The sequence below is a fragment of the Pristis pectinata genome, chromosome 24, assembly GCF_009764475.1.
Source record: "Pristis pectinata isolate sPriPec2 chromosome 24, sPriPec2.1.pri, whole genome shotgun sequence".
Classification (NCBI taxonomy): Eukaryota; Metazoa; Chordata; class Chondrichthyes; order Rhinopristiformes; family Pristidae; genus Pristis; species Pristis pectinata.
The window spans coordinates 5,988,094-6,060,182 of record NC_067428.1 but is presented as its reverse complement, the minus strand read 5'-3'; the positions used below and the strand labels follow the sequence as shown (position 1 = coordinate 6,060,182).

The 72,089-nt window shown below is 47.3% G+C and overlaps 1 protein-coding gene and 1 pseudogene across 1 annotated transcript; one reads left to right on the top strand and one right to left on the bottom strand.

The window, feature by feature from the left end:
• Positions 1–29,557: 29,557 nt before the first annotated feature.
• On the bottom strand, positions 29,558–32,384 carry LOC127582764 (immunoglobulin lambda-1 light chain-like). The gene is made up of 3 exons (XM_052038337.1): positions 32,241–32,384; positions 31,783–32,136; positions 29,558–30,252 (listed from the first exon to the last, which is right to left on the bottom strand). Exons 1-3 carry the CDS (start codon positions 32,284–32,286, stop codon positions 29,930–29,932), a joined length of 723 nt encoding a protein of 240 aa, XP_051894297.1. The 5' UTR covers positions 32,287–32,384; the 3' UTR covers positions 29,558–29,929.
• Positions 32,385–33,058: 674 nt separating this feature from the next.
• LOC127582703 (immunoglobulin lambda-1 light chain-like) lies at positions 33,059–69,555 on the top strand (annotated as a pseudogene).
• The last annotated feature ends 2,534 nt before the right edge of the window (positions 69,556–72,089 follow it).

The following is a 72,089-nucleotide window of genomic DNA, read 5'->3' as shown; positions in this document are numbered from 1 at the left end:
TTCACTATGGAATACTCCCTGAACAGGTACCATTGAATTCACATTGTTCCATGCTGATTGTTTGGGTGGCATACAGGCATGGCTGCAGCATTGGCTGTAGGGTTGCAACTGGAATTGAACATGCTCAATCATTTCTTCTGATGCCCATTGACGTGACTTTTACCTGTGCTCCTTGATGCCACACTCAGTCCAATGTGGCTTTGATATCAAGGGCAGTCACTCTCACACTCCCAGACCAGCTCTCTTTCAGCAACAGCCTGACATGGTTATATCACAGAATTATACCACACAGACATGTGCCAGACTCCTCCCTCACCATCCTAGTTATGTCTTGTCCCAAAACAAGAGAGAATCTCTTGAGGTGGGGCAGAGTGGTGTACAGCAGGAGGGAGGAGCCCTTGCTGTCTTGGGCATTGTCTCAGGGCAAAGTGAAGTCTCATACCATCAGGCCAAATATGGACAAGGAAACCTCCTCCTTATTCCTGCACCCTGGCCTCCCTGTGGCAGGCTGTGAGTGAACAACATCAGGGAGAAACATAGTTGACCTCAACATCACCAATCCAACATCCCAGCTCTAGTACTAAAGTCCAGAACCAACAATGTCTCTGCCAAGCAGTTCCCATGAGGTTACAACACTGCCATCCATATGACAATATGGAATATTGCCCAGGATGGAATTGCAGTGACTGAAGCTGTTATTAAAAGACGCAAAATCAAAAGCAAGTTTGTTATTAAGAACTAAATTCAATGATGGCTTGTCACCTGCTGATAATTGCAGTTTTTACATCTTCAAGGCTGAAACTGATGTTGGGAATACAAACTCTGAATGCCTTACATGGGTGTTCAAGAAAATCCTTCCATCAATATTGAGCGTTGCATTTCGTTTCAGTCATTTATAACCCATCAATCCTTCATCTTTCTTGTTGAACTCACACAACTTCTAAAAACTGGATAATCAGTAAGAAAAGCAGAAGGCAAGATCAATATCAGGACCAGTCTTTTGGGAATAAAATATTCTCAATAGTGAACACAGTACTTGAGGTTACTCTGAACTGTCCCAAAGTATCTTCCAAAGTAGGAAATCAGAATCATCAACATTTACTAAGTGAATCTCATCCCCGCAATGGGAGACCCACACACAGTGTACCACATTAAAGAGAACTGCAAAATGTATTGTGTAAACCAGCTCATGATTCCGTCCAAATTTAATTCTTAAAAAAAAACAAAGGAAAAAGAAAGGAGGATAATGGTAAATTGGAAAAACTGCAGGTTCTACAGTGAAATAAATCTTGAACACACAGTTCAAACAACAGAGGAGAGGAAATAAGTCAGCAGAGCGAACAGGGCTCTCTCTATCATACAGCTCATACACACAGTGACACAGCCTCCTTAAATGTAAGAGGTCCTGCAACTTAATATCCAGTTAAAATACCCATAATGTTTCCCCCAGCCACATCCAATTCTTTGTGACATAATGAGGATTAACTCAACTTCCTCAAAACACAGAACAGCAAACAGTCAACAGCATTTTTACTTCTCTCTCTCTCTTTCTCCATCTTTTTCTCTCTCTCTCTCTCTCTCACACATCTTGAGTTCGAAAATGAACTGAAAACTTCCTCCATTGCTGCAATACTTTAGACTCACAGATCATTCACACATTTTACTCTGAAGGGTGACACAGACTGTGCAGTTAAAACACAATCAGGCACATTTCAAGGCAACTTCCATGTTTCAGGCTTTAAAACAAAGGAACAATGGAAGATATTGACCACACAAACATACATACAAACACCCCCACATCAGCCAGAACCCCAGCAGCCTCCAAGCTTCCTCACTTCTAATTCCTACCTTTCCCACCCCCTCACGTTTCTTCCCATGTGTTTTGTGGACCTCTTCAGGGGAGGACTCGAGTTCCTCGATCTGCTCTGATGGAGTCTCAATCAGCTCAGTCTGTGGTGCACTGGGATAGGGTCAATTAGGCTGTGATGCTTTTTCCCTTGGAGGGGGTGTTTGCCTCTTGCTTCACATGGCTCCCTGAACCCAGTTATAACATTGGCCTCGGCTGATGCTCTTGACTCCAACATGGGTTTTCCCTTTTATAGAACACTGAGGCACAGTACAGGCCCTTTGGCCCACAGTGTTGTGCTGACATTTTATCCTGCTCTAAGATCTATCTAACCCTTCCCTCCTGCATAGCCCCCTATTTTTCTATCATTCATGTGTCTATCTAAGAGTGTCTTAAATATCCCTATGTATGTGTCCCCAAAACCACTACTGGCAGTGCGTTCCACGCACCTACCACTCTCTATGTAAAAAAATTACCCCTGACATCCCCCTTATACCTTCCTCCAATCACTTTAAAATTATGTCTCCTCATGTCAGCCGAGTTTTGCCGGCTCCTCTTCACTGTTGCCCCCTCCAACTCACATAGCCTCCCCTTGTATTTTCCCAGAGCATTGGGATGGCCTTACGAACCTGCCCGACATCAAAACACAAAATGATTTTCCTGGAAGAGTGGATGTAAACTGGGAGACATTGAACAAATGCCCCATTCTACATCTCATTTCATTTCTCTATTCCTTTGATATGAGTGAAAAGAAACCAAGCTTTGACACTGTCACCCATTAAAACCATCGGCCCCGAGTAACTTCTTCTCACAGAATTCAGTGGTATAATCTCTGGAATGAAGTTACTTTGGCAACTAACATGGCATAATTTCAGAGCAATTCTAGTTCTGACTGCCATAACACAAAGAGAGCACCAGAGATAATGTCCCCTTGAACAATTATGTGCCTGATAGATATTTAAAGTAACATCAGATAGAACAGAAACTGTGATATTTGGGTACAGCGTTATCAAAAGCAGATGTAAATATCTTGTCTCAGTTCTGGACAGTCCCTCTCCTTAAATTAACAGCTCAATTCCTGTTGGGGCCGCAGATGTTTGTTATTTACACACCCAGATGGCAGCTGATCTGATCATTTTTTAAACTGGCGAGGAAATTTATATTTACAAACTTGGAGCATTAAAGTGATTTGTTTCTTCTACACGAACACAGGTCAATAATGTCCAATATCCCATGGAGTTCTTTCTCACTGGATTCGGTTACAGACCTCCTCCATTCATCATTTAGTCCAACTTGATGAAGCTGATGTGTAATGCTGAAAACTGATTGGTGCAGGACCAACTCTCTGCAGCCTTGCCTTAACCAATCACCTTTCTGTATTAAAATAAGTGCAGTTGGCTTTCAATGTCCTCATTTTATTTGAACAAGAAGATATCCTCAAAATAAACTTTATCCATGAATCGAGTTTATGGCTCTTAATATTCTCCAGCACTGGTGGTTGATAGTAAGTTGACGTTCCATAGTCAGATGACTTTAGTGCATCGGTACTATTTACAATGTCAGTTTCTATGGAGTGAAGCAGGTTGATTCACAGTTCAAACACTGGAAAGAAACTCACAGTAATGTTGTCTATAGAATAACTGAAGGGTTCACTTATATTTTGCATCATGTCTCCATGTTAAATATTTTGCAGTGAGGATTCTGGTGTTAGGGAAAAGTTTTGGACGGTTTCTCTGGTGAACAGCTGCAAATAATGGGACTTACCTTGTGTGTCATTGTCCTCACGCTTAAAAGGATTCAATACAAGTGAGAGAGTCACAGGGTAAGGGTATTGGATCTGACTGCGGTGTAACAAAGGGAGATGGTTATTGGAGTTTGGAGCTGCCATTTAATTTCAGTGACTGGACGGAGCAGAAACAAGTGAGGACACTGCGAAATATCGGACAATTATCCACCTTATAAACTGCTACAAATCAACAAGGTATTTCTGTGGAAGGGAGTTGCCTGCACTGAACTCACCATCTCACAATAAGAGGTCAATATTAGATGCTAAATAATAGTGTTACAGAAAGGTTACCTCAGGAAGTGAGGCCATTCAAAATTTTGACCTCAGACCAGCTCCATGTAAGAACACTCCAGCAAGTCCCATCCCCCGGCCCTCTCCCCAAAACCCTGCAGATTCAGACACTTATCCAGCTCCCTTCTGAACATTACCTTGGGGACCCCTGGCAGTGCATTCCAGGAGCTCACCACTCACTGCGTTCAGAAGCCTTTCTTCATGTCATGTTTGCCATTCCCTTCCATTTGATGTCCCCCAGTTCTTGAATCTCCTTCAATGTAAACAGTCTTTCCTTTTCTAATCTGTCTGTACCCTCCATGATTCGAAAAAAATCTCCTTGCAACCTTGTCAATTCTGATGATAACAACCCCAGCTTCTCCTGCCTGTCCACACAACCAGAGTCACTCACATTTTAATGAGTTCCTTGTTTTTCAGTCAAATTATCCCAAATGCCCTGGAGAAAGTCGTGATGAGATGCCTTCCGGAATTCCGTCTGTCCGTCTGGTGAAGGAACTCCACAGTGCTGTTGGATGGGAAATCCAGGAATGACACCCAGTGACAATGAATTTCCATCAATATATTTCCAAGTCAGGATGGTGTGTGACCTGGAAGTGAAGCTGCAGATGTTGTTGGAGCAGCCTGGGGAAGTAACAGCAGGACATTTTGTAAATGGAACACACTGCAGCCACTGTACACCAGTGGTGGAGGGAATGTATGTTCATGGTGGTGGATCGGCTGCCAATCAATTGAGGGGCCTTGTTAAGCACTGAGCTTGTGGAATGTTGCTGGAGCTATACTCATCCTGACAAGTGGGGAGTATTCCATTCTGATATTGTCTCAGATCTTACAAATGTTGGAAAGGCTTTGTGATGGTAATGGCATTGAATGCCAAGGGTAGGTAGCTTGACACACTCTTCCTGGACATGATCCTCGTCTGGCATTTAACAAAGGTGAACATCACTTGCCACCCATCAGCCCATTCCAGAATGTTGTCTAGGTCTTGCTGCATGTAATTATAAACTGGTTCATTTTGCTGAGAAGTTGTTGAGTTGAATGCACTGCTGTGAGGAACTCGTGCACCATGTCCTGGGACTGGGATGATCGACAAACAACCACCACAACATCTTCCTTTGTGTGAGGTGTGATTCCAGACATTGGTGAGTTTTCCTCATGATACCCATTGACTTCAGTGTTACCAGGACTCCTTCATGTCACAATTTGTCGAATGTTGCCCTGATATCAAGGGCAGTCATTCTCCCCTCACCTCTGCAATCCTGTTAGAACCAAGGCTGTGATGTGTCACAGATTTACAGTGTTGTACAGAACTGAAACAGGCCCTTCAGCCCAGCATGTCTATGCCCAACATTGCAGTCAGCTGTATGAGCCCCACTTACCTGCAATTGGCCTGTAATCTTCTCGGCAATTCAAGTGCCTGCCTAGGTGCTTGATAAATGTTGTGAGAGTACCTGCTTCCACCACCTCCTCAGGCAGCACATTCCAGATTCCAACCATTCTGTGATTAAAAAAATTCCCTTCAGATTCCCTCCAAATCTCCCATCCCTCTTTTTTTCGGTTCATCCTGAAAGATAAATATTCTTCACGTCTGCCCTCACTCTCTTCCTCGTAATTTTGTATACCTCTGTCGAGTCGCACCTCATCTCCCCAACTCTATGTAAAACAAACACAGCCAATCCAATCTCTCATTATATCTGAAAATTCAATCAATTTGTGAGACAGGATTTCCCACAAAAGTAGCCATGCTGTCTATCCCTGATCAATCCCTGCATTTCAAAATGTAAATATATCCTGTGTTTGGAGGTTTTTACAGTAATTTCCCTGCCACTGATTTAAGACTCACTGGTACCTCACTTGTGAGCAACAAAATTCAAAAATCTCCATCAAGGACCCAGCAGTCTCCTCCTTTGCCTCCCATAGAAGCCTGGGATACATCACATCAGGTCCTGGGGATTTACACACATAGTTTTTGCTCCAACACATCTAATACCTCCTCTGAGTTAATGCTAACAAGCTGCAGAATATCACCATCCCTTTCCCTGAACTCTCCATTTGCCATGTATTTCTCCTCAGTGAATACAGATGAGAAGTATCCATTTAAGTCATCACCCACATCCCCTGGCTCCATGCACATTCCCCTTTTGCTTCGTAAATGGAACTATGCTTTCCATGTTTACCCCCTTGCTCCTGATATAGTTACAAATTGCCTTGGAATTCTCCTTCACCTTGTGGGTCAGTGACGTTTAATGGCCCCTCTTTGCTCTCCTAAGTTCTCTCCTGCACTCTCTCTACTCCTCAAGGGTCTCTCCCATTTTCCGTCACTGATCCCAGCCATGAGTTTCCTTCGTTTTCTTCATCAAGCCCTTGATATCCTTTGATATCGAGGATTTCCCAATCTTGCCATCCTTTCCTTTCACCTTTATGACAGCATATTGGTCCTGAACTCTCACTCTCTCACCTTTAAAACACTCCCACCAGTTGGATGTTGTTCTACCCACAAGCAGTTTCTCCCAGTCAGCTTTCCCCTGGTCATGTTATTGGAATCAGCTCTCCCACATTTATGGGTCTCAACTTCCGGACCATTTCTTATCACTTCCCAAACTCCCTTGAAACTTACAGAATTATTACCACTGTCCCCAAAATTCTCCCCACTGACACTTCCACAATTTGCTGAGACTCACTCTCATGACAGATTTCTGTACAGACTGTTGCTCGTTGGCTATTTATAAAACTCTACTGGATGAACATAGAACATGGAACAGTACAGCACTGGACAGGCTATTCGATCCACGATGTTGTGCTGATCTTGAATTTAATCAAAATGTCCTCCTCCTGTGTATCATTTCTATCTCACTGTTCCCTCCATATTTATCTGTCTATGTAATAGCCTCTTAAACGCCACCAAACTGCCTGCTTCCACTGCTAACCCCAGTAACCCATTCCAGGCACCTACCAGTCTCTGTGTAAAACTTGACCCTCACCTTGTCTTTAAACTTCCCTCGTCTAACCTTAAAAGCATGTCCTCTGGTGTTTGAAATTTCTTACCCTGGGGAACAGATTCTGACTGTCTACCCTATCTGTTGCCTCTCATCATTTTGAAAACCTCTGTCAGGTCTCCCCTCAGCTTCCGACGCTCTGGGGAGAACAACCCAAGTATGTTCAACTTTCCTTAGAGCTCATAACCTCTAATCCCATAAATCTCCCTGCACCCTCTCCACGATCTCCACATCCTTCTTGTACTGGGGCGACCAGCACAAATACCCCATTTGTGGTCTGACTAAAGTTTTATATATTTACAGCATGACTTCCTTACTCTTATACTCAACACTATGAAGGCGAGCATGCCAGATGCCTTCTTCACCACCTTATCCACTTGCATGGCCACTTTCAGTGAACTATGGACATGGACCCGAAGATCCCTCTGTTGCTCTCTCTCTGAACGCTGTCTGCCACTTCTCCGCCCATATCTGTAACTGATCTATATCCCGCTGTGTTCTTTGACAGTCCTTTACACTGTCCACAACTCCACTAAAACTTGCTAATCCACCCATCTACATTTTCATCCAAATCATTGATAGATATCACAAACAACAGAGGACCCAGCACCGATCTGGAACACCACTGGTCACAGAGCTCCAGCCAGAATAACAGCCTTCCACCCCTACTCTCTGTCTTCTATGGGCAAGCCAGTTCTGAATCTAAAATTGCAATTCACCCTGAATCCCAGACATCTTTATCTTCTGAATCAACCTGCCATGAGGGATCTTATCAAATGCCTCACTAAAGTCCATGTAGATAACGTCCACTGCCTTACCCTCATCAAACTCCTTTGTCACCTCCTCAAAAAACTCAAGCAAGTTTTTTTGGCATGACCTGCCCTGCACAAAGCCATGCTGACTGTCCCTAAGCAGGCCATGCCTTTCTGAAATGTGCATAAATCCTATCCTTCAGGATCACGTCCAACAGCTTCCCTCACACCGACATGAGGCTCACTGATCTATAGTTACTTGTATTATAGTTACTTGGATTATACTTACTTCCCTTCTTGAACAAAGGCACAACATTTGCTACTCTCCAGTCCTTTGGGAACTCACCTGATGCCAGTGAGGACACAAAGATCTTTGCCAAAGACCCAGAAAACTCCTCAGTTGTTTCTTTCAGTATTCTGGGATATATGCCATCAGGCCCTGGGGATTTATCCACCTTCATGCTTTTCAGAAGACCCAGCATGATCTGCTCCTTAGTCTCAAAATGTCCCAGCAGTTTAGCAGGCCCCGCTCTGCCTTCACTACCCTCCAAATCCTTCTCATCGGTAAACACTGACACAAAGTACTCATTTAGTACCACAGCCACTTGCTCTGACAACAAAAACAAATTTCTTCCTTTATCCCTGAGTGGACCAACCCTCTCTTTAGTTATCCTCTTTTTCTGAACGTCAGTATAAAATGCCTTGGGATTATCCTTGATCCTGCTCACCAAGGACATTTTGTGGCCCCTTTTGGCCTTACTAATCGCCTGCTTGAGCACTTTTCCGCTGCCTTTAGATTCTACAAGGGTCCGGTCTGATTTTAGCTTCTGAAACCATACATGTGGTTCCTTTTTCTTTCAGTCTAAATTCAAGACCTCTTGGGTCATCCGTGTTTCCTTACATTACCATCCTTTTCCTTACTCCTGATCGCAATCTGCCAATCCTGAACTCTGATCAACTGGTCCTTAAATAAATCCCACAAGTCAGACGTGTACTTGTCCCACAACAGCTATTCCCAATCAACTCTCCTTAGCTCCTGTCTTATCCTGTTGTACTTTGCCCTCCCCCAATTTAGTAGCTTCCCGCAAGATCCGATTTAATCCTCACTCATAACTATCTTAAAACATAATGAGTTGTGGTCATTATTCCCAAAATGTTCACCCACTATCAGGTCTGTCACTTGGTCTGTCTCATTTCCCAAAACCAGGTCCAAGTATGTTTTCTCCACTAGTTGGACTTTCCACAAACTGTTTCAAGAACCCCTCTCAGATGCACTGAATAAATCCCACCCCATCTAAGCTACTTGTATTAAGGTGGTTCCAATCAATACTGGTGAAGATAAAGTCCCCTACTTTGGCAACCCGGTTGTTTCTGCACCTTTCCATAATTTGTTCACATATCTGTTCCCTCACCTCTCGGTGGCTATTTGGGAGCCCGTATTATGATCCCATCAGCGTAATTGCACCTTTCTTACTTTGAGCTCCACCCAAATTGACTCTGTGGATGAGCCCTCCAGTGTGTCCTCTCTGAGTACTGCTGTGACATTCTCCCTTATCAGTATTGCAAGCCCACTCCCTCTTTTACCCCCCTCTCACACCTGAATCATGTCTAAAGCATCAAAACCCAGCAAGGTTGAGCTGCCAGTCAGGTCCCTCACGCAACCAGGTCTCTGTAATGGCAACAACATCGTAATCCCATGTGCTGATCCAGGCTCGAATTTCATCCTCCTTACCCATCGTATTCCTCGCATAGAAATCAACACATTTCACCCATCAGTCCCACCACGTTTATTAGCCGACCCCTTGCTGTCCTTCCTTTCAGTCTTACTTTTCAAACCATCTTCCTTGCCCTCAATCTTACAACCTGTGGTCCTGCTGCTGTGGCTCCCATCCCCCTGCCACTCTAGTTTAAACCTGCTGATCAGCACAAGCAAACCTCCCAGCAAGGATATTGATTCCCTTCCAGTTCAGATGCAAACTGTCTTGGTTGTACAGGTCCCGCATACCCTGGAAGAGAGCCCAAAGATCCATAAATCTGAAGCCCGACCCTCCTGAACCAGTTCCTTCACTAGGTATTGACTGCACTATGTATCTATTTCTCACCTCACTTGCACATGGCACGGGCAGTAATCCTAAGATTACAACCCCAGAAGGGTTGCTTTTCAACTTTCTACCAAGCTGCCTGAAATCTTTCTGTTGGACCTTGTCTCTGCTGCTGCCTATGTCATTGGTACCTATATGGACCACAACCTCCGGCTGCTCACCCTCCCCTCTCAGAATTTCCTGTACCCACTGCGAGACATCCTTGACCTGGCACCAGGGAGGCAACACACCATCCAGGAGTCTCGATTTTGGCCGCTGAAATGTCTATCTGTGCTTCTGAATATCAAGTCCATTATCACCATCACTCTGACTGATATCAACCTTCCCTCCATTGCCCCAGAGTCGGGTTGTGGGGAAGCAGATCAAAGGGGCTGAATGGCCTACTCCTGCTCCAATTTTCTCTGTTTCTCTGTCTCGCTCTGCCACCTGTCCCACCACTCCACCTGCCTGCCTAATTTTCCATAAAGTCCTTTGTGTGAGGTCTGATTCCAGACATTGGTGAGTTTTCCTCATGATACCCAATGACTTCAGTGTTACCAGGACTCCTTCATGTCACAATTTGTCAAATGTGACCCTGATATCAAGGGCAGTCACTCTCACCTCACCTCTGAAATTCCATGTTTGAACCAAGGTTGTGATGAGCAACAGAGTTACAGAGTTGCACAGCACAGAAACAGGCCATTCAGCCCAGCATGTCCATGCCCAACATTGCAGTCAGCTGTACTAGCCCCACTTACCTGCATTAGGCCTGTAACCTTCTTGGCAATTCAAATGCATGTCCAGATGCTCGATAAATGTGAGAGTACCTGCCTCCACCACCTCCTCAGGCAGCACGTTCCAGATTCCAGCCACTCTCTGAGTAAACAAATTCCCCTCAGATTCCCTCCAAATGTCCCACCTCTCTTGTTTTAGACTCTCCCTCAGAGGAAAAATATTCTTCATGTCTATGCTCACTCTCATCCCCAATATCCCTCTGTTGCTCTCTCTCTGAACGCTGTCTATCACTTCTCTGCCCATATCTGTAACTGATCTGTATCCCGCTGTGTTCTTTGACAGTCCTTTACACTGTCCACAACTCCACTAAAACTTGCTAATCCACCCATCTACATTTTCATCCAAATCATTGATAGATATCACAAACAACAGAGGACCCAGCACTGATCTGGAACACTACTGGTCACGAAGCTCCAGCCAGAATAACAGCCTTCCACCCCTACTCTCTGTCTTATGTGGGCAAGCCAGTTCTGAATCCAAACCTGCAATTCACCCTGGATCCCAGACATCTTTATCTTCTGAATCAACCTACCATGAGGGATCTTATCAAATGCCTTACTGAAGTCAATGTAGATAACGTCCACTGCCTTACCCTCATCAAACTCCTTTGTCACCTCCTCAAAAAACTCAAGCAAGATTTTTAGGCATGACCTGCCCTGCACAAAGTCATGCTGATTGTCCCTAAGCAGGCCATGCCTTTCTGAAATGTGCATAAATCCTATCCTTCAGGATCATGTCCAACAGCTTCCCTCACTCTGCCATGAGGCTCACTGGCCTATAGTTACTTGGATCATACTTACTTCCATTCTTGAACAAGGGCACAACATTTGCTACTCTCCAGTCCTCTGGGAACTCACCTGATGCGAGTGAGGACACAAAGATCTTTGTCAAAGCCCCAGCAATCTCCTCACATGTTTCTTGCAGTGTGCTGGGATATGTGCCATTAGGCGCTGGGGACTTATCCACCATCATGCTTTTCAAAAGACCCAGCACGATCTCCTGCTTAATCTCAAAATGTCCCAGCACTTTGGCAGGCCCCACTCTGCCTTCACTATCCTCCACATACTTCTCCTCCAACTGCCTGCCTATGTCTCCTTCAAGCCTTTTACTATCATCCCCACAGTTCACTGCACCTCCAAGTATTGTGTCAACACTAAATCTGGAGGTTGTGTCCTGTAAACCCAAGTGTGAGTCATTACTATACATGAAGGAAAATAGTGGCCCTCATATCGACCCCTGGGGCACTCACTCACACTTCCCTCCAGTCTTATAAATAACCTTACACTGCTACTCTCTCTTGTTTCTCTGTTACTGTCTCCATGTTAGGTGCAGCTACACATTCCCGGACCTGCTCTGTATCAATCTTTAGCTCAACCAGAATCTCAGCCACATCTTCCTTTGCTGAGACTCCAGAAGGACCTTCTTCCTTTGTACAGACTGAAGTGCTGCACCTCTGCCCTCTGTCCTCATTGGACCAGAAATGTTCTGCAGAAGGAAGCTCCTCTCAACACTCATAATCCCCTCCCACTCTGTGCCCCTCATGTCACTGCTGTCCCGTCTGTACTTGGATCATGGAAGTTCTCCACCCTCACTGGATTTGTGTAATCTCCCTTGTTGCTCGATATCCTTCCCACAAACTGGCATCGTGTACAATAGTCCCGGTCAGGTTAATGCCTCTCTATTGTTTCTTCACTCAAAGTAGACTCATAGAGTAATACAGCATGGAAACAGGTCTTTCGGCCCACCTCATCCATGCAGACCAAGAAGCCCAGATGAACTAGTCCCATTTGCCGGCGTTAGGCCCATATCCCCTGAAACATTTCCTATCCATTTCCCTGTTCAACTGTCTTTTGAATGTTTTTATTGTACCTGCCTCAACGACTTCCTCTGGCAGCTCTTTCCATATACGCACCACCCTCTGTGTGAAGAAGTTAACCCTCTGCTCCTTTTTATGTCAATTGCCCTCAGTTTAAACTTAAGCCCTCTCATTTTCAATTCCCTTTCCTTTGGAAAAACACTGTGTGCATTCACCCTGTCTATCCCCCTCTTCATTTTATGCTCCTCTGTAAGGTCACCCCTCAGTCTCCTGCACTCCAAAGAAAAGGTCCTGGCCTGGATGACCTCCCGCTATACCTCAGGCCCTTGGGTTCTGGCCACATTCTTGAAGATCTTCCCTGCAAATCTTTCCAGCTTAATAAAGTCATTACTATAAAAGGGCAACCAAAACTGTACACAATACTCCAGGTGCAGCCTCACTATTGTCCCAGACAACAGAAACATAACATCCCTACTCCTCTACCCAATGCCCTGACTGATGAAGGCAGGCATGCCAAATGCTTTCTTCACCAAGCTGTCTACCCATGGCACCATTTTCAGGGAACTATGTCCACAACAGAATTAGGTCCCTCTGTTCCACAACACTGCCCAGGGCTCTGTTGTTCACTGTAAAAGTCCTACCCTCATTTTATTTCACAAAATACAACACCTCGCACTCATCTGGATTGACTGCCCTTTGCCAGTCCTCGGCCCACTTACCTCGCTGATCAAGTTCCCCCTGTAATTTTTGATCAGTAGATAGTTTCTGTCTTCCCTTGACCCACAACATCCCTACCAGCAGTGCAACATTCTCATTAATCTATTCTTGAAGATAGTCATGAACTCAGATTGTCTCAGGAACAAGTCTGACTGTGGTCACTACAGAGGGGTCTCCCAGCTCTCTGACACAGGGAGAGTCATCACCAGCATCCTCCTCAACCAGCTTATTCCAGTGACAGAAGAGCCGCTCCCCAAATCACAGTGTGAAATTCATCCACCCACAGGCACAGAGGACATGATCTTCAGGCTGCAAAGACTCCTTTGACTCCATCAATCAGGACGTTCTATGGCAAACCCTCCTCAAACTTGGCTCCCAATGAAACTCATCTCCATCTTACATTTGCTCCACAAACATGTGACAACAGAATCATTCTTTGTGAAGACCAGTGTCAAACGATGTTGTGGTCTTTCCTGAACACTTTTCTCAATCTGTCTTGCTCATGTTATACCTCACGTCCAACAACCTTCCTAAGGGAGTGGAGGTAATCCCCAGAACTATTGGGAAACACTTCAACCTTCACAACTGCACTCTAGACCAAAGATACACAAACCTCAGTAGACAACTTGCTGTATGCAGGTGATTCCAGCATTTACATACACTCAGAGGCCAGGCTCCAAAGGATTGCTCACCCTTTTGTTGAGTAATACAACAGAATGAACCTTACACTCAACATCCACAAGACAAAGACCCTCTACCAATCTGCCATTGATCAACATGTGAACTCTTCCCCCATCGCTAGAGCCATCTCTCGGTGAAGGCAGACATTAGTGATGGAATTTTCCACTGCCTTTACTGTATCTGCATACATTTTGGTTGACGGAGGAAGAGGGTATTTTAAGACCTAGTTGTCAGTCCTTTCACAGAACTGACAGTTCACCAGGCAGCAGAGATCCCTGGCCTCTAAGATGTCTCTGTGCTCGAGATTACCTGCAGCAGTTATCTCAAGGCACTGTGAAATACCACCAATAGTATCTCCACAAAATCCACCAAACTCACTGCAAGGACAAGTGAACCGATGTCAGTGTCCTGCCCCAGGCCAAAACTGCCAGTTCTGAGTCCATAATTACACTGATTGGCTGTGTTGGTCAGGGCAGGTTGTTCACAGACCTGATTCCATGTGCTGAAATGCACATTCTGAGAAATGCAACATCCTCACTGGCCCCTGGGACACCAGGCCCATGACCGCTCAAATCGAAAAGGCGCATTTATCTGTGAGAATGAAGAACCTTGAGGCCACGGATCAGGAGCACAGAGAGGTCCTGTATCAGTGGTGGAAGGAGCAGAAATTCTCAAAAACTACTCACCCCTCACTTGTCGACCTCCACCTCCACCGACCGGGGAAGAGTCTGTGATTCCTGCAATGGCCTCATTAGCCACCTCAGATCTGATAAGACTGGAGAGGAAGTAAGTCATCATAACATCATAAACCCACACAGAACATATAATTCTGATGTTGATTCAGAACATGATTCATACAGCACGGAAACAGACCCTTCAGCCCACCTTGTCTGTGCTGCCATCAAACCTCTATTTGCACTAACCCAACACTAATCCCCTTCCATTCTCATCACATTCCCTGAAACATCCCCCAGATTCTACCCCTCACCAACATTCACCAACACACTTGGGGCAGTTTACAATGGCCAGTGTAACTAACAACCTGCACATCTGTGACATGTGGGTGGAAATTGCAGCATCTAAAGGAATACAGCAGGGGGAATGTGGAAGACCTGTGGAAGCAGATGGGGTTTGTTTAATTGTGCATCATGATTGGCACTGATATCATGGGCCAAAGGGCCTGTCCCAGTGCTGTCCTGTCCCATGTTCTATGGACCAGTTGTGCCACTGTTCCACCCAGGACCACATCCCTTTTCTACCCATGACATCAGTACCGACATGGACAACCTGTGCTGGCTGTTCTTCCTCCCCCTCCAGAATTTTCTGCAACTGTCCAGTGACATCATTGACACCAGATGCCTCGGAGACAACAAACCCTCCTGGAATCCACAGAAACACTGGTCAGCTCCCTCGCCATTAGAATCCCTTCTCCTGCACATCTCCAATCCATTCATCTCTATCCCTGCATAACTGACCCACATGTATGGCCGTGTCTCCATCCCCAGGGGAAGACTGTCCCTAATCAGTACTCTGAATATCATACAGTTAGAGAGCAGGGTGACCTCAGAGGTGTCCTGACCTACCTGCCGGCTCTCCTTTGTCTGTCTGCCGGTCGCCCGGTCCCCCGCTGCCTGCACTCACTTCAGCTGCAGAATGACCACCTCCTGAAACCTGCTGCACACGAAACCTTCAGCCTTGGGGATGGACTGTTGTTGCTCGAGCTCCTCCAGCTGCCAACACTTCCTGTCCCTGTGGTTGTCCAGGGAACGGGAAGCATCCCGAGGTCCCAAATTTCCAAGGTTCCCATTCCCAAGGCTCCAAGATTCCCTGCCAGGCCCCCGTTTATCAGACTGTATCAGTGGACAAGTAAAGACGACACTCACGACACCACCACTATTCAATGGCTTATTTATTGCCTGACTTACCCAACAAACCTATTGAAATCTCAGGTTCTGTGTGGTAGCCAAATGCTTGTGTAAACTCACTGGGACCCTGAGGGCATGTTGTAGGACTGGAGACGGGCACAGACGAGGTTAAGATGGGATATTCCTTCCCCCAAAGGGTTTATGTGTCTCCCAGAGCTTCGGTCCGACAGTTCACTGATACTGAGACCAGATTTCATCCCCACATTTAGACAGAATTCAAACCCTCAAACTGTCAGGGTGGGTTTGAACTCAATGTCTGAATGACTGATGTGGGAACAGGAAGCCTGCAGTGTCCTACCCTGTTGTAACTGGAGGTGTGAGGGGCATCTCTGGACTGAGGGGTGGAGTGCGGCAACAACTGAATCAGGGGAATGAAGGGAGAAAGTGGGAAACATCAGACAATGAGCGACCTGCTCATTCACGGGTTGTTTTGAACAGATCAGTCAGTTGCTGACAGTGTTCTGGGTTCCAGCGGCAGCGGCGGCCACAGTCTGTCACAGATACAGCGGCTGAAGGGAGGCAGGAAGCTGACGGGCAGCAACGACTCAGCCCAGACTCTGACTCAGCCTCCGGCCGTGTCGGTGAATCCAGGAGCCACGGACACGCTGGAACGTAACATCGGGACCAAGGATGACAGTTATGTGAATTGGTCCAAGCAGACGCAGGGGTCAACTCCACAGTTTGTCCTGCATTACCATCACTCACTCAGCGCCCCGACCTATGGGTCTGGGTTTAGCAACGACCGTTTCACGTCGAAAGCCAACGGTGCCGCCTATCGGTCGATGTAAAACAACGCGGAGGTGAATGACGCTGCCGTCTGTTGCTGCGGGAAGTGGGTTTTCATTGCGCAGTGGTTGCGTGTCACAGTGAGAGAAGGTAAAACGAAAACTGTGCGCAGCAAACATGATGCACTTCACATCTTTGTATCGGATGGAAACATTCTGATCTTTCACTCTTCATGAAGTCCCATTAAATTTGCCCTTTTTACAGTATTTTCCAACTTCAATCTTTCCATATTTGGGAAGTTTCCGAATTCCGCCGCCCACTGCCGGGTGTTGCTGCCATAGAACCATAGAACCATACAGCGCAAAACAGGCCCTTCGGCCCACCATGTTGTGCCGTCCATCAAACCACCCAATATCAGCCTGGCGATGCGGCTGTGAGTTTACCCCTTCCTGCCCCACACCAGCCAGGACATTCGGCATGTGTGAAGTCTGATTTCATGCCGGCACTGGAGCGTCTGACCGTGTTTCCTGCCTGATTCCAGGTCCTGCATAACAATATGGACTGAAGCCCGGAACCTCACATTGTGTGGGTGTTCGGCCCAGTGACCAAGCTCTTTGTTACAGGTAAGTGTCTGGGAAATCCCTCCTGCAATTACTAACGGCATGAATACGGTCACCTGGCAATTAATAATTTAAATGTTTTAATTTCCTGGCGAATTTTACAGAGAAAATGCTGATTTACAAGCCAATCGTGTTAAGAGACAAGCCGTCTCTTAATGACTACATTTCACTTTACAGTTGTGTTTTCTGATAAAACATGAATTAACCCTTTGTGTTGTTGAGTGCTATTTCTAATGCCGTGTGCTGTGTTCCTGACATCTTTAATACTGTGCTTCTGACACTAACACTTCCTCTCTGTGTGAGTTTTCGCGGTTTCAATCCCATTAGTTTCTCCGCTTTTGTGTTGCTTTCACAGAAGCGAACGTGAGGGGTTTCAGATTCCTAAAGTGGGGCCCGGAGTCTCACTGGGGACAGGACATTGCCGATTAAAGACAGCCCACGGTTGTCCAGACAGCAGAACGACGTTTCAAGTTATTGTGTCAGGATCTTCTAGCGAAACCTCCCTCCGACATTCACTGAACCTCCAATCCTCCCAGTGAGGGAGGAATCTCCTGCAGACACCCATCCAATAAAAGCCCTTCTCCCATTGTCCAGTCCTTGCCTCTTTTTTCCGGCCATTTGCTCCTTTGAGCACCGTAAGTGGACACATGAAGCTGATGCGGGGTCGCTGCTCGTGCCGGTGTGTATCTCAACTCCGTTAATGACTCGGTGCCAAAAAGCAGATTCTCCACTGGCAATCACTGGTCCCAGAGCGAGGAGTCACTGGTTGGTGGTCGGAACTTGGATCATGGATCGCTTCCCTCTAACCAGAGGTACTGAGGCCAAGTGAGGCCTCCCTGGGGGACTCTCCCCCAATCAGCAAGAACTTGACTTCAAATGTATTGTTCTTCAGTGTTGACCAACATGCACTGTCCTTCATGGACACTGCCCTATCCCTCAGTGAGACTCGGCCCCCACTATAGGAAGCTGGAACCTTCCACTCGCGCTTCTCTCAAACTATGAAATGACGCGAGCTCTTCCGTGACCTGAAACACGTCTTCTCTTGTTCCCGTTCCAGCTCAGCAGCTCCCGGACCCTTCAGTAAAACTGCTCGGGCCGTCAGCCGAGGAGATCTCCGCTAAAGGAGTGGGCACCTTAGTTTGCCTGGTCAGTAAACTGTCGGTGGGCTTCCCTGCCGTCAGCTGGACAGTAGACGGGAGTCCGACGAGCAGTCAGGTGGAAACCAGCGCGGTGAGGCGGAACACGGACAACACCTTCAGTCTCGGCAGCTACCTTTCTTTTTCAATCTTTTTGTTCATTTTCAAATTAATACAGATTACGACATATAACATCGGTAATTATACAAAGAGATTGGGAGGTCAATCATGACATATATAGTCATAAAGAATAAAAAATATATTCTCGTCCCCACGGTATCTTAGTACACGAATATATTACAAAAAAAATCAAAAAGAGAAAGAAAAAAATTTATTGTGTAAAAAAACCAAATCGAATAAGAATTATACGTAATAAAATGAAACGAACTAAAAAAAATTCAAAAGAAAAAAAACTGGACTGATATTTCTCGATGAACAAAGAGCATTATTATGTCGTCAACTCCGCTGGATCTATATCATTTGAGAATATTGAGTGAATGGACTCCAAACTTCCTCAAATTTAAGCAAAGAATCAACAGTGCTACTCCTAACTTTTTCTAAGTTGAAGCATGATATAGCTTGAGAAAACCATTGAAAACTAGTGGGAGGTGTTGGATCCTTCCATTTGAACAAAATGGATCACTTGGCCATTAATGTAACAAAGGCAATCATATGACAAGCAGCAGCGGATAAGTGGCCAGATTCCATCATTTGTACCCAAAAATTGCAGTGATTGGGTGAGGTTGTAAATCAATATTCAATGCGGTTGAAATAACGTCTCAGCAGCTACCTGACGGTGCCCGGCACAGACTGGAGCAGTGGGAGGGTGTACTCCTGCACAGTTCAAGAAGGAGCAGCCTCGAAAATATCCGCAACAGTCGCACAATCCAGCTGTTGAACAGAGAGCGGCCGCGGGCGTGTTTGCTCCCTGATTACCGGGAGATCACTGCCTTGCATCCTTCACGCCCTCTCCCACTCTGTGCGCTCGCTTTTCACTGTGCTCCAGCGTTTCGTTTACCGCATCATTACCCTCTCTCCCCACCATTTCTGAGGCCCGGCTCAGAGACGACTACTGCAGCCCCTCCATCCCGGTCCCTCGATAGACCGAGTGTTCGACACCGACCAGTGGCGGGCACACGGTGTCAGAGGAAGAGTCCATTGGGTGGAAAGGTGGTGAGGGGAAGGAGGTGGGAGTGGGGAGGGATGGCGCAGTGGGAGAGGCAGAGTGGAGACCGAGGAACCCTGGCACAGACGGCAGGTTTTGTCTTATCTTCCCTCCCTCTTTCTCACAACCCTCCTTCCCCTCCCCTTCCCTCCCTGCTCTTTGTCTCATCTTCGATCCATCCGGCTTGCCCGCCTTTCTCCTCCCAACTCGCTCCCCCCACCCTGTAGCCCCTGTTTGCCTGATGCACATCCATTCTCCCACTCATTCGACGCTCCCCCGCCCCCACCCACCCCTCAGATGGGCAAAGGAGAGATCTCTGCGGTTTACTCATGGAATTGTAAGTAGAGGGGATTTGTCCGCAAAATTGGGGCTGTGTTCTGCCTGTGACCTATAGAGCAGTGGTGTACACTGTGGGATCTCCTTATATAAGTTAGGGTATAACTCAAAGCAAGCATCCCAGAAAAGGTTTTCTGGGCTCAATGCTCTGATGTTTTGGTCGTCTTGTGAGGAAGGGTGAGGCTTGTGTACACTGTGGGGTCTCCTTATTTAAGTGAGAGCATAACTCAAAGAAAGCATCCCAGAGAAGGTTTTCTGGGCTCAATGCTCTGATGTGTTGGTCGTCTTGTGAGGAAGGGTGAGGCTTGTATACACTGGAGCTTTGAGGAGTAAGAGCGGCCGTGACTGAAACATCAGATCCTGAGGGGTCTCGGCAGGGTTGGTGTGGACAGGATGTTTCCTCTTGTGGCAGCATCCGGAACAAGTTGTTAGTGTTTAAAATTGAGGGACCGACCATTTAAGACGGAGGTGGGGAAAGTTTTGTTTTCTCCCAGAGGACCGTTAGCCTTCGGAATTCTCTTCCTCGAGGGGCGGTGGAAGCGGAGTCCATGAATATTTTTCAGTTGGAGGTGGACAGATACAATATTAGCAAGGGGGAGAAAGGTTAACAGGAATACGCAAAAATGGGACGTTAAGCCTACACTCAGATCAGCAATAAACTTACTGAATGGCAGCGCAGGTTAGAGGGGCCGAGTGGTCTACTGCTGCTGCTCATAAATTGTATGTTCGTGGAGAAATCTACCCACTTGCTTCCATGACACAGCCCCGACCGGAGGATCTCACCTGACTGAACAATGCTGTACTTCACTCGGAAATAGACAGCTCCGCACAGCAACCCCTTGGACCACTCTGACCAAATCTCCCCATCGTTCAGTTCACGTCTGATTGGCTGGGGACTGTGAAAGCTTCCTTCCCTTCACAAAGAAGAGACTCAGACGACTCCATCTTCAGTGGAGGGGTCAGGAGCTGGCCGGGTGCTTGAACACCCACAACACTGACTCCAAGTCAAACAGCATCCTCGCCTGGAAGAAGAGTTTCCCTTTCTGAGTGTTCCCCCATTCACTGTGTTGAGACTGGCCTCAGGTTTGATTTCCCAAAACACAAGCACTGCAGCACTGGGCTCCCGGGAAAGAAAACATACTCACCAAATAACCACCCTGCAATGACCAAGACCCACCATTCCCATCAAACAGAGAAATCTCACACCGACCTGTTCCCAAGTTGCCTTCCCCTGTTCGCGATGTCTCAGCGCCCCTTGCAGGAGAGAAATAATTATTCATTTGGACAAATGTTAGACGGAGGAAGTCCTTCCGTGTTCAGATATTGCAGCAGAAACCTCACTCTGGAATTTTTACGGAATCACAGAATGAGGCCATTCAGGCCATTGGGTCTGTGTCAGCTCCCAACAGAACAATCCCATCGGTACCGTGTCCTCTCTCCTTATTTCCCTCATTCTCTCACACGTGCCATCAGCTCCCCTTTGATTCTTTTGTTGCTTCTCTACACTGAGGGTAATTTACAGCAACTCATCTTTGGGATGTGGGAGGAAACTGGAGAACCCGGAGATCCCCGCGATGTCACAGGGAGAACAAACTCTGCACTGACAGTGCACGAGGTGCGGATCGAATCAGTGAGGCCTCAGCACGACCTGCTGCACCTCAATGCCCCCCCCCCCTCACATGCTGCCTTCGTGTCCTTGTGCCTGTCTCCCAAACGCATCGCCCACAGGTTCTGTCGGAATCAGTGGGTAGAAGGGGAAACGGACGGCAGCCCTGGGACTGGCGGGTTCAGCTTTGCTCTGCACCGTTTCCCCAAAATCAGCTGCAGTCCGAGCTACCAGGCTGAAGTCCCGGATTTCAAATAATGGCTGAAATCCTGTTGTGTTTCTGTCTGAAGGGCAGGAGAGTTGGTGCGAGAGAGAGAGAGGTGGGAGTGGAGAGATGAGCTGAGATGAGGGAAGGAGCCCCGGAGATAGAGAGATGGAGGAGAAAAGGAGCTGGGAGTGGGGAGGGATGGGCGACGGAGGGAGAGGTCGAGTGGGAACCGAGCAACCCTGGAACAGACGGAAGGTTTTCTATTTTCTCTTCCCTCCCTCTTTCTCACAACCCTGCTTCCTCTCTCCCTTCCCTCCATCTGTTTCCCGTCTCCCTAACATCCAGCTTCCCCGCCTCTCTCCTCCCAACTCGTCCTCCCACGATGTTGTACCTCTCAATTTGTTAAACATCCCCCTTCTACCCCAACCACCCCGTGTCTCTCTCTCCCCCTCTGTCTGTCTGTTGCTCTCTCTCTCTCTCCCACACCCCCCCCCCCTCTCTCTCACTGCTGATGGCGAGATCTACACGGTTTACTCGAGGAATTGTAAAGCGGAGGGGATTTGGACTCAAACTTGGCGAAGTGGTCTGCCTCTGTTCTGCAGAGCAGTGGTGCACACCATCAGCCTCCTTATTTAAGGAAGGGTATAATTGCACTAGAAACAATACAGAGAAGGTTTACTGGACTCATTACTCGGATGTGAAGGTCGTCTTGTGAGGGAAGGTGAGGCCTGTGTCCACTGGAGATTTGCAGATTGAAACATCAGATCCTGAGGGGTCTCGGCAGGGCGGGTGTGGACAGTTTGTTTCCTGTTTTGAGAACATCTGGAACAAGTTGTTGTTGTTTAATATCAGGGGCCTCCCATTTAAGACGGAGGTGAGGCAAAGTTTTCTCTCAAGGCGCCCGAAGCCTTTGGAACTCTCTTCCGTAAGGGGCGGTGGAAGTGAAGTCAATGATTTTTTTTTGCTTCAGTGGCAGACAGATACTTGATCAGTAAGGTGGGGTGGGATTGAAAACTTATCGGGGGCATGAAGGAATGGGACTTTAAGGTTAAAATCAGATCAGCCGTAATCTTATTGTATGGCTGAGCAGGTTCGAAGGGCCGAGTGGTCTATTTCTACTCCTCAATTGTACGTTCATGTGGAAATCTCCGACTGATCACCATGATGCAGCCCTCACCGGACGGTCTCATCGCACTGATTAATGCTGTACTTCACTTGGAAATAGACAGGTCCGCACAGCAACTCCTTGGACCACTCTGACCCAAGTGCCTGCTCACGTCTGATTGGCAGGCGCATGTGGAAGCTTCTTCCCTTCACAAGGAAGACTCAGATCACTGCATCATCAGTGAAAGTGTCAGGAGATGTCCGGGTGCTTGAACACCAACAACACTGACTCCAAGTCAAACGGCATCGTCGCCTGGAAGAAGATCTTCCCTTTCTGAGTGTTCCGTCATTCAGTGTTGAGACTGGCCCCAGGTTTGATTCCCCACAAACAAGCACTGCAGCTCTGGGCTCCTGGGAAAGAAAACGTACTCACCAAATAACTACCCTGCAATGGCCAAGACCCACCATTCCCATCAAACAGAGAAATCTCACACCGACCTGTTCCCAAGTTGCCTTCCCCTGTTCGTGATATCTCAACGCCCCCTGCAGGAGAGAAAAAATAATAATTTGGACGAATTTTGAACTGAAAAAGAACTTCAGTATTCAAACATTGCAGCAGAAACCTCACTGTGCAATTGTTGTTGATCAAAACACAGAATGAAGCCTCTCAGCCCATTGGGTCTGTGTCAGCTCCCAACAGAACAATCCCATCCGTACCGTGTCCGAGAGAACATACAAACTCCACACGGACAGTAACAAGGTCAGGATGAAATCCAGGTCCCTGGAGCTGTGAGATATCAGCACTGCCTGCTGCAACTCCATGCCACCCCGCACATGCTCCCGAAGCATCCTTGTGCCTGTTTTCCAAATGCACGGCCCACTGGTTCTGGAGGAAGTAGGTGGGTATAACGGGGAACGCCCGGCAGCCCTGGGACTGGTGGGTTCGGTTTTGCTTTGCACCGTTTTGACAAAAGCAGCTGCAGTCCTATCCCGTGGGCTGAAGGTCAAGTGTGGCGGAACGATTGGAGCCAGTGGGGGAGAGGATTGACGGCAGATTCACTCCAACCCACCCTCCAGCAAACTGCTGAAGGACAGATTTCACAGCTCGGCACAACGTCGGGGTTGAGCAGGTGGTGAAATCCGGCATAGTTACCGAGTCTGAGCCTGGCTGACGGCAGAGTCTGGATGGGAGGGGATCGAGTTTCACTGCAAGACTTCTTCAGCAGCACCATTCAAACCCATGAGCTGCACCACCTCGCAGGCCAAGAGAGATTAGCATACGGGAAACAACAAGAGCTGGATCCCACCTCCCCCCTCCCCACCCCCCTTCCGCCCCGCACCCATGTCACCCACCATCCTTCCCGACAGATACATGGCAGTTATTTTGTCATCTCTGTATGTGGAAACTGGATCTCCCAGCCCAATAACTGCGGGTGTATCTTCAAAACACAAATTCTGGACGGTCGATACGACGGCCAATCAGCAACGTCTGCACCAATTAAATAATGGTTGTAAATGCCGGCCTTGTCAGCAATGTAGACATCCCGTTCATGAGTACATCGGGACCCATTAAGAGATTGCCCCTCGATTGAGGACTTGCTTTCGTATCTTGCCCCTTAATGCCTTCAATTTAACATTCTCCTCATTGTTTACCTCATGTGCCCCTGTCTCTATGACCCCATCACCTCCTTTGGCTTCGGCTCTCGTTACTCACCGGCACAGTGACCGGCCTTTCACCTTCCATTGGTCCCTTTGCCTTTAGACATCCAAGCCTCGTGCTTTGCAATTCCCTCTCCCGCTGTCTGTCTCTCTCCACATTCCCTCCACATTCTCTCCACACTCCAAACTTTCCTTCTATGGCCTGGCGTCCATTTAGACCGATTACGTCTCTATCTGAATTACGCAGAGGCAAATTATAAAGGGCGGTTCCTGCCTCTGGTTCTGATGGAGTCCACAGTTTGGTTTTTGGCTCCTGATTTCGTTCTCTTGGACAAAAGGTTATTTGAAGGACTAAATGCTTGGGTCCCACTACTGCTCTTATTTCATCAGTTCTTTCTGATGTCCAAGTTCCCTGCTTCAACCGCGATTCCGCTGTTTCAAACTGGAATCTCAATTGTAGTCATTTTTATTATTAGCACCGTCTATGGATTTCAAGAAACACTTCGCAAACCAAAATGCTAAAAAGTATTTTGAAAAATCCCACAAAAATTCTGCAGCTCCATAGTGATGTTGATGAAGCAACAACTGAACACTGAACAAAGAACCAGTGGACCGTGCGTTTGGAAGACAGGCAGAAGGCTGTTGAGGAGGTGGCATGGATGAACAAAGTTCCGTGCAGTCAGACAGTCAAACATCTACGAGCTCAATGCACGGAGCAAGACAACATTTAATGTTGTGAAATGGTACACTCTCTCGACGTAACTTCCTAGAAGTTTATAAAGAATTGGACCAGCAATTGTTACATGGAAGAAATGTATCCTTAGGGTTGGTAACAAGAGGTGTGACTGCCCTTCCCATGGTGCAGCTTGTTCCGGTCCAACCCTTGACCTTTGGACATGGCCACACTGTGGTTTCCAGACCCAGTGATGCAGGAACCAAAACTTGGCCTCGTGTGTTGTCTATGGGACCAGTCCGGGTTTACCCGTTAACCCCAATAAGGTGAAACGGCTTCCAATAACAGGTCAGCTCCATGATATTAATCACTGAAAGAAATAACCTCTGACTCGGTGACCACTCTTCCTGTGGGAAACCGGACAGTGTGTGCGGACAGACAAGTTTAATAAACCCAACCGGCCCTGGTCTGCCCTCCTCACACACTCAGCAATCAGGGACACTGAGGGTGAGCAGGAGTTTGGAAATCCTGGCTGAGCTCTAATTTGTAATCCCAGAGCAGGGACGCTGGTTGTGGTCACTGCATTCCCCAGGGAACATCAACTGATACATTCTGGTGCGGGAAACAAAGTTTGGGCCTTACTGGTCTGCACAGCTCAATAAATCATTGATGTACATAAACACATTGCATAGATTAAACCTATCCACGCATTTGACACCTGTGGTCAATGAAATACATCTACATTGTGACATTCCGGATGTCCTCATCAGCATCGTCACAGAATGCTGCATTGTCAAAATGTTTCAGTTTCAATTCCTCCTGAGATGTTGTCATTTCGCAGCTCTGCGCATGTGCAGCTCATGGGTTTCAATGGTGCTGCTGAAGAAGCCTTGCAGTGAAACTCGATCCGCTCCCATCCAGACTCTGCCGCCAGCCAGGCTCAGACGGCACAGCCTGCACAGCCCCCGAGGTTATACCGAGCTGTGAAATCTGTCCTTCAGCAGTTTGTTAGAAAGTCGGGTGGAGTGAATCTGCCGTCGATCCTCTCCCCCACTGACTCTCCAATCGTTCCCCACACTTGACCTTCAGCCCACGGGCTCGGACTGCAGCTGCTTCTGGCACAAGGGCACAGAGCAAAGCTGAACCCACCAGTCTCAGGGCTGCCTGGGGTTCCCCCTTAGAACCAGTGGACCATGTGTTTGGAAGACAGGCAGAATGATGCTCAGGAGGTGGCATGGATGTGCAGCAGGTAGTGCTGATGTCTCACAGCTCCAGCGACCCGGATTTGATCCCGACCTGGTGTACTGTCCGTGTGGAGTTTTCTATGTTCTCTCTGTGAGCTCGCGGCTTTCCCTCGGGTGCTCCGGTTTCCTCCCACATCCAACGATGTGTTGCTGTAAATTAACCCTCAGTGCGGTTAAACAACAAAAGAATCAAAGGGGAGCTGATGGCATGTGTGAGAAAATAAGGGATAGCGGGAGAGAGGAAATGGTTCCGATGAAATTGTTCTGTTGGGAACTGATACAGACCCAATGGGCTGAATGGCATCATTCTGTGTTTTGGTAAACAACAATTCCACAGAGAGGTTTCTGCGACAATATGTGAATACGGAAGTTCTTTTTCAGTTTAAACTCAGTCCACACGCTTAATTCTTTTTCTCCTGCAGCGGGCGCTGAGATATCACTAACAGGGGAAGGCAACTTGGGAACAGGTCGGTGTGAGATTTCTCTGTTTGATGGGAATGGTGGGTCTTGGCCATTGCAGGGTGGTTATTTGGTGAGTATGAGCAGAACCAAGCCCCGTGCACCCTGTCACCAGCACACACCAGAGGCTGCAGCATCGGCAGCAGGCAAACACCCACCAGGTGCGACCCCCAGCAACGGGCTCACTTGAACTTCTCCTTCCCACTCGCACTCCGACCGCTCCGTCTCTGGGCTCCCGCACCCGGACACCAACGCCCAATAGAAGCTTGAGGATCAGCATCTCACCTTCTGACTGGGCACGTTTCATCCCTCGGGACCCAATCTTGAATTCAGCCATTTCAGATCACCAGTTTGTGTCAGAATTGGTCAGTGGTGGTGAAGGTCATTGGCCCGGAATGTTCCCTCAGTTTTCCTCTCTCCTCCGATGCTGCCTGACCACCTGAATATTTCCAGCAATTTTTCTGTTTACTTCCTTTATTATCCGTCCCAAGCGCCGACTATTTTGTTCTAATTTTATCATCACTGCCTTCCAATCATCCCCTCGCCTTTTCCTCGATTATTTCCTGTAGTCACAGAAACATAGAGTAATACGGAATTGAAATAAGCCCTTCGGCCCAAATCTTCCATGTCGACAATGGTGTACCCCAAGTTAGTCCCATTGCCTGCGTTTGTCCAATATCGCTCTAAAACCTTCCTATGTATGTACTTACCCAAATGTCTTTTAAATGTTGTTACTGTACCTGCCTCAGCCACTTTCTCTGGCAGCTCTTTCCTTATCTGCACCATTCTCTGGGTGAAGAAATTGCCCTTCAGGTCACTTTTAAATCTTTTACCTCTCACGTTAAAGTTATACCCTCTAGTTTTTAGGTTCCCTTCGCTGGGAAAATAGATCATGTGTGTTCATCCTATTTATACCCCTCATGGCTTTATTCACCTCTATAAAGTCACCCCTCAATCTCCCACGTTCCAAGGAACAAAGTCCGAGTCCGCCCAACCTCTTCCTGTAACACAGACCCTCGAGTCCTGCCAGCATCCTCATAAATCTTCTCTGTGCTCTTTCCAGTTTAATGATATCTGTCCTATAACAGGGTGAACAAAACTGTACACAATGCTCCAAGTGCAGTTTCACTAACATCTTGCACAACTGCAACATAACCTTCCAACTCCTGTACTCAGTGCCCTGACTGATGAATACCATCGTGCCAAATGCTTTCTTCACCACCCTGTCTCTCTATGATGCCAGTTTCAGCGAACTATGTACTTGTAGTTCCCGGTCCCTCTGTTCCACAACACTCCCCAGGGTCTGACCATTCACTCAATAAGTCCTCCCCTGGTTTGACTTCCCAAAGTGCAACACTTCACACTGAGCTGAATTGAAAGCCATTTGCCAATCCTCGGCCCACTTCCCCAGCCGATCAAAATCCCCAAGCAATGCTGATCCTTCAGGTGACCTACTCGATCCCTCGCCACCCTTTTAATATACCCATGGCACCTTTTGGGGTTTTCCTTAATTGTGCCTGCCAGATCCATCTCATACCCTCATTTTGCCCTCTGATATCCTACTTAAGTGCACTCCTGCACTTCTGCTAGTCACCGAGGGATTCGCCCGTTCCCGATTGCCTAAACCCAATGTATACCTCTTTCATTTTCCTGACCACAGCCTCAATATCTCTCCTCAGTCAGGATCCCCTGAATTTGCCAACCTTGCCCTTCACCCCGGACTCTTGAGATCACATTTTAAAGTCTTCCCACTTGCCAGTCATTCCTTTTCCAGCCAACAGTCTCACCCAATCCACCTCTGCAAGATTCCACCTAATCCCTCCAAAATTGGCCCTGCCCCAGTTTCAGACCTTAACCCGTGGACCCATCCTATCTTTCTCCAAAACTATTTTAACATAATAGGATTATGGTAAGTGACTGAAGCACCCCCGCACTAACACTTCAGTCATTTACCCTATCTCATCCCTCAGAGGAGGTCCAGTGCTGCGCCCTCTCTTGTAGGGTCCTCCATGTATTGGTCAAGGAAACTTCGTTGCACACGTTGAACAAACTCCACCCCAGCAAAGCTGGTTGCACCATGTGTGGCCCAGTTATTGTTAGGGACGTTAGAATCTCCCATCATACAACCCAGCTACTCTGACAACTATCTACGATCTCTCTCTGCATCTAATTATTTATTTTACTCTTCATTATTGCTGACTTTATTTATTTTGTAACTTACAGTAATTTTATGTCTTCTTGTCTTGCACGGTACGGCTGCCCCAAAACAGCAAATTTCACGACATATGTCAGTGATAATAAACCTGATTCTGATTCTGATCTGCTCCCCTAATTCCTGCTGATTATTGGGGGAAGGGCGCTATAACACAGCCTAACAAAGTGACCATCACCTTCTTCTTCCTAAGTTCCACCCATATGGCCTCACTGGATGATCCCCCAAGAAGATCCTCTCGAACCTCTGCTGTTATGTTCTCCCTCCCCAGAAAAGCAACTCCCCCCCCCCCCCCCCACCCCTTTACTGTACCTCTGTCAGGCCTGCAGCATCTGTATCTTGGAACATTGAGCTGCCAGTCCTGCCCCTCCCTCAGCCATGTTTCTGTTCTGGCAATAATATCCCAGTCCCCAAAACTAATCCACACCCGGAGTACATCCGCCTTACCTGTTCAGTCTCTCGCGTTGAAACAAATGCATTTTAACCCAGTGGTCTTTTCATCTCCCTTCTCTGTGCTCCTGGCTCACCTGACCACTAAACTTTCAGTGGCGACAGTGTTTTCCCCTGACTTCTCACTTCAGGAGCGGTTTCCTCTCACTCCACGGAACCAGGACACGTACTGGAGCAGAGAGACGAGTCTCCCCCCACCTCCCACCTGCCACCCGCTGTCAGAATGGGAAGAGCACGCCAGGTAACGAGACCCACACACGGAAATCATTTCTGCACTGATCATCTTTATTGGTAGTTAATCACCGTTACCGTCTGTCAGACTGATACTGATGACGAATCATAAAAACATTCATTAATTATTTTAATTAGATCCATCCCTGGTGCCAGAGAAAACCATTCACCGGCTGAAATGTCTACTGAAACCAAGTAACTGGTCACTTTAACCCCGTGTAGCCTCTCGGTGGGAGAAACAGAACAAAAGCAGCTTCGGGTACAAATATTCCAAGAACACGGTGGAAACCACAGAGAGCGGAACAGAAGCACAGAGCACAGTGAAGAGCGAGACACAGAGTGGGAGAGGGGGTAAAAGATGCAAGGCAGTGATCTCCCGGTAATCAGGGAGCAAACACGCCCGCAGCGGCTCTCTGTTCAACAGCTGGATTGTGCGACTGTTGCGGATATTTTCGAGGCTTCTCCTTGTTGAACTGTGCAGGAGTACACCCTCCCACTGCTCCAGTCTGTGCCGGGCACCGTCAGATAGCTGCTGAGACTAAAGGTGTTGTCGGTGTTCCTCCTCACCGCGCTGGTTTCCACCTCACTGCTCGTCGGACTCCCGTCCACTGTCCAGCTGACGGCAGGGAAGCCCATCGACAGTTTACTGACCAGGCAAACTAAGGTGCCCACTCCTTTAGCGGAGATCTCCTCGGCTGACGGCCCAAACAGTTTTACTGAAGGATCCGGGAGCTGCTGAGCTGGAACGGGAACAAGAGAAGACGTGTTTCAGGTCACGGAAGAGCTCGCGTCATTTCACAATTTGACAGAAGCCCGAGTGAACGGTTCCAGCTTCCTACAGTGGGGCCCGAGTCTCACTGAGGGACAGGGACGTGTCCATGCAGGACAGTGCATGTTGGTCAACACTGAAGAACGATACACTTGAGGTCAAGTTCTTGTTTTAGGATCCTCCTGGTGACTCGCTGGTTTCCAGCATCACCCGCTCGGTGACTTCACCTCCAGCTCCCAGGGTCTACCCCGGCCTGTGGCTGATTGGGAGAAGAATCCCTCAGAAAGGCTTCACTTTGCCTCAGTACCTTTGGTTCGTGAGAGGAGGGATCCATGATCCCAGTTCCGACTACCAACCAGTGACCCCTCGCTCTGGGACCAGGGATTGCCCGTGGATAATCAATTCCAACTGGTGAGGCTTTTTAGCACCGAGTCATTAACAGACTTGAGACAGACACCGGCACCAACAGCGACCCCGCATCAGTTTAATGTGCCCACTCACGGTGCCACCAGCGACACGTTGCTCCTCTTCCCTTCTCCCCACCCACCCATCACTAATGCCCCCGCTGTGCCACCCACTGCTGTCGGGAGAATAAACCCATCTCACACTCTGCACTGCCCCAGTGGGCGAGGCCACAAGGTGCGCGGTCCTGTGCTTCACGGAGCAGGACAAGGCAGGTCGCTCTGTGATCTGGGATGATGTCGAGGGATTCGGCTCCCACTCACTGTGGGGGAGGGGAGGTGGGATTCTCCCCAGACCCGGAGCTCCGGCCTCAGTCGGTGCAGCGACCGCAATCGCTGAGCAGCGGTTTCCCGGAAGGAGCAGCACTCAAGGGAATAGATGGCAGGAGAGAGGGGGCAAGGACTGGGCAATGGGAGAGGGGCTTTTATTGGATGGGTGTCTGCAGGAGATTCCACCCTCACTGGGAGGATTGGAGGTTCAGTGAAAGTCCGAGAGAGGATTCGCTGGACGATCCTGATTGAATAACTTGAAACTTGTTGTTCTCCTGTCTTGACAACCGTGGGCTGTCTTCAGTCGGCAATATCCTGTTCCCAGTGAGACTCCGGGTCCCACTTTAGGAATCTGAAACCCCTCACGTTCGCTTCTATCAAACCAACACAAAAGCGGAGAAACTAACCGGACGGAAACAGTTCAAACTCACACAGAGAGGGAGAGTTCCTGTCAGAAACACATATTGAAGAGCACATGTCTGGGACAAGCACACGGCACCAGAAAATGCATAAATTCACACAAAGTGTGAATTCATGTTTTATCGGGAAATTCAACTAAAAAGAGAAACGTGGTCATTAAAAAACGGTAAAAATTCACTGAACACAACTCTATCGAGTAGAACTCGCGCTGGACCCGGAACACGATTGGATTGTAAATCAACATTTTCACTGTAAAATCCACCAGGAAATTAAAACGTTTAAATTATTAAATGCCAGGTGACCGTATTCATGCCGTCACTATTTGCAGGAGAGATTTCCCAGACACTTACCTGCAACTAAGAGCTTGGTCCCTGGGCCGAACACAATAGGATTCGGTGAAATCCCCTTTCCGCAGTAATAGACGGCAGCGTCATTCAGCTCCGCGTTCTTTATGATCAACTCGTAAACGGTGGCGGCGCTGTTGATTGTCGACGTGAAACGATCGCTGCTGAACCCAGGCCAATAGCTTGGGCTACTCCAAGAGTGATGGTGATACAGAACCAACTGCGGCGTTGTTCCCGGTGTCTGCTTGTAAAAGCCAACACCATAGTTATCCTTTGCCCCGATGTTACATTCCAATGTGGCCGTGGCTCCTGGATTGACCGATACGACTGGAGGCTGAGTCAGAGTCTGGGACTCTCCAGCTGGAAAAGAGCAGGGATTCAATTTTAACCGTTGACTCTTTAATGTGACCCCAAGAGCCCCCATCATCAAGCGCTGGCGGTGCAGATTTGCTGCCTGTACTTACAGCCCAGCCACAGCGCCAGAGACCAGAAAAAGCACAGCGTCCGCATCGTTGCTGCCCGTCAGCTTCCTGCCTCCCTTCAGACGCTGTCTCTGTGACAGACCGTGGCCGCCGCAGCCGATGGAACCCAGTTATAGAGCCATTCACACCAGGGAGGAAATCCATGCAAACCAGGGCGACTGACACTGACCAACCAGAGCAAGGATCTGAAACCCTCCCATTCGCCGTCAGACACCGTCGGCTTGAGGCGGTGACACTGTCAGCAACTGACTGATCTGTTTAAAACAACCCGGGAATGAGCAGGTCGCTCATTGATGTTTCCCACTTTCTCCCTTCATTCCCCTGATTCAGTTGTTGCCGCACTCCACCCCTCAGTCCAGAGATGCCCCTCACACCTCCAGTTACAACAGGGTAGGACACTGCAGGCTTCCTGTTCCCACATCAGTCATTCAGACATTGAGATCAAACCCACCCTGACAGATTGAGAGTTTGAATTCGGTCTAAATGTGTGGAAGAAATCTGGTCTCAGTAACAGTGAACTGTCGGACGGCCCGAAACACTGGAAGACTCATTTACCCTTTGCGGGAGGGATCCTCCCGTCTTTACCCGGTCTGTGCCCGTCTCCAGTCCCACAACATGTCCTCGGGGTCCCAGTGAGTTTACACAAGCATTTGGCTCCAAGAAAGACTCAGGGAATTCAATAGGTTACCTGGGAAAGTCAGGCAATAAGGCATTGACCAGTACTGGTGTTTTAAGTGCGGTCTTTACTTGTCCATTGTGATGGTCTGATAAAGACAGACCTGGTCGGGAATTTCAGAGCCATGGGAATGGGCATCTTGGGCAATGTGGGACCTCGAGATGCTTCCTGTTCCCTGGACGACCACAGGTACAGGAAGTGTTGGCAGCTGGAGGAGCTCAAGCAACAACAGTCCATCCCCAAGGCTGAAGGTTTCATGTGCAGCAGGTTTCAGGAGGTGGTCATCCTGCAGCTGAAGTGAGTGTAGGCAGCGGGGTGCAGGTGACCAGCGGACAGACAGAGAAGAGCTGGCATGTGGGTCAGGAGACCCTTGAGGACACCCGACTCTCTAACTGTATGATATTCAGAGTACTGATTGGGGAGAGTCTTCCCCTGGGGATGGAGACACGGCCATACGGGTGGGTCAGTTATGCAGGGAGAGAGGTAAATGGTCTGGAGAGAAACAGGAGAAGGGATTTTATCATCTGTGGTCACAGACACGATTCCAGGAGGGTTTGTTATTTCCGTGGTGCCTGGCGCCAATGATGTCACTGAACAGTTGTTTTTTATTCCCAAATAAACTTTATTCATCATTAAAAGATAAATAAAAGATAAAAGATAAACAATAAAACAGTGCAAACCTTTATATTCCTGTACAGATCAATCATTCGTGTTCCCTTTTATTTTTGAACCCACAGCACCGATGCCACTCGTGTGGCTCCCTGGGGTGAAACCCCAGTCCCATATTCACACCACTTAAGGGACTTCCTCACCTGACCCCACCACTCCATCTCTAGTGGAAGAAGAACCCTCAACTGTAGTCCATACCCACCGAGCCCTTGCGTTGGCTGCACCCAGCTTCAGTACATCCCTCAGCACGAACTCCTGCAGCCTGGAATGTGCCAGTCAGCAGCATTCCCCTGCGGACATCTCGCAGAGCTGGGAGACCAACAAGTTTGTCACTGAACAGTTGTTATTAAGTGTGAGGTGTTGCATTACACTGTGAATGATCGGGCCCTTGGAAATGTTGTGGAACCCAGGAGCACAAGCACATAGTTCGCTGATAGTTGCATCACAGGTGGACTGGTTGGTGAAGAGGGCATTTGGCACAGTGGTCTTCATCAGTCAGGTCATTGAATATAGGACTTGGGACATTATGTTGCAGCTGTACAACCACAGTCAGACTTGTTTCTGTGACAATCTGTGTCTGTGACCATCTTCAAGAATTGATTAATGGAATATTGCACAGCTGGTGAGGATGTCCTGGGTCGATGGAGGACAGAATCTTTTAACATATCAAAAATTCCAAAGGGATCTTGATCAACAATGTAAGTGGGCTAAGGAATCGCAAATTGCGTTCAACCCAGAAGTGTGAGGTGTTGCTTTTTGAGAAGTCAAACCAGGGTAGGACTTTAACAGTGAACAGGAGGGCATTGGCGAGTGTTGTAGAACAGAGTTACCAAGGAGTACAAGTACATAGTTCACTGAAAGTGGTGTCACATGTAGACAGGGTGCTGAAGAAGGCATCTGGCATGCTGGCCTTCGTCTAATCAGGGCATTGAGTATACGAGCTGGGATGCTCTTTTGCAGTTATACGAGACATCAGTAAGGCTGCACCTGGAGTATTGTGTACAGTTTTGGGCGCCCTGTTATAGGAATGATGTAATTAAACTGGAAAAAGAGTGCCGAGAAGATTTTCGAGGATGTTACTAGGTCGCAAGAGCCTGAGTTACAGGGGAGGTTGGGCAGTCCAGGACCTTTTCTGTGGAGTGCAGGAGACTGGGGGGTAACCTTACAGAGGTGCATAAAATGGACATAGAGAGGGTGAATGCACACAGTCTTTTTCCAAGGGAAAGGAAATTGAAAACAGAGAAAGTGATTGAGAAAGGGACAGTAAGAACATTGAAAAGACATTTGGACAGGTACATGGACAGGGAAGGTTTAGGGGGATATGGACCTAAGTGGAGTAACCCACGGAATGCTGCTCTGGTGGATTTAAACTAGATTTGCAGGGAGAGGGGAACCAGCGTGTTAGAGAAGAAAGTGAGAAGGAAAATGATCTTGTGAGGTCTGTAGGTATGGACAGAAATCAAAGGTTTGTACATGATAGCAATGTTCTCAGGTGCATCTATTTCAATGCAAGGAGTATCGTAGGTAGGGCGGATGAGTTTAGGGCGTGGATTGGCACGTGGGATTACGATGTTATTGCTATTGGTGAGACATGGTTGCAGGAGGGGCAGGACTGGCAACTTAATGTTCCGGGCTTCCTTTGTTTCAGACGTGATAGAGGGGGAGGGATGAAAGGGGGAGGAGTGGCATTACTGGTCAGGGAAAAGATCACGGCTGTGCATAGACAGGACAGCCTGGAGGGCTCGTCTACAGAGGCCATATGGGTGGAGCTGAGGAACAGGAAAGGTGTGACCACACTAATAGGTTTGTATTATAGACCACCCAATAGTCGGAGAGAATTGAGGAACAAATCTGTAGGGAGACAGCAGACCGATGTAAGAAACAGAAAGTTGATTTAGAAAACTTCCCTGAACACATTTGACAAATTCCAAGCCATCCAACCCTTTTGCAGTGTGGGAGTCCTAGTCAATATGTGGAAAGTTAAAATCCCCTACTATTACAAATCAATATATAGAGGTACCAACGAGAGAGAATGCAATACTTGATCTCCTATTAGGGAACCAGGCAGGTCAGGTGACAGAAGTATGTGTAGGGGAGCATTTTGGGTCCAGTGACCATAATGCAATTAGTTTCAAGATAATTATGGATAAGGATAGGTCTGGTCCTCGAGTGAAGGTTCTAAACTGGAGAAAGGGCAATTTTGAGGGAATGAGAAAGGATCTAGGTAGGGTGGATTGGGATAAGTTATTTTCTGGCAAGGATGTGCTCAGTAAATGGAAAGCCTTCAAAGACAAAATTTTGAGAGTGCAGAGTTTGTATGTTCCTGTCAGGATTAAAGGCAAGGGTAACAAGCATAGGGAACCTTGATTTTCAAGGGATATTGGTGAGCTGGTTAAGGAAAAGAGAGAGGTGTAAAGCAGGTAGAGGCAACTAGGAACGGATGAGGTACTTGAAGAGTATTGGAAATGTAAGAAAATACTAAAAAAGGAAATCAGGAAGGCAAAAAGAAGACATGAGGCTGCTTTGGCAGATAATGTGAACGTAAACCCAAAGGGTTTCTACAGGTATATTGAGCAAAAGGATAGTAAGAGACAGAATTGGTCCCCTAGAAGATCAGAGTCATCGTATATGCGTGGAGCCTCAGGAGATGGGGGAGGTCTTAAACAGTTTTTTTGCATCAGTATTTACTCAGGAAACTGGCATCGTGGAAATGGAAGGAAGGGAGACAAGCACTAGTGTCATGGAACATATAGAGACTAAAAAGGAGGAGGTACTTGATGCTTTACAGCAAATAAAGGTAGATAAATCCCCAGGGCCTGACAAGATATTTCCTCGGACCTTGAGAGAGACCAGTGTAGAAATTGCAGGGGCTCTGGCAGATATATTTAATATGTCCCTAGCCACGGGTGTGGTGCCGGAGGACTGGAGGATAACTCATGTTGTTCCATTGTTTAAGAAAGGCTCGAAGAGTAAACCACGTAATTACAGGCCAGTGAGCCTGACATCAGTAGTGGGTAAATTATTGGAAGGTGGTCTGAGAGATAAGACATATAAGTATTTGGACAGCCAAGGGTTGATTAAGGATAGTCAGCATGGCTTTGTGTGTGGTAGATCGTGTTTAATGAATCTTGTGGAGTTTTTTGAGGAGGTCACTAAGAAAGTAGATGAAGATAAGGCTGTGGATGTTGTCTACATGGACTTTAGTAAGGCCTTTGACAAGGTCCCACATGGGAGATTAGTTCAGAAGGTTCAGTCAATGGGTATCCATGGAAAGGTTGTAAACTGGATTCGAAATTGGCTGAGTGGGAGAAGACAGAGAGTGGTTGTGGACGGTTGTTTCTCAGATTGGAGGCCTGTGACTAGTGGTGTGCCTCAGGGATCTGTGTTGGGGCCATTGTTGTTTGTTGTATATATCAATGATCTAGATGATAATGTGGAAAATTGGATTAGTAAGTTTGCGGATGACACTAAGATTGGAGGTGTAGTGGACAGTGAGGAAGGCTTTCAAAGCTTGCAGAGGGATCTGGACCAAATAGAAAAATGGTCCAGAAAATGGCAGATGGAATTTCATGCAGACAAGTGTGAGGTGTTGCATTTTGGAAGGACAAATCAAGGGAGGACATACACAGTAAATGGTAGGGCACTGAGGAGTGCGGAGGAACAAAGGGATCTGGGAGTTCAGATACATAATTCTCTGAAAGTAGAGTCACAGGTAGACAGGGTTGTAAAAAAGGCTTTTGGCATCCTGGCATTTATAAATCAAAGTATTGAGTATAGGAGTTGGAATGTTTTGGTGAGGTTGTATAAGTCATTGGTGAGACCAAATTTAGAATATTGTGTGCAGATCTGGTCGCCGAACTACAGGAAGGATGTCAGTAAGATTGAAAGAGTGCGGAGGAGATTTACAAGAATGTTGCCGGGTCTTCAGGAGTTGAGTTATAAGGAAAGATTAAGCATGTTAGGACTTTATTCCTTGGAACGGAGAAGAATGAGGGGAGGTATGATAGAGGTTTATAAAATGATGAGGGGCATAGACAGGGTTAATGCAAGTAGGCTCTTTCCACCTAGATTAGGAGAGATAAGTACGAGAGGACATGGTTTTAGGGTGAAGGGGGAAAGGTTTAGGGGGAACATTAGAGGGAACTTCTTCACTCAAAGAGTGGTGGGAGTGTGGAATGGGCTGCCATCTGATGTGGTAAATGCAGGCTCGTTCTTAACTTTTAAGAGTAAATTGGATAGATACATGGATGAGAGAGGTCTGGAGGGGTATGGGCTGGGGGCAGGTAAATGGGACTAGCGGAATAATGTTTCAGCACAGACTAGAAGGGCTGAATGGCCTGTTTTCTGTGCTGTAGTTTTCTATGGTTCTTTTCTATGGTTCTATGGACCTAACACTGGCAAATGGGGCGAGCTCAGATGGACAAATTTTTCAGCAGACATGAGTTGGGCCAAAGGGCCTGTTTCCCTGCTGTATTACTCTCTGAGTCTACTTTGAGTGAAGAAACAACAGAGAGGCATTAACCTGACCAGGACTATTGTACACAATGCCAGTTTGTGGGAAGGATGTCGAGCAACAACTTTGCAGGGAGATTACACAAATCAAGTGAGGTCAGAGAACTTCCATGATCCAAGTACAGACAGGACAGCAGTGACATAAGGGACACAGAGTGGGAGGAGCTGATGAGAGTGTTGAGAGGAGCTTCCTTCTTCAGAACATTTCTGGTCCAATGAGGACAGAGGGCAGAGATGCAGCACTTCAGTCTGTACAAAGGAAGAAGGTCCTTCTGGAGTCTCAGCAAAGGAAGATGTGGCTGAGATTCCGGCTGAGCTAAGGATTGATACAGAGCAGGTCCGGGAATGTGTAGCTGCACCTAACATGGAGACAGTAACAGAGAAACAAGAGAGAGTAGCAGTGTAACAGAGGGGAAGGAAGTGTGAGTGAGTGCCCCAGGGGTCAGTATGAGGGCCACTGTTTTCCTTCATGTATGTTAATGACTCGCATTTGGGTTTACAGGACACAACCTCCAGATTTACAGTTGACACAAAACTTGGAGGCCCAGTGAACTGTGAGGATGATAGTAACAGACTTTAAGGAGACAGAGGCAGGCTGGTGGAGTGGTGGGTCAGGTGGCAGAGTGAGACAGAGTAACAGTGAGAATAGGAGCAGGAGTGGGCCATTCGGGCCCTTGTTTCTGCCGCCCCATTCAACACGAACATGACTGATCATCCACTTCAGTACCTGTTCCCACCTTCTCCCCATATCCTTTCTTGAATATTTTTAATGATTTGGCTTCCACTGTCTTCTCTGGTAGAAAATCTGTAAAGAAATTTCTCCTGAACACAGTTCTTAATTTCATTCCCTGACTCCTGTGATCTTCTGGTTTTGGACTCTCCAGTGATTGGTGAAATCTTCCTAGGATCGAAAGTACAGTTCTGTTTGAATTTTACAAAGTACTGTGAGATCTCCCCTCATTCTTCAATGCTCTGATGAATAAAGGCCTAACCAACCCATTCTCCCTTCATACAGAAGTACTGACAGCAGCGAGAGCACAGAATTTACCCTGGCTGGGGACTTCAATATCCACCACTGAAAGTGGCTTGGGAGCACCACCACTGCAGGCCAACTGTGGACTGAAGGACCGAGCTGCCAAACTGGGTCTGCAGCAGGTACTGAGTGAACTCACTTGGGGGTAGGTGTCCTGGGTTCCAGGACAGATGCAAGACTTTTGTCTCCCTGACTCTGTGGAAAAATGCTGGGATTTGTGCTCTTCACCAAAAGCAGGACAGATCCAGTCCAGCTAATTGTTGCCCAATCAGCCTACTCTCACTCACCAGCAAAGATGGAAGGGGTCACCGACAATGGTATCAAGTGACACCTACACTGCAATAATCTGCTCACCAAAGCACAGTTTGATTTTCACAGAACCACTTCCCTTTAGACCTGCAGACAAGTCAGTGGGAGAGAGAGGAGCAGATATGTCGACAAATCACTGAAAGGTGTACGAGAAAGAGAGTTATAAGTAATGAGAATTTTATCTTCCCCAATATTGACCGGGATTGCCTGAGTGTGAAGGGCACAGATGGGATGGAATTTGTAAACTTCATCCAGGAGAGTTTTCTCAGCCAATTAATAGATAATCCTGCCGGGACCTGTCTGTACTGGACCCTGTCTTGTGAGTGAGGCTCGGCAAGTGGTGGAAGTGTCAGTGGGAGCATTTTGGGTACAGTAGTAATAATTCTGGAAGGTTCAAAGTTGTTTGGGGAAGTGATAAGAATGGTCCAGATGTTCAGATCCATAAATGGGGGAGAGCTGATTCCAATATCATGAGCTGGGGAAAGTTGACTGGGAGAAGCTGCTTGTGGGTAGAACACATCCAACTAGGGGAGTGTTTTAAAGGTGGGAGAGTGAGAGTTCAGGGCCAACATGCTGTCATAAAGGTGAAAGGAAAGGATGGCAAGATTGAGAAATCCTCGGTATCAAGGGATACCAAGGGCTTGATGAAGAAATCAAAGGAAGTACATGGCTGGTATTGGTGACTGAAAATGGGAGAGACCCTTGAGGAGTAGAGAAAGTGCAGGAGAGAACTTAAAGAGAGGAAAGAAGGGCCGTTAAATGTCAGTGGAACACAAGATGAAGGAGAATCCCAAGGCATATTTTACGTATATTAGGAATAAAGGTGGAAGAATGGAAAACACAGGTCTCTTTAGGGAGCAAAAGAGGAATCTGTGCATGGAGCCAGGGGATGAGGGTGAGGGCTTAAGTGGATACTTCTCATCTGTATTCACCAAAGAGAAATACACGGTAAATGGAGAGTTCAGGGAAAGGGACGGTGATATTCTGGAGCTTGTTCGCATTAAGAAGACAGAGGTATTAGATGTTCTGGAGCAGAATTAAGTGTTCACATCCCCAGGGCCTGATGGGATGTATCCCAGGCTTCTATGGGAGGCAAAGGAGGAGACTGCTGGGTCCTTGATGGAGATTTTTGAGTCTTGTTGCCACAGGTGAGGTATCAGATGGCTAGAGGAGGGAAAAGGTGGTTCCATTATTCAAGTAGGGCAGCAGGGAGAAGCCAGGTAACTACAGGTCAGTGAGTCTCAAAACAGTGGCAGGGAAATTATTGTAAAAATTTCCAAGGACAGGAGATATTTATATTTGGAAAGGCAGGGGTTGATCAGGGATAGACAGCATGGTTATTTTTGTGGGAAATCCTGTCTCACCAATTGATTAAATTTTCAGATAAAAAGAAAGATTGTATCAGATGAGTTTGTTTTCAGTGGAGTCGGGGAGGCTGAGGTGTGACCCGAGAGGTACACAAATTACAAGGAGGAGAATGAGAGTCGACATTAAGGATATTTTTCCAGAGGAGGGAGAGCTGAAAACAAGAGAGGTGGTGTCGTCCCGAAATCAATTTTCCCTTTCCGTCCGCTGTAAGTAACACAGTGCCACAGGGTCGATTCGAACAAATACCTTTATTAGCAGTGCACCGCTAGAAGAATTCTCTTCAGCATTCAATGTGAGTCGTTTCCCGAGTTCTCCCTGCACAAAGGGCAGACAGACATTTATACAGGAATTGTCACGCACATCCCATGCAAACGGCACCGCGAGTTTCGGTCAAGCTATAGAGATCCCGAGACAGCTATCACACCTTTTGTCTTAGTATAATTCAGTTATAATCAAGGCTTTCAAAGGCAGGTATCACCCTTCATTGTTCAGACCAAGTCTTCACCTCGATGTTAATTACACTCAGTATCGCCACCGTCTGACATATCGGAATGGTTCGTTACCCGAAACAAAGGCAGTTAACATACTTAACATTCCATCCTAACTAGTGGGTCAGCAGCTTTCTAGTCCTTGCTAAAGAAATATAAATGCATATATATATATATATTTTCATTGCCAGTGATAGGTATGGTTGCAATTCTTAACCCCTTCACTTCCTCATTCCCTCCTTTTTATCATTTCATGATAAACTAGAGCGGCGCTGAAAACGGGTCCAGGAGCTCATTAATAAGGACCTTGCAACAGGTATATAGACAGGCCAGCACCACACAGCATACTATTATAATCACTATTAGTCCCACAGCTCCATGCAGCAGGTATGATGCCTACGACCCTCCTAGCAGCCACCCCAACCAACTTGTCCCTCCTGTAAATCCCTGTCTAAAGCTATCTACTTGCGTCTGAATGTCCTGAATGGCATGGGAGATGTTGTAGGACTCATCTCTCACGTTGGTGATACATTTGTCCCCAACTATAGCATATACTCCTCCTTGCTGAGCCAGCTGGTAGTCCACAGCATACCGGGTCTGCTGGGCATAAAGTCGAAGCTCTGCCAGTTCCCGGTTCACTGTCTTCAGGCCCTCCATAGTACTGTTTCCCAGTGCAGCCAGTCCACAAATAAGGTAGTTCTGGTTTTTTGCGGCTATAGTTCCTGCCGAAACCCCCAGAGAAAGAGTACTCAGGAATCCATGGTCTAACAATGCTAAGGGAGATCCCAATGACATAGGATCCCTCCAATCCTCACAGAACTCCTCACTAACTGACCACACCACAAGTCTTCGTCGGACATGAGCCTTCTGGGGGCAGGGGACCGTGACCGGCCCGATCGTTCCTATTGCAAACCAGGCTGCAGAGTGGGGGTGGCTGTGGTGTAAGTGCCACTAAAGAGGAACACATACCCTTCCTTAGCCCGGTAGCAGGTTACATTTCCCGATTGCCGTGGACTGGGCATTTGAGAATACCAAGAGATCCCAGCAACATTTCTCCCATGCTCCCTCAGGTAATTCTCCCTGGTTAGCCATTCTAAAGAGACATTAGACAATCTCAAGTGGGTCCCGTTCCCTTCTCCACAAACCCATCGCTCTCCTGCAAGTAACGTAGCACACCTAGTTGCAGCGCACTCACAGCTAAACCATCGCCCTTTAAACCCGCAATTCCTCTCTGTACAGGTAGTGGCGGCAAATGCTATCGTATGCTGTACAATTGCTAGCGCACAACCCCACCCCGTGCCGGTGAAGCTGTGGGAGAAGGACTGGCGGTGGGCTGTACTACTAGGTCCTGTTACTGTTCCTTGCAAATATTTACCCGGCAGCACCCTCCTGTAAGTTTCCGTCTGTCCAACACACTTTGTTAATGAAAATTCATACTTTAAGAAGGCCCTGGGGCTCCAGCTTGGTGTGGCTATAAAAATGCCAAGGGTTAACAAACGGTGTGATTCCCATGTAGCTGCATATGTATTTTGTAAAACAAATTATCCTCTAATGCCCACACAAGAGTACTGGTAATGGTGAGGAGTCCGAATTTAAAAAGTATTAGCTTTCCTCCGGTGGCCATCGTTTGCAGTCGCTCAGATGAATCCAGCGTTCCTGGCCTTTTACTTTCACGGCTGTCGGTGTTTGGAGTAGTATCTGGAAGGGGCCTTTCCACCGAGGTCCCAGTTTAGGGCGCTCCCAATCCCGTATCAGTACCGAGTCTCCGATTTCCAGGTCAGGCAATTCAGTGTTCTGCCCTTCAGGTGGGTTAAAGGCACTCTCCACCTGCGAATGAAGAAGCTTTAAAGAGAACGTAAGTTGTCTGAAATACCTTTGTAGTTCATCCCCCATGATATTAAGGTCAACCTGTGTGGGGGGTTGGGTGGCGGCGTCCCATGGGGCTCTTCCCAGACTCCCATAGACGATTTCCGCAGCCGATACCCCGGTGGCCAAGTGGGGGGTGATTCTCATATGGTATAATGCTAAGGGGAGAACCTTCAACCAGTTTAGACCTGTCTCTGACACTAATTTGGTTAGTTTATTCTTAAGGGTGCTGTTAGCTCTATCTACTACACCCGCTGCTTGAGGGTGGTAGGTGCAGTGGAACTGATGTTCGATATGCAGTGCCTCGCACAATTCCTTATTTATTTTCCCTATGAAGTGGGGACCATTGTCAGAACTTATCCGTCAGGGTACCCCAAACCTTGGTATAACCTCTGTAAGTAATAACTTTACCACTGTTGAGGCCTTATTGTTAGTGGTTGGAAAAGCTTCGATCCATCTACTAAATACATCAACAATAACGAGACAGTACTTGTAACAATGTACACGCGGTAATTCAATAAAGTCGAGTTGTATGCATTCAAGAGGACCACCTGGCAAGGGGGTTTTGCCTGGGGTGCACTTCACCCCTTTCCCAGCATTGGTTTGTTGGCATATCAAGCACAACCGTATTTTGCCTTGTGCTGCTTCCTCCAATCTGGGGTGCCACCAGGTACATAGTAAAATGTTACTCATTCCCTCCTTGCCAAGGTGGGTGTCAGAATGTAGGCAGTCAATAAGCATTGGTAACAAAGAATCAGGTATGCATGCTTGACTGACTGGAGTAACCCAGAGGCAGTGTAGCGCAGAGTGCGTACACCCGTGCGCCTTCCACATTTGTTTTTCTGAGTCAGGGGCGTCCCCCTGTAAGCGCTGCACAGTGACCATGTCTGGGGTGCCCGTCGTTGCTATCTTTGGCTTGCAAACAACTGCTTGTTTTTCCATAGTGGAAACGATTTTAGACCCCTGGCGTGCTGCCAATTTCACTTCTGTATCTGCCCTGTTATTGCCCTGGGTTATTAGGGAGGCATCTGAAAGGTGAGCGGAGCATTTAATGATGGCCAATTTGTTTGGGAGGAGGATGGTTTGGAGGAGGTTCTTTACATAAGCCGCATTCTGTATGGGGCTACCTGTAGAGGTCAGAAATCCCCTGTGTGCCCAGAGTTGGCCAAAATCATGGGCAACTCCAAAAGCATAGAGGGAGTCAGTGAAGATGTTAGCTACTTTGTCCTTGGCTAAAATGCAAGCTCGGGTCAGGGCAAAGAGTTCTGCTTTTTGGGCAGAGACTGGGGGCTGCAGAGATGCAGATTCCACACTCTAGGAGTCGTTTACCACGGCATAGCCACTAAAGCGGGTGCCCAGTTCAGAAATGTAGGAACTACCGTCGATGTACAGGTTTAAGTCGGCTGACTGGATGGCCTTATCTGAAAGGTCCGGACGGGGTGCCGTTAAAAAGTGGTCACGCATTAGACAGTCATGAGGTGGGTCTGCAAGATCCTCAGGTGGGGCCTCTAGGAAGGTGGCAGGATTAATGGTCATACAGTAGGCAAAAGTGAGGAGTGGGTTATTCAGGAGTGCTACCTCATATCTGTTTAAGCAGGCCTGGGTAAGGTGTTGCATCTGGTGAGAAGTTAAGAGTGCCATTACGGTATGGGAGGAATAAACCATCACTGCCTGTTGCAGGGTTATATTGGAGGCTGCTGTTACTAGGGAATAAATGGCTGGAAGCATTTGTGAGTATGGTGGAAGTCCCCTTGCAACTGGGTCCAGCCGAGTGGAGTAGTATGCCACCGGTCTTTTCCTATCCCCATGGGTCCTAGGTAATTATGAGAGGGTGGTGGTGGTGGTGGTGGTCCACAAGGGGGCCTGTACACTGGGGTTCTTAAGTCATTGGGGTACAGTGGGTATCCTTTACCGGACCAGTCAACCCCTTCTGGAACGCAAAATTGCCGCTCCATTTGATAGCCCGTATTGTCGGAGTAGGAAGGTTGGGGCCAAGGGGGTCTCTGCACCATTTCCTGTTTTACCTTTGTGGCTTTCGTATCGCACCTGTTACTCCAGAAGTTGACTAGCGCCCTCCTCATGGCTTGTTGTGTGTGGTCAGGCCAATTCATGTCATTAGTGCGGATAGCTGAGGCCACTCCCGCAGGGATGCATTGTAGTAGGAGGGCGTTAAACTGGGGGGAGGCATTGCCTCTGTTGTAGGCATCGTCCCCTGCATAGGTACTGTAAGTTGAACAGAAACAGTCCCAAAAGTCTGGGCCGTCCTCATCCTGTTTCGGTTGGCATTCTAAAACTTTAGTTATGTCAATAGGCTGTTGGAGGGTTTTACGAAGGGCAGTTCTAATAGTGGCCACCTGGTCCTGAGGCTCGATGGCCACCTGAAAGGCTGTACAGTCAGCATAGTTCCCCAGGTGTTCTTTCCACTGTGCCACTTCATTAGTCGTAAGGGCCATGCAACAAAAACTGAAAAGGTCTTGGGGGGCGGCCTGATACATCTGAATTGTTCCAATCACATAATCTATGAAATCCTAGGGGTTGGTTTTACGGTTGGGCGCCTGACTCATGATTAAGCACATCTCCTGAGGCTTCCAAGGGGTGTAAATTTGGATTGTAGGATTAGCGATGGCTTGGGCTGGATCAGGATTGGGAACACTCCTGTTCGGGAATTGTTTCTTAACCTTGGCTCCCTTAACCCCATTCAACATGGTTGGTAGGCTGGGATCTGTAGGGTCGCTATAATCAGTGGTAGAATCAGAGTCGACGTCCGTCTGAGAATCTATTGAAGGACCGTCCCTTGCCAAAACGCTTCGTCGTTTGTCTGTGGCCTTAGAGCCACCCGTCTGTGGGCTTTCCCTTCGACTAAGCCGCATCCTGGTTCGGGATGCAATAGGGCCATGGACTTGGCCTGTGGGCGGGACTTGGCTAGCAGTCGCTGGTGGTAAGGGCGGGACGGCTGGCGGGCTAGCCGCATTATATGGGGGCGGCAATGAAACCGGGGGGTAGGTAGGCACTGTGGGTCGGACCATCCAATCCTCCTCCTCTTTGTCCGTATCATTACTTTGGAACAACAGGGGCACGCCAGACATGTCAGGAGGTACCTCCACTTTATCCTTACTACTTTTATTTTTATTTCTGCCCTTCTCCTTATACACCTCATTTACCTCTCCTCTCTCCCTTCTGCTCTTTTCAGCATCATGGTCTCCGCACTGAGACTTCAGGACTTCCCAACTCTTAGGATTTCCCTGTTCATCACACACACTAATTCCCCTTCTGCACGCATTATGTTCCCAGCTAGCCTGCTTAGATTTATTTGTTAGGTCTTTAGCCGTTTTTCTCCAAGTGGACATTAATAATTTCCATTTTTCCCCTGTATTCCGCTCGCAAATTGCCTTTTCTGCTTTTAAGCATTTATTTACGACCCATGTGCCCCCCAATGGCCATATTTCGTTTCCCAACTTCATATTGAGGCATGCTGATAATTTACGGAAGTTACTCTCGTTCTTCAGATCATCTTTACATAACTTAGATAGTGGGGTATTGGACCCAGACTTATCGAGAGTTTGTCCCATTTTGTATTCTTCCCAATCGGATGGTACGAATCGCTGCGATTACCTATAAGATCGGTCTCTTTCCTTCACCCACTTCAGGTTCCTGACCTGCCCGTGGAGGATTTCCCATCTTAAGAACCGGTCTAAGGCAGGGTGGTAGTACCGGAGAACCAATCTCAGAACTTAGAGCTCAAAACCTTGAAATTCACAACTTAAAATCCCAAACCCAAAACTGGGACCTCGAACCCTGACAGGAACTTAACTTAACTTAACTTAACTTAACTTAACTTAACTTAACTTAACTTAACTGGGGACTCAAACCCCAAACAGAAATTAACTTAACTGGGGACTCGAACCCCGAACAGAAATTAACTTAACTGGGGACTCGAATCCCTCCTTACCTGTGGCACTCAAGACAGGTTTGCGAGGAGTCCGTCAGAGGATTGTCAGTAAGCGAAGGAATCGATCAGGTGCCCGACTGCCTGAGAGGGATCAAGGTGAATCGTACCTTGTGGGCCCGTCCGTCTCAGGTGACCGTTATCCCCGTCAGTCGCTCACGCCGCTTCCGAAACCTCGTCTTGGACTCCTGGCTGGCTCGCCAAATTGTCGTCCCGAAATCAATTTTCCCTTTCCGTCCGCTGTAAGTAACACAGTGCCACAGGGTCAATTCGAACAAATACCTTTATTAGCAGTGCACCGCTAGAATTCTCTTCAGCACTCACTGAGTCGTTTCCCGAGTTCTCCCTGCACAAAGGGCAGACAGACATTTTGTCACGCACATCTCATGCAAACAGTGCCGTGAGTTTCGGTCAAGCTATAGAGATCCTGAGACAGCTATCACACCTTTTGTCTTAGTATAATTGAGTTATAATCAAGGCTTTCAAAGGCAGGTATCACCCTTCATTGTTCAGACCAAGTCCTCACCTCGATGTTAATTACACCCAGTATCGCCACCGTCTGAGATATCGGAATGGTTCGTTACCCGAAACAAAGGCAGTTAACATATTTAACATTCCAACCTAACTAGTGGGTCAGCAGCTTGCTAGTCCTTACTAAAGAAATATAAATGCATATATATATATTTTGTTTGCCAGTTATAAGTATGGTTGCAATTCTCAACCCTTCACTTCCTCAGTGGGACATTTAGAGGGAACCTGAGGAGGATTTTTTCACTCGGACAGTGGTTGGAATCTGGAATGTGCTGCTGAAGAGGTGGTGGAGGCAGGTACTCTCACAACATTTAGGAAGCATCTGGACACGCACTTGAATTGCCTAGAAGATTACAGGCCAAATGCGGGTAAGTGGAGCGAGTATAGATAACTGCAATGTTCAGCATGGACATGTTGGGCTAAAGAGCCTGTTTCTGTGCTGTACAACTCTGTAACTCTGTGGCTCATCACAGCCTTGGTTCAAACATGGAATTCCAGAGGTGAGGTGAGAGTGACTGCCCTTGATATCAAGGCAACAGTTGACAAATTGTGACATCAAGGAGTCCCGGTAACACTGAAGTCAATGGATATCATGAGGAAAACACACCAATGTCTGGAATCACACCTCACATAAAGGAAGATGTTGTGGTTGTTGTACATCAACCATCCCAGTCCCAGGACATGGTGCACGAGTTCCTCACAGCAGTGCATTCAACCTAACCGTGTTCAGCTGCTTCATCAATGACCTTCCTTCCTGTGTAAGATCAGAAGTGGGAATGTTGACTAATCATTGTAAACCCTCAGCAAAAGAACCAGTTCGTAACTGCATGCAGGAAGATGTGGACAACACTCAGGCATGGGCTAATGAGTGGCAGGTAATGTTCACATGACAGAAATGCCGAACTAGGACCATAACCAAGAAGAGTGTGTCAAGCTACCTACCCTTGACATTGAATCTCATCACCACCACAAAGTCTTTCCACCACTTGTAAATCTAAGACAAGATAATAATTAAATAAGCTCCACTCTGGTCATGACTACATCGTCAAGAACATTCCAGAAGCTTAGTGCAGAAGAAGGCAGCCCAATTGATTGGCAGAGTATCCACCACCATGAACATACATTCCCTCCACCACTGGTGACCAGTGGCTGCAGTGTGTTCCATTTACAAAATGTCCTGCTGTTACTTCCCCAGGCTGCTCCAACAATATCTGCAGCTTCACTTCCAGGTCACACACCATCCTGATTGGAAATATATTGATGGACCTTCATTGTCACTGGGTCTCATTCCTGGATCTCCCATCCAACAGCACTGTGGGAGTCCCTTCACCAGAGGGACTGCAGAGGTTCAAGAAGGCAGCTCATCACCACTTTCTTAAGGGCAGTTGGGACAATTAAAGTTGATAGAGAAGTAAATAACTAACTAAATGGTGAGTAAGTCTGGTTGTGTGGATCTACAGGAGAAGCTGGTGTTGTTCTCCTCAGAACTGACGAGGTTGCAAGGAGATCTGATGGTAGATATTTTTAAATCATGGAGGATTCAGACAGAGTCGAAAGGGAGAGAATGTTTTCATTGGTGGAGTTTCAAGAAGCAGGGAACATGGAATGAAAGGGAATGGCAAACGTGACATGAAGAAAATCTTCCTGACACAGTGAGAGGTGAGAGACTGGAATGCACTGTCAGGGGTTTTAGTGCAGGGAGATTCAATTGTAAGTATCTGAATCTGCAGGGTTGTGGGGAGAGGGCAGGGGGATGGGACTTGCTGGAGTGTTCTTCCATCGAGCTGGTCTGAGGTGAACAGGCTGAATGGCCTCCTTCCCTGAAGTAGCCATTCTGTGACCCCATTATTTAGCCTCTCATGTCAACATCAGTTTCCCAGAATGCATATTGAATGCAAATAATTTCCTTTCAAGTCAAAACCTACTTGCTTTGATACTAATAAGACGGATATTGTAATTGTCTGATATTTCCCAGTGTCCCCACTGGTTTCTGCTCCATCCAGTCACTGAGATTAAACGACAGCTCCCAGCTCCAATCAACAGTTCCCTTTCTTGTACCACAGTCGGATCCAAAATGCTTAACCTGTGACTTTGTCATTTCCATCAAATCCTTTTGGACACAAGGACAATAACACACAAAATAAATCCCTTTATTGGCAGTTGTTCACCAGAGAAAACACCCGAAACATTCCCCTAACACCAGAATCCTCTCTGCAGAATATTTAAAATGGAGACTTGATACAAAATGTAAGTGAACACTTCAGTTATTGTTCAGACAACATTACTGTGTGTTTGTTTCCAGTGTTTCAACTGTGAATCAACCTGCTTCACTCGAGATAGACTGACACTGTAAATAGTACTGATTCACTGATGCCATCTGACTATCACATTCCAACTTGTGATCAATGATCAGAGGAACATTAAGACCTTAATATTCTATTCAATGACAAAATTTATCATGAAAATATCTGCTATTTCAAATAAAACGAGGACATTGAAAGCCAACTGCACTCAATTCAATACCGAAATAGGATTGGTTGAGCTAAGGCTGCAGAGGGTTGGTCCTGCACCAATCAGTTTACAGTATTACACATCAGCTTCATCAAGTTGGACTAAATGATGAATGGAGGAGGTCTGTAACCGAATCCAGTGAGAAGGAACTCCATGGGATATTGGACATTATTAAGCTGTGTTAATGTGGGAGAATCTAATCATCTTAATGCTCCAATTCTGTAAAAAAATAGTTGCCTCGCCATTTTAAAAAATGAGCTTTGGTGCAGTTCAGATCAGCTGCCGTCTGGGTGTGAAAACAACAAACATCTGCGGCCCCAGCAGGAAATGAGCTGTTATTTTAAGGAGAGGGACTGCCCAGAACTGAGACAAGATGTTTACATCTGCCTTTTATACCACATTACACAAATATCACAGTTTCTATTCAACCTGAGTTACTTTAAGTATCTTTCGGGCATTTTACTGTTTAAAGGGACATTATCTCTGGTGCTCTCTTTGTGTTGTGGCAGTTAGAACAAGAATTGCCTCAGAAATTGTGCCATGTTGGTTGCCTGAGCAATTTTGCCCCACAAATTTATTCACTGAATTCTGCGGAAATGTTAATCAGGACTGATGGTTTAAATGGGTGACAGTGAATTCACCCCAATTACATTATCAAAGCCTGGTTTCCTTTCCATTGAAATCAAAGGAATAGAGGAATGAACAGAGATGTAGAATGGGGCTTCAGTAATTTGGTAAATTGGTTTATTATTTTCACATGTCCCACGATAGAGTGAAAAACTTTGACATGCATACAGATCATTTCATCACATCAGTACATCGAGGTCGTACATCCAGGAACAGCAATAACAGAATGCAGAATAAAGTGCTACAATTACAGATAAAGTGCAGTGCAGAAAGACAATAAGCTGCAATGTCATCATGAGGAAAACTGTGAGGTAAACTGTCCAACTTATTGTGGAAGCAAACCGTTCAATAGTCTTATAAAAGGGGGACAGAAGCAAGAAGTCATCTGTTTTCATCCATCTGAAGTGAAAGTGACACCCTGTGAGTTTTTATTATCATGGTCCTTGTCTGATTCTATGATTTGGTGAAATCTTCCATCATTTTCGGAAATCTGTGAATCAGCCTGGTCTGTGCATCAGCAGCATCAGTCCCACTGACCCAGTGACCACTCTTCCCGTGGGAAGCCGGTCAGTGAGTATGGACAGACAAGTGCAAGTGAACCCAACCGGCCCAGTGCTGCCCTCCTCACACACCCAGCAATCAGGGTCACTGACGGTGAGCAGGAGGCTGGAAATCCTGGCTTAGAACAGGAGGGTGCCCATGGGAGCGCAGCACTGTTCAGGTCTGACCATCATGTTAATGTGGTCAAACAAATGATCCAAATCAAACAGCAACACAATTCATTAATGCACCCAAAATTGGACTGTTTTGCCTTGGCGTCTGGTGGGAGAATGGAGCGGCTCAGGCACAGGGCTGCAGATTTCCATCCCCAACATCACCAACAGCTTCACTTTTGATGCTTCTTTGTGCTCAACAAGAACAACCTGCATTTAAATAAACCATTAAATTGGTAAACCTGCAAATCCATGTTCTTGATTTTGACCCTGAGATTAATGATTATACCGAACGGTGGAAGTCAAAGCTAATCACTCTATGTTTTGATGTGGGGCAGGTTCATCAGGCCATCCCATAGCTCTGGGGAAACCCAAGGGGAGGATGTGTGAGCTGGAGGGGGAAGCAGTGAACAGCTGCTGACAAAAGGTACAACACAGGTTGGTGTCAGGGGCACCAACGTACGGCAACTGGGGTCAGGGGGCCACGTGAAGCAAGAGGCAAACTTCCCACTGAGGGAAAGTGGGGTCACGGCCCAACTGACCCTATCCCAGAGCACGATGGACTAAGGACGTGATCGAGGCTCAAACCAAGCAATTGAGGATATTGAATCCTCCCCTGGAGAGGTCCACAAAACATGTGGGAAGGAACGTAAGGGGGTGGGAAGTTAGGAATTAGAAAGTGAGGAATATTTGAAGGCTGCTGAGGTTCTGGCTGATGTGGGGGTGTTTGAATGTATGAGTTGGTAAGGTCAATATTTTCCATCATTCCTTTGTTTTAAAGCTTGAAATTGAAACATCTTGTTAACGTGTGCAGTATTGTTTTTTTCTGTCCTGCCTGTTTTTCCCTTGAGAGTATAGTGTATGAATAATCTGTGTTTAAGTTGTTGTTGCAATTTGGGGACTGTTGAGTTCATTATGACTTAAACAATGAAAGAGAGAGAGAGAGAGAGAGGGAGAAAGGGGGGAGGGGGAGAGGGAGAGAGAGAGAAAGAGAGAGCGTGAGAGAGAAAGTGACAGAGAGAGAAAGAGAAAGAGTGACAGAGGGGGAGAGAGAGAGGACAAAGAAGAGAGAGTGAGAGTGAGGAGGTGGGAGAGAGAGATAGCAAGAGAAAAAGAGAGAGAAAGAGAGAAGTAAAAAGGCTATTGACAGTTCACTGATCTGTGCTCAGTTTAAGTTGTGTTAATACTAACTGTGTCGCATGGAATTGGATGCGGCTGAATGGGATATTCTGTGTAATTACAGAGGAAATTAAATTGAAGGACCTCTTGTAGTTTAGGAGATGCCACTGTCTGAATGAGCTGTGTGAAGGAGAGAGCTCTGTCAGCTCTGCCTACTTATTCTTTGGCCTGAGTGTTAGAGATTTATTTTGCTGTAGAACCTGAAAGCTTATCTGTTTTACCATTAATCTCTTTTCTTTTCCCTCTGTTTATTTTCTGAATTCAATTTGGAAGAAACAGCTACCTGGATTCCACAATACTTGTTGCAATTCCATTTAATGTGATGCACTATGTGTGGGTCTCCCATTCCCTGGATCAGAATCTCACATTAAATGTTGCTGGTTCTGATTTACTGTTTTGGGAAATAGGGTGGGGCCATTCAGAATAATCTCATCTATTGTGTTCTTTATTGAGAATTTTTTATTCCCAAAAGATTTTGTTGAATGCCCAAGTAAGCCATTCAGAGTTTGTATTCCCAAGATCAGTTTCAGACTGAAAGACTTAACAACCGCAGATGTCAACGACTGAATGGTCATAATGGAATTTAGTTCTGTATAAAATAACTTGTTTGTTTTAATTTGCTTTTCAATAAAAACAGTTTTATTCCCTGCAGTTCAGCTGCTTGGTTCATGTTGGGACAAAGGTTATGATGAGTTCCAGGGCAAGTGGTCCTGGGGAAATCCAAACTGGGCATCTCTGTCAAATAACTGTCACTGGTGACAACAGCTTGCATCACTTTACTGATGATTAAACAGTAATTAGCTGGATTTAATTTGTCTTTACTTTTGTGAATGGGAAATATCTGTGCAATTTCCCCATTGCCATACAGGTGCCAATGTTGTAAGTGTATGGGAACTGCTTGGTAGAACCACAGCGAGATCTGGGATACAAGTCTTTGGTACCACAGCTGGGATGTTGTCTGATCCCAGAGCCTCTGCTGTTCCCAGTGCTCTCAGCTGTTTCTTGATGTCAGCGAGGGATATCAAGGCTGAAGACTGGTTTCTGTGGCAGTGGGGATGTCAGGAGGATGTAGAGGTGGATCATCTATTTGGAGCTTAATAATAAACATGGTTGTGAACATTTCAACCTTTACTTCGCCACTCACTGGCTGGGCTGCACCAGCATTGACGATGGGGATGTTCTTGGAGCCTCCTCCGTTGTAACTCAATGTGGTAGGACTCAGACTGTTGATCTGATCCAGTGGATGTGAGATCCCTCAGCTCTGTCCGGTACACACTGTTTTTGACGTTTACTGTGCATGTGGTCCTGTGTTGCAGCTTCTCCCTGCTGACACCTCATCAGTGTTGGGTACGTCTGGTGTTGCTCCCAGAAGCCCTTCTGCACTCCTCATTCAACCAGAGCTGATGCTCTGGCTCAATAGTGAGGGCAGAGAGGGATATGCCGGGCTGTGAGGTTACAGATTGTGGAGATGGACATCTCTGCCGATGCTGATGGTCCACAGAGCCTCAGTTTTGAGCTGCCAGACCTGTTATGAGTCTGCTCCATGCCGTTGCATGAATTTTAAAAATTGAGATATCTATTTGCACCCAATTTGAAAATTTACTCAATCCCAGTTTAATTTATTTATAGATATTATGTGATGAGAGTCAGATGACTGCAGACCGGTGTACTGCTGTTGGAACATGAAATATGTACAAATGGAGGGAGCTGTGACAGAATTGTTGGAACTGCTGATGGAGGCAGGTTTTAAGGTCGGCTGTCCAGGTGAGGCAGACATTCACAAACAAATTCTCCAGTCTTGCTTATTGCATCTGGTGCTCCCCATGTGACCTCCTCCACATCGGTGAGATCAGCCACAAACTGGGAGGCCACTTTAATGAGAACCTGCACTCCGTCTGCTCTGACAGTCTGGAGCTCGCAGTTACCAGCCATTTTAATTCCCCTCCCCATTCACACACCGACATGTCTGTCCGCAACCTCCTCCACTGCCAGGCTGAGCCTCAATGCAAACTGGAGGAACAGCAACTCATGTTCCACCCGCGTCGTCTGCAACATGACAGCATGAACACTGAATACTCCAACTCCTGGTAAACTACTCCCCCACTGTCCCTCTTCTCTCTCCTCCTGATCTACCTCGTTCTTCCTACATCCACCCCACCCCCATCACCCTGATCCTTCCCCTCCTCCACCCACTCTATCTGCCCATCACCCACACACTCCTCCCACTGGCTCCCCCTCCCCCACTGTTCCCATCTGCCCTCCCCACCTCCCTCACTTGTCTCCATGCCCCACCTTCCTCTCCCATCAGATTCCATCATCTTCAGCCCTTTGTCGCCTCCACCTGTCACCTCCCAGCTCCTGTCACTATTTCCACCCTCCCCTCCTCCATCTACCTGTCACCCCTCCTCACAGGGATCCACCTATCACTTGCCAGCTCTTGCTCCACCCCTTCCCTTCACCTTTTTACACCGGCTGTCTCCCCTCTATCTTTCAGTCAGATGAAGGGTCTCGACCTGAAATGTCGACTGTCCATTTCCCTCCACAGATGCTGCCTGACCCACTGAGTTCCTCCAGCATCTTCTTTTCTAATTTCTTTAGCTGCCTGTGACAGGGCAACCGTCTCACCCCAGGAATTAACCTCCAGCTTCTCCCGTGTTGTTGATCCAGTGCCTCGTGCACTGACCTTCCTTCCTTGTGTTTAACAGACCTTCCCTTCAGGATCTTAAGCAGTCTTTTTTGGAATGGATCTGGCCAAACATTTCATTCTCTTTTCTCAGCACTGGACACAGGACCCTATGAACAGCCCAGATATAATGAGCAGGTATCTCACGACAGAACATGGGCACTTACAGTTACTGTCATTTTACCGTTCCAGGGATCCGGGTGCCAATCAAACACACACTGGCTTTGTGTGTTCCATTTGGTTACAAGCACAGAGGAACCTGCATCTCGTTTGAGTCCATCCTGTCAGGTCCGGTCCTCCCACCTTATCCCATCCACCCTCATTACATAATCCGGTGGAGCATCAACTTCCATCAGGTGGTTACCTGTCAGGGTCCCAAGAACACCTGATAGTACGGTTGGACACCACCCCTTCTTTAATCCTCCACGTTGTGTGAAGTCCCCCCCAGACACATTGTATGAGGATCTTTCCTTGACGTTGTCTGCCCACATGAGGCAGTGTCTGCTTCTGCTCTGCATTTAATACAGACTTCCCTCCCAGTTCTGATCTCGAAAAACCTTCACAATAGCAACGCCAAACATTGCCTGTCGACAATGAATCCTATTTCTTGAAAGAGAGATTGTTCAGTTCACTGTGGAATACTCCCTGAACAGGTACCATTGAATTCACACTGTTCCATGCTGATTGTTTGGGTGGCATACAGGCATGGCTGCAGCATTGGCTGTGGGGTTGCAATTGGAACTGAACATTCTGCAATCATTTCTTCTGATGCCCATTGATGTGACTTTTACCACAACATGGTGGGCCGAAGGAGCTGTTTTGTGCTGTATGGTTCTATGGTTCTATGGTTACCAGTGCTCCTTGATGCCACACTCAGTCCAATGTGGCTTTGATATCAAGGGCACTCAATCTCACACTCCCAGACCAGCCCTTGTTCTGCAACAGCCTGACATGGTTCTATCACTGAATTATACCACACAGACATGTGCCAGACTCCTCCCTCACCATCCTGGTTATGTCTTGTCCCAAAACAAGACAGAATCTCTCGAGGTGGGGCACAGTGGTGTAGAGCAGGAGGGAGGAGCCCTTCCAGTCTTGGGCATTGTCTCAGGGCACAGTGAAGTCTCATGCCATCAGGACAAGGGAACCTCCTCCTGATTCCTGCACCCTGGCCTCCCTCTGGCAGGTTGTGAATGAACAACACCAGGGAGAAACATAATTGACCTCGACATCACCAATCCAACATCCCAGCTCTAGTACTAAAGTCTAGAACCAACAATGTCTCTACCAAGCAGTTCCCATGAGGTAACAAAACTCACATCCATATGACAATGTGGAATGTAGCCCAGGATGGAATTGCAGTGACTGAAGCTGTTCATAAAAGCAGCAAAATCAAAAACAAGTTTGTTATTAAGAACTAAATTCAACAATGGCTTGTCACTTGCTGAGAACTGCAGTTTTTACATCTTCAAGGCTGAAAACAATGTTAGGAATACAAATTCTGAATGCCTTACATGGGCATTGAAGAAAATCCTTCCATCAATATTGAGCGTTTATAACCCATCAATCCTTCATCTTTCTTGTTGAACTCACACAACTTCTAAAAACTGGATCATCAGTTCGAAAAGCAGAAGGCAAGATCACTATCAGGACCAGTCTTTTGGGAAAAAACATTCTCAATAAAGGACACAATAGTTGAGATTCCTCCAAACTGTCCCAAAGTATTTTCCAAAGTAGTAAATTAGAATCATCAGCATTTACCAACTGGGAATCTCATCCCTGCAATGGGAGACCCACACACAGTGTACCACGTTAAAGAGAACTGCAAAATGTATTGTGGAAACCAGCTCATGATTCCTTCCAAATTCAATTGTGAAAAAAACAAAGGAAAAAGGAAGGAGAATAATGGTAAATTGGAAAAGCTGCAGGTTTTACTCTGAAATAAACCATGAACACACAGGTCAAAGAACAGAGGAGAGGAAATAAGGAGGCAGAGCGAACAGAGCTCTGTCTAACATACAGTTTATACACACAGTGACACGACCTCCTTAAATGTAAGAGGTCCTGCAACTTAATTTCCGGTTCAAATACACATAATGTTTCCCTCAGCCACATCCAATTCTTTGTGACATAATGAGGATTAACTCAACTTCCTCAAAGCACAGAACAGCAAACAGTGAACAGCATTTTTACTTCTCTCTCTCTCTCTCTCTCCCCCTCACTCTCTCTCACTCACTCTCCCTCTCTCTCCCTCTCTGTCTCTGTCTCTGTCTCTGTCTCTCTCTCTCTCTCTCTTTCAGAAGTTCCTGCATTGCTGCAACAGTTTAGAATCACAGATCATTCACACACTTTACTCTGAAGGGTGACACAGGCTGGGCAGTTAAAACACAATCAGGCACATTTCAAGGCAACTTCCAAGTTTCAGGCTTTAAAACAAAGGAACGATGGAAGATATTGACCACACAAACAGACATTCAAACACCCCCACATCAGCCACAACTCTAGCAGCCTCCAGGCTTCCTCATTTCCAATTCCTACATTCCCCACACCTTCATGTTTCTTCCCACGTGTTTTGTGGGCCTCTTCAGGAGAGGACTCGAGTTCCTCGATCTGCTCTGATGGAGCCTCCATCAGCTCAGTCTGTGGTGCACTGGGATAAGGTCATTTGGTTGGTGATGCCCTTTCCCTTCAAGAGGGTGTTTGCCTCTTGCTTCAGATGGGCCCTGAACCCAGTTATAACACTGGACTCGGTTGTTGCTCTTGACTCCAACATGGGTTTTCCCTTTTATAGAACACTGAAGAACGGAACAGGCCCTTCGGTCCACAATGTTGTGCCGACATTTTATCCTGCTCTAATATCTAACTAAACCTTCCCTCCCACATAGCCCCCTATTTTTCTATCATTCGTGTGTCTAACTAAGAGTCTCTTAAATGTCCCTAATGGATCTGCCCCAACAACCACTACCGGCAGTGTGTTCCATGCACCCACCACTCTCTGTGTAAAACATTTACACCTGACATCCCCCTTATACCTTTCTCCAATCACCTTAAAATTATGTCCCCTCGTGTTAGCCTCCTTTTGCTGCTCTTCACTGTTGCCCCCTCCAACTCACATACCCTCCCCGAGGGTTTTCCCTGACAGTGGGATGGCCTTATCAACCACATCAAAGCACAAAATGACTTTCCGGGAAGAGTGGTCACTGGGTCAGTGGGACTGATGCTGCTGATGCACAGACCAGGCTGATTCACAGATCTCAGAAACTGAGTGAAGATATGAGCACAGTAAAGAATAAAAACAGAACCGTGAGAATAAAAAGATATAAGATGTCAATTTAATTTCAGGTGGATGTAAACTGGGTGACGTTGAACAGATGCCCCATTCTACATCTCATTTCATTTCTCTATTCCTTTGATATCAATGAAAAGAAACCAAGCTTTGACACTGTCACCCATTCAAACCATCGGCCCTGATTAACTTCTACTTTTCACAGAATTCAGTGGTTTAATCTGTGGGATTAAGTTAATTAGGCAACCAACATGGCATAATTTCAGAAGCAATTCTTGTTCTGACTGCCACAACACAGAGAGCACCAGAGATAATGTCCCCTTAAACAATTATGTGCCTGATAGATATTTAAAGTAACATCAGATAGAATAGAAACTGTGGTATTTGTGTAATGTGGTATAAAAGGCAGATGTAAGTGTCTTATCTCACGTCTGGGCAGTCCCCCTCCTTAAATTAACAGCTCAATTCCTGTTGGGCCGCAGATGTTTGTTATTTACACACCCAGACGGCAGCTGATCTGAGGTGCACCAAAACTCGTTTTTTGAAATGGAGAGGCAATTTTTATTAACAAATTTGGAGCATGTTTTGTTTCTTTTACGCTAACGCAGGTCAATAATGTCCAATATTCCATGGAGTTCTGTCTCACTGGATTCGGTTACAGACCTCCTCCATTCATCATTTAGTCCAACTTGATGAAGCTGATTTGTAATACTGTAAACTGATTGGTGCAGGACCAACTCTCTGCAGCCTTGCCTTAACCAATCAGCTTTCTCTATTGAAATAAGTGCAGTTGACTTTCAATGTCCTCATTTTATTTGAACAAGACATCGTCAAAATAAACTTTCTCCATGAATCGAGTTTATGGCTCTTAATATTCTCCCGTACTGGTGGTTGACAGCAAGTTGACGTTCGATAGTCAGATGACATTAGTGCATCGGTACTATTTACAATGTCAGTTTCTATGGAGTGAAGCAGGTTGATTCACAGTTCAAACACTGGAAAGAAACTCACAGTAATCTTGTCTATAGAATAACTGAAGGGTTCGCTTATATTTTGCATCACGTCTCCATGTTAAATATTTTGCAGTGAGGATTCTGGTGAAAGGGAAAAGTTTTAGATGGTTTCTCTGGTGAACAGCTGCCAATAATGGGACTTACCTTGTGTATCATTGTCCTCACGTTTAGAAGGATTCGATTCATGTGAGAGAGTCACAGGGTAAGGGTATTGGATCTGACTGCTGTGTAATGAAGGGAGATGGTTATTATACTTGGGAGCTGCCATTTAATCTCAGTGACTGGACGGAGCAGAAACAAGTGAGGACACTGGGAAATATCAGACAATTATCCACCTTATTAACTGCTACAAATCAACAAGGTATTTCTGTGGAAGGGAGTTGCCAGCATTCAACTCACCATCTCACAATAAGAGGTCGATATTAGATGCTAAATAATACAGTGATACAGAAAGGTTACCTCAGGAAGTGAGGCCATTCAAAATTTTGACCTCAGACAAGTTCCATGTAAGAACACTCCAGCAAGTCCCATCCCCCGGCCCTCTCCCCAAAACCCTGCAGATTCAGACACTTATCCAGCTCCCTTCTGAACATTACATATGGGACCCCTGGCAGTGCATTCCAGGAGCTCACCACTCACTGTGTTAGGAAGCTTTCCTTCATGTCAGGTTTCTATTCCCTTCCATTTGATGTCCCCCAGTTCTTGAATCTCATCTGATGTGAACATTCTCTCCTTTTCTAATCTGTCTGTACCCTCCATGATTTAAAAAAAAATCTCCCTGCAACCTTGTCAATTCTGATGAGAACAACCCCAGCTTCTCCTGCCTGTCCACACAACCAGAGTCACTCGCATTTTAGTAAGTTCCTTATTTTTCGGTCAAATTGTCCCAGATGCCTGGACAAAGTGGTGATGAGCTGACTTCTGGAATTTTGGCTGTCCCTCTGGTAAAGGAACTCCCACAGTGCTGTTGGATGGGAAATCCAGGAATGACACCCAGTGACAATGAAGGTCAATCAATATGTTTCCAAGTCAGGAAGGTGTGTGACTTGGAATTGAACCTGCGGATGTTGTTGGAGCAGCCTGGGAAAGTAACAGCAGGACATTTTGTAAATGCAACACACTGCAGCCACTGGTCACCAGTGGTGGAGGGAATGTATATTCATGGTGGTTAATAGGATGCCAAACAATTGAGATGCCTTGTTAAGCACTGAGCTTGTGGAATGTTGCTGGAGCTATACTCATCTTGACAAGTGGGGAGTATTCCATTGTGATGTTGCCTTAGATCTTACAAATGTTGGAAAGGCTTTGTGATGGTAATGGCATTGAATGCCAAGGGTAGGTAGCTCGACACACTCTTCCTGGACATGATCCTAGTCTGGCATTTACTTCAGCAGAACATTACTTGCCACTTATCAGCCCACACCTGAATATTGTCTAGGACTTGCTGCATGCAATTCCAAACTGGTTCATTTGCTGAGAAGTTGTAATCATCAGTCAACATTCCCACTTCTGATCTTACACTGGAAGGAAGGTCATTGATGAAGCAGCTGAAAGAGGTTGAGTTGAATGCACTGCTGTGAGGAACTCGTGCACCACGTCCTGGGGCTGGGATGGTCGACGTACAACAACCACAACATCTTCCTTTGTGTGAGGTCTGATTCCAGACATTGGTGTGATTTCCTCATGATACCCATTGACTTCATTGTTACCAGGACTCCTTCATGTCACAATTTGTCGAGTGTTGCTTGATATCAAGGACAGTCACTCTCACCTCACCTCTGGAATTCCATGTTAGAACCAAGGCTGTGATGAGTCACAGAGTTACAGAGTTGTACAGCACAGAAACAGGGACTCCATCCCAGCATGTCCATGCCCAAAATTGCAGTCAGCTGTGCTAGCCCCACTTAACCGCATTTGGCCTGTAATCTTCTCGGCAATTCAAGTGTCTGTCTAGATGCTTCATAAATGTTGTGAGAGTACCTGCCTCCACCACCTCCTCGGGCAGCACGTTCCAGATTCCAACCACTGAGTCAACAAATTCCTTTCTGGTTGCCTCCAAATCTCCGCCCTCTCTTGTTTTAGGCTCTCCCACCATTGGAAAAATATTCTTCATGTCTACTCTCACTCTCACCCTGATAGGTTTGTATACCTCTGTAGTGGCACACCGCAGCCTACCCGACTCCACTGAAAACAAACTCAGCTGATCCAATCTCTCATTATAACTGAAAATTTAATCAATTAGTGCAACAGGATTTCCCACAAAAGTAGCCATGCTGTCTATCCCTGATCCATCCCTGCCTTTCCAAATATAACTATATCCTGTCCTTGGAAATTTTGACAGTAATTTCCCTGCCACTGATTTAAGACTCACTGACCTGTAGTTACCTGGCTTCTCCCTGCTGCCCTACTTGAATGATGGAACCACCTTTTCCCTCCGCCAGCCATCTGGTACCTCACCTGTGAGCAACAAAATTCAAAAATCTCCATCAAGGACCCAGCAGTCTCCTTCTGTACCTCCCATAGGAGCCTGGGATACATCCCATCAGGCCCCAGTGATCAACACACCTAGTTTTTGCTCCAACACATCCGATACCTCCTCTGACTTAATGCTAACAACCTACAGACTATCACCGTCCCTTTTCATGGACACCCCATTTACCATGTATTTCTCCTCAGTGAATACAGATGAGAAGTATCCATTTAAGACATCACCCACATCCCCTGGCTCCATGCACAGATTCCACTTTTGCTCCCTAAATGGAACTATGCTTTCCTTGTTTACCCCCTTGCTCCTGATATAGGCACAAATTGCCTTGGGATTCTCCTTCACATTGTGGGTCAGTGACGTTTAATGGCTCCTCTTTGCTCTCCTAAGTTCTCTCCTGCACACTCTCTACTCCACAAAGGTCTCTCTCTTTTTCAGTCACTGTACCAGCTATGGGTTTCCTTCATCTTCTTCATCAAGCCCTTGATATCGAGGATTTCCCAATCTTGCCATCCCTTCCTTTCACCTTTATGACAGCATGTTGGTCCTGAACTCTCACTCTCCCACCTTTAAAACACTCCCACTAGTTGGATGTTGTTCTACCCACAAGCAGTTTCTCGCAGTCAGCTTTCTCTGGTCATGTTATTGGAATCAGCTCTCCCCCATTTATGGGTCTCAACTTCTGGACCATTCTTATCACTTCCCAAACTCCCCTGAACCTTACAGAATTATTACCACTGTCCCCAAACTTCTCCCCACTGACCTGTGGACAATTTGCTGAGACTCACTCCCAAGATTGGGTCCTGTACAGACAGTTGCTCATTGGACTCCATCTATTGGCTGATAAAACTCTCCTGGATGAGCATAGAATATGGAACAGTACAGCACGGGACAGGCCATTCGATCCACGATGTCGTGCTGATCTTAAATTTACACTAAATGTCCTCCTCCTGTGTATCATCTTTATCCCTCTGTTCCCTTCACGTTCATCTGTCGATGTAATAGCCTTTTAAACGCCACCAAACTGCCTGCTTCCACTGCTAACCCCAGTAACCCATTCCAGGCACCTACCACTCTCTGTGTGAAACTTGCCCCTCACATCACCTTCAAACTTCCTCCATCTAACCTTAAAAGCATGTCCTCTGGTGTTTGAAATTTCTACCCTGGGGATCAGATTCTGACTGTTTACCCTATCTGTGCCTCTCATCATTTTAAAAACCTCTGTCAGGTCTCCCCTCTTGACTGACGCTCTGGGGAGAACAACACAAGTTTGTTCAACCTTTCCTTATAGCTCATAACCTCTAATCCCATAAACCTCTCTGCACGCTCACCACAATCTCCACATCCTTCTTGTACTGGGGCGACCAGAGCTGCACACAATACCCCAAGTGCGGTCTGACTAAACTTTTATATACTTACAGCATGACTTCCTTACTCTTATACTCAACACTATGAAGGCGAGCATGCCATATGCCTTCTTTACCACCTTATCCACTTGCATGGCCACTTCCAGTGAACTATTGAGCTGGACCCCATGATCCCTCTGTCACTATCTCTCTAAAGGATATCTGCCACTTCACTGCCATATCTGTAACTGATCTATTTCCCGCTGTGTTCTTTGACAGTCCTTTACACTGTCCACAACACCACTAAAACTTGCTAATCCACCCATCTACATTTTCATCCAAATCATTGATATATATCACAAACAACAGAGGACCCAGCACCGATCTGGAACACCACTGTTCACGAAGCTCCAGCCAGAGTAACAGCCTTCCACCCCTACTCTCTGTCTTCTATGGGCAAGCCAGTTCTGAATTCAACCTTGCAATTCACCCTGGATCCCAGACATCTTTATCTTCTGAATCAACCTACCATGAGGGATCTTATCAAATGCCTTACTAAAGACCATGTAGATCATGTCCACTGACTTACCCTCATCAAACTCCTTTGTCACCTCCTCAAAAAACTCAAGCAACTTTGTGAGGCATGACCTGCCCTGCACAAAGCCATGCTGGCTGTCCCCAAGCAGGCCATGCCTTTCTGAAATGTGCATAAATCCTATTCTTCAGTATCCTGTCCAATAGCTTCCCTCACACTGACGGGAGACTGACCGGCCTGCACTTACTTGCATTATACTTACTTCCCTTCTTGAACAAAGGCACGACATTTGCTGCTCTCCAGTCCTCTGGGAACTCACCTGATGCTAGTGAGGACACAAAGATCTTTGTCAAAGCCCCAGCAATCTCATCACTTGTATCTTTCAGTATTCTGGGATATATGCCATCAGGCCCTGGGGACATATCCACCTTCATGCTTTTCAGAAGACCCAGCACGATCTCCTCCTTTATCTCAAAAAGTCCCAGCACTTTGACAGGCCCCACTCTGCCTTCACTATCCTCCAAATCCTTCTCCTCCAAATGCCTGCCTGTTACTATCATCCTCACAGTTCACTAAACCTCCAGAATATCTTGTCCCCAGTGTGAGGCATCCTTGACCCTGGCACCAGGGAGGCAACACACCATCCTGGTGTCTCGATTGTGGCCACTGAAATTTCTGTCTGTGCCCCTTACTATCGTGTCCCCAATCACCATCACTCTGACTGACATCAACCTTTCCTCCGTTGCCCCAGAGCCGGGTTGTGGGGCAGCAGACCCAAGGGGCCGAATGGCCTACTCCTGCTCCTATTTTCTCTGTTTCTCTGTCTCGCTCTGTCACCTGTTCCACCACTCCACCTGCCGGCCTATGTTTCCTTAAAGTCTGTCACTATCATCCCCACAGTTCACTGCGCCACCAAGTTTTGTGTCAACTGTAAATCTGGAGGTTGTGTCCTGTAAACCCAAGTGCGAGTCATTAATATACATGAAGGAAAATCGTGGCCCTCATACCGACCCTGGGACACTCACTCACACATTCCTCCAGTCCAATAAATAACCTTACACTGCTAATCTCTCTTCTTTCTCTGTTACTGTCTCCATGTTAGGTGCAGCTACACATTCCCGGACCTGCTCTGTATCAATCTTTAGCTCATCCAGAGTCTCAGCCACATCTTCCTTTGCTGAGACTCCAGAAGGACCTTCTTCCTTTGTACAGACTGAAGTGCTGCACCTCTGCCCTCTGTCCTCATTGGACCAGAAATGTTCTGAAGAAAGAAACTCCTCTCAACACTCATAATCCCCTCCCACTCTGTGCCCCTCGTGTTACTTCTGTCCCGTCTGTACTTGGAACATGGAAGTTCTCCACCGTCACTTGATTTGTGTAATATCCCTGCAAAGTTGTTGTTCGATATCCTTCCCACAAACTGGCATTGTGCACAATAGTCCTGGTCAGGTTAATGCCTCTCTATTGTTTCTTCACTCAAAGTAGACTCAGAGAGTAATACAGCATGGAAACAGGCCCTTCGGCCCAACTCATCCATGCAGACCAAGAAGCCCAGACATGATGGTCCCATTTGCCCACATTAGGCCCCTGTCCCCCGTAACTTTCCCTATCCATGTCCCTTTTCAACTGTCTTTTGAATGTTTTTATTTTACCTGCCTCAACCACTTCCTCTGGCAGCTCTTTCCATATACGCACCACCCTCTGTGTGAAGAAGTTACCCCTCTGCTCCTTCTTATATCAATTTGCTCTCAGTTTAAACTTACGCCCTCTCATTTTCAATTCCCTTTCGCTTGGAAAAACACTGTGTGCATTCACCCTGTCTCGCCCCCTCTTCATTTTATCCTCCTCTGTAAGGTCACCCCTCAGTCTCCTGCACTCCACCGAAAAGGTCCTGGCCTGGACAACCTTCCGCTATACTTCAGGCCCTCGGGTTCTGGCAACATTCTTGAAGATCTTCTCTGCACTCTTTCCAGCTAATAAAGTCATTACTATAACAGGGCGAACAAAACTGTACCCACTACTCCAGGTGCAGCCTCGCTAACGTCTCGGACAACTGCAAGCTAACGTCCCAACACCTATATCCAATGCCCTGAGTGATGAAGGCCAGCATGCCAAATGCCTTCTTCACCAACCTGGAGGCGTCTCCCAGCTCTCTATCACAGGGAGAATCATCGCCAGCGTCCTCCTCAACCACCTTCTTCCAGTGACAGAAGAGCTGCTCCACGAATCACAGTGTGAAATTCATCCACCCACAGGCACAGAGGACATGATCTTCACTGTGCAAAAACTCCTTTGACTCCATCAATCAGGACGTTCTATGGAAAACCCTCCTCAAACTTGGCTCCCAATGCAATTCATCTCCATCTTACATTTGCTCCACAAACATGTGACAACAGAATCATTCTTTGTGAAGACCGGTGTCAAACGATGTTGTGGTCTTTCCTGAACACTTTTCTCAATCTGTCTTGCTCATGTTACACCTCACCTCCAACAACCTTCTGAAGGGAGTGGAGATAATCCCCAGAATTATTGGGAAACACTTCAACACTCAAGACTTCACTCTGGAACCAAAGACACACAAACCTCTGTCGTTAACCTGCTCTATGCAGGTGATTCCAGCATTTAGACACACTCAGAGACTGGGCTCCAAGGCATTGCTCACCCTTTTGTTGAGGAATACAACAGAATGAACCTTACATTCAACATCCCCAAGACAAAGACCCTCCACCAACCTGCCATTGATCAACATGTGAACTCTTTCCCCATCGCAAGAGCCACCAAAGGTTTAATGAGTCTTCCAGAATTTCCGTCCGAGAGTTCATTGTTACTGAGACCAGATTTCATCCCACATTTAGACCGAATTTTAAACCCTCAATCTGTCGGGGTAGGTTTGATCTCAATGTCTGAATGACTGATGTGGGAACAGGAAACCTGCAGTGTCCTACCCTGTTGTAACTGGAGGTGTGAGGGGCATCTCTGGACTGAGGGGTGGAGTGCGGCAACAACTGAATCAGGGGAATGAAGGGAGAAAGTGGGAAACATCAGACAATGAGCGACCTGCTCATTCACGGGTTGTTTTGAACAGATCAGTCAGTTGCTGACACTGTTCTGGGTTCCATCGGCAGCGGCGGCCGCAGCCTGTCACAGATACAGCGGCTGAACGGAGGCAGGAAGCTGACGGGCAGCAACGACTCAGCCCAGACTCTGACTCAGCCTCCGGCCGTGTCGGTGAATCCAGGAGCCACGGACACGCTGGAATGTAACATCGGGACCACGGGTGGCAATTCTACAGGTGATCAACTCTACAGTTTCTCCTGTATTACCATCACTCACTCAGCGCCCCGACCTATGGCTCTGGGTTTAGCAGCGACTGTTTCAAATCGAAAGCCAACGGTGCCGCCTACCGGTTGATGTCAAACAACGCGGAGGTGAATGACGCTGCCGTCCGATTCGTGCGGAAAGTGGTTTTCAACGGGCAGTGGTTACCTGCCCCACATCAGCCGGGACACTCGCATATGTGAAGTCTGGTGACATGCCGGCACTGGAGCGTCTGACCGTGTTTTCTGCCTGATTCCAGGGTCCTGGATAACTGTATGGACTGAAGCCCGGAACCAAACACTGTGTGGGTGTTCGGCCCAGGTGTCGTCCCGAAATTAGTTTTCCCCTTCTGTCCGCTGTAAGTAACACAGTGCCACGAGGTCGATTCGAACAAATACCTTTATTAGCGGTGCACCGCTGGGAGAATTCTCTTCAGCACTCACTATGAGTCGCTTCCCGAGTTCTCCCCGCATAAAGCGCAGACAGAGATTTATGCAGGAATTGTCACGCACATCCCATGCATACAGTTTCGGTCAAGCTATAGAGATTCCGAGACAGCTATCACACCTCTTGCCTTAGTATAATTGAGTTATAATCAAGGCATTCAAAGGCAGGTACACCCTTCATTGTTTAGACCAAGCCTCCACCTCGATGTTAATTACACCAAGTAACGCCACAGTCTGACATAACGGAATGGTCCATTACCCCATTCCAATTTCACTAGTGGGTCAGCAGCTTGCTAGTCCTTGCTAGAGAAATATAAATATCTGTTTACCAGTTATAGGTATGGTTGAAATTCTTAACCTTCACTTTCTCAGAGGGACCAAGATCTTTGTTACAGTTAAGTGTCTGGGAAATCCCTCCTGCATGAATACGGTCACCTGGCAATTAAGAATTTAAACGTTTTAATTTGCTGGCGGATTTTACAGTGAAAATGTTGATTTACAATCCAATCGTGTTTCGTGTTCAGCACCAGTTCTACTCGATAGTTGTTTTCAGTGAATTGTTACCGTCTCTTAATGACTACATTTCACTTTACAGTTGTGTTTTCTGATAAAAACATGAATTAACCTTTTGTGTCAATGTGCTATTTCAAGTGCCGTGTGCTGTGTCCCTGACATCTTTAATATTGTGTTTCTGACACTAACTCTTCCTCTCTGTGCGAGTTTGCGCGGTTTCAATCCCGTTAATTTCTCCGCTTTTGTGTTGGTTTGACAGAAGCGAACGTGAGGGGTTTCAGATTCCTACAATACGGCCCGGAGTCTCACTGGGGACGGGCCATTGCCGACTGAAGACAGCCCAGAAGAACGACAAGTTTCAAGTTATTGTATCAGGATCTTCCAGCGAAACCTCCCTCGGACATTCACTGAACTTCCAATCCTCCCAGTGAGGGTGGAATCTACTGCAGACACCCATCCAATAAAAGCCTCTCTCCCATTGCCCAGTCCTTGCCTCTTTCCTTTGAGCACATGACACATGAAGCTGATGCGGGTTCGCTGCTGCTGCCGCTGTGTGTCTCAAGTCCGTTAATGACTCGGTGCCAAAAAGCCTCACAGGTTGGAGTAGATTTTCCACTGGCAATCCCTGGTCTCAGAGCGAGGGGTCACTGGTTGGTGGTCGGACATGGGATCATGGATCGCTCCCCTCACGAACCAGAGGTACTGAAGCCAAGTGAGACCTCCCTGGGAGACTCTCCCCCAATAAGGAAAAAATTGACTTCAAATGTACTGTTCGTCAGTGTTGACCAACATGCACTGTCCTCCATGGACACTGCCCTGTCCCTCAGTGAATCCCGGGCCCCACTATAGGAAGCTGGAACCTTTCACTCGCGCTTCTATCAAACTGAAATGACGCGAGTTCTTCTGTGACCATAAACACGTGATCTCTTGTTCCCGTTCCAGCTCAGCAGCTGCTTGGGCCGTCAGCCGAGGAGATCTCCGCTAAAGGAGCGGGCACCTTAGTTTGCCTGGTCCGTAAACTGTCGGTGGGCGTCCGTGCCGTCAGCTTGGACGGTGGACGGGAGTCCGACGAGCCGTGAGGTGGAAACCAGCGCGGTGAGGCGGAACACGGGCAACATCTTCATTCTCAGCAGCCACCTGACGGTGCCCGGCACAGACTGGAGCAGTGGGAGGGTGTACTCCTGCACAGTTCAACAAGGAGCAGCCTCGAAAATATCGCATCTGTCGCACAATCCAGCTGTTGAACAGATCGCGGCCGCGGGCGTGTTTGCTCCCTGATTACCGGGAGATCACTGCCTTGCATCTTTCACCCCCTCTCCCACTCTGTGCGCTCGCTCTTCGCTGTGCTCCAGCGCTTCGTTTACCGCATCATTACCCTCTCTCCCCACCATTTCTGAGGCCCGGCTCAGAGACCACTACAGCAGCCCCTCCATCCCGGTCCCTCCATGGACCGGGTGCTCGGCACCGACCAGTGGCGAGCACACGGTGAGGGCAGAGGAAGAGTCCATTGGATGGAAAGGTGGTGAGGGGCAGGAGGTGGGAGTGGGGAGGGATGGCGCAGTGGGAGAGGCAGAGTGGAGACCGAGGAACCCTGGCACAGACGGCAGGTTTTGTCTGATCTTCCCCCCCTCTTTCTCACAACCCTCCTTCCCTCCCCCTTCACTCCCTGCTCTTTGTCTCATCATCGATCCATCCGGCTTGCCCGCCTCTCTCCTCCCAACTCGCTCCCCCCACCCTGTAGCACCTGTTTGCCTGATGCACATCCATTCTCCCACTCACTCGACGCTCCCCCGCCCCCACCCACCCCTCAGATGGGCAGAGGAGAGATCTCTGCGGTTTACTGGTGGAATTGTAAGTAGGGGGGATTTGTCCGCAAAATTGGAGCTGTGTTCTGCCTCTGACCTATAGAGCAGTGGTGTACACTGAGGGGTATCCTTATTTAAATTAGGGTATAACTCAAAGAAAGCATCCCAGAGAAGGTTTACCGCACTCAATACTCTGATGTGTTGGTCGTCTTGTGAGGAACGGTGAGGCTTGTACATACTGGAGCTTTGAGGAGTAAGAGGGGCCTTGACCGAAACATCAGATCCTGAGGGGTCTCGGCAGGGTGGGTGTGGACAGGGTGCTTCCTCTTGTGGCAGCATCAAGTTGTTAGCGTTTAAAAACCCAGGGACCGACTATTTAAGACGGAGGTGGGGAAGGTTTTTTTCTCCCAGAGGGCCGGAAGCCTTTGGACTTCTCTTCCTCAAGGGGCGGTGGAAGCGGAGTCCATGAATATTTTTCAGTTGGATGTGGACAGATACAATTTCAGCGAGAGGGCGGAAGGTTAACAGGAATACGCAAAAATGGGACGTTAAGCCTGCACTCAGATCAACAGTAACCTTCCTGAATGACAGCGCAGGTTAGAGGGGCCGAGTGGTCTACTCCTGCTCCTAAACTGTATGTTCATGTGGAAATCTACCCACTTGCTTCCATGACACAGCCGCGACCGGAAGGTCTCACCTGACTGAACAATGAGGCACCTCACGTGGAAATAAACTGTTCCGCACAACAAGCCCTTGGACCACTCTGAGCCAATCTATCCATCGTTCAGTTGGTGGCCAAGTGCCAGCTCACGTCTGATTGGCAGGGGCTTGTGAAAGCTTCCTTCCCTTCATAAGGAAGAGACTCAGACGACTCCATCTTCAGTGGAGGGGTCAGGAGCTGGCCGGGTGCTTGAACACCCACAACACTGACTCCGAGACAAAGAGCACCCTCGCCTGGAAGAAGAGCTTCCCTTCTGAGTGTTCCCTCTTTCACCTGCAATGGCCAAGACCCACCATTCCCATCAAACAGAGAAATCTCACACCGACCTGTTCCCAAAATGCCTTCCCCGATTCGAGATATCTCAGCTCCCCCTGCAGGAGCAAAATAATTCATCATTTGGACGAATTTTGAACCGAAACAGAACTTCAGTATTCAAACATTGCAGCAGAAACTTCACTGTGCAATTGTTGTTGACCAAAACACAGAATGAAGCCTCTCAGCCGATTGGGTCTGTGTCAGCTCCCAAGAGAACAATCCCATCAGTACCGTGTCCTCTCTCCTTATTTCCCTCATTCTCTCACACGTGCCATCAACTGCCCCTTGATTCTTTCGTCGCTTCGCTGCTCTCCGGGGTAATTTACAGTCTCATGTCTTTGGACTGTGGGTGGAAAACAGAGCATCGGTGGGAAACTCCAGTGGTGACAGAGAGAACATACAAACTCCACACGGACAGTAACAAGATCAGGATGAAATCCACGTCCCTGGAGCTGTGAGACATCAGCACTGCCTGCTGCAACTCCATGCCACACCCCACATGCTCCCGAAACATCCTTGAGCCTGTTTTCCAAATGCACGGCCCACTGGTTCTGGAGGAAGGAGGTGGGTATAACGGGGAACGCCGGGCAGCCCTGGGACTGGCGGTTTCAGTTTTGCTCTGCGTCGTTTTGCCTGCCGACAGCGCTAAAGTCCGATCCCGTGGGCTGAATGTCAAGTGTGGCGGAACGATTGGAGCCAGTGGGAGAGAGGATTGACGGCAGATTTTCTCCACCCCACTCTCCAGTAAACTGCTGAAGGACAGATTTCACAGCTCGGTACAACCTCGGGGGCTCTCCGGGTGGTGAAATCCGGCGTAGTTACCGCGGTCTGAGCCTGGATGACGGCAGAGTCTGGATGGGAGGGGATCGAGTTTCACAGATTGCCCCTCTCTTGCCGACCAACTTTGGTATCTTGTCCTTTGATGCCTCCAATTTTA

What these genes read in the sequence shown, in the direction of transcription:
- LOC127582764 (XM_052038337.1), bottom strand. Translation starts at nt 32,286, where the DNA reads ATGCGGACGCTGTGCTTTTTCTGGTCTCTGGCGCTGTGGCTGGGCT. An exon ending in TCTGGCGCTGTGGCTGGGCT is followed by an intron (nt 32,137 to 32,240) that starts GTAAGTACAGGC and finishes GCTCTTTTCCAG; the next exon opens with CTGGAGAGTCCCAGACTCTG. An exon ending in GACCAAGCTCTTAGTTGCAG is followed by an intron (nt 30,253 to 31,782) that starts GTAAGTGTCTGG and finishes TTCCCGTTCCAG; the next exon opens with CTCAGCAGCTCCCGGATCCT.